Source organism: Macrobrachium rosenbergii, chromosome 33 (assembly GCF_040412425.1).
Source record: "Macrobrachium rosenbergii isolate ZJJX-2024 chromosome 33, ASM4041242v1, whole genome shotgun sequence".
Taxonomy (NCBI): domain Eukaryota; kingdom Metazoa; phylum Arthropoda; class Malacostraca; order Decapoda; family Palaemonidae; genus Macrobrachium; species Macrobrachium rosenbergii.
The window spans coordinates 9615001-9672500 of record NC_089773.1 but is presented as its reverse complement, the minus strand read 5'-3'; the positions used below and the strand labels follow the sequence as shown (position 1 = coordinate 9672500).

Below are 57500 nucleotides of genomic sequence, written 5' to 3'. Positions count from 1 at the left end.
AGGAAGTAGTACCATCAGTGCTACTCATGTGGTGCACTGTAGACATTATCTTAAGGCTCATTTCAGCGTGCCTTCCTTAGGCACCTAGCTGCAACCCCTTTCATTCCTTTTACTGTACCTCCTTTCATTTTCTCTTTCTTCCATCTTCTCCTAACAATTGATTTTTACTGTCAATTTCCATTTCAGCGATGAATGATGTCATAAGGTCCCAGTGCTTGGCCTTAGGCCTAAATTCTATATTCATTCAATTCAATTCATAAACAAACGTAACCGACAGCTTGATTTGAATTGCTGTATTAAAAGAATGTCTCGACGGTTAAGGCTATGATTTTCGCTAATGCAGTTACGTAAAAGAAGGAAAAGCGCAGATTAAAACCGAGTGCACTCTGTGGTTGAGTAAATAAAAAAATATGTTTATTTTCATGTTACCGAGTGACACTCTGTAAGCCAAGGTTACGTTTGAATGGATTTATTTATTTATTTGTCTAATGCTTTCAGTATAAGCATTTTGAATTCTTAAATATAATTGGAGCTGGTGCATGAGGTTTTGTCATTCGTTTAAGGTCACTGAAGAACCAAATATTGTTTTATTAATAATAGGATCCACATCACTGAGCCACGCTCTCCTTACACAATTACTGATTGATTGATTGATTATGAAATTTGGGTCTTGAAGACCAAGCGCAGGAACCCATCAGGATTATTCAGCGCAACTATGAGATGTTACATTATTATATATATATATATATATATATATATATATATATATATATATATATATATATATATATATATATATATACATATGACTGGCAGTTTCTTCATTAGGTCTAAGGCTTGATAGTGTTAAGTTTATCCAAAAAGAGTGAGGAAATTAAGGATTAAGATGTCGTTTTGGCTATTACAAATACATATATATATATAAAAAAGGTGATCATTAGATTACACACAGACATATATATTTCACAAGAGCAAAACAAGGGAACAATTCACTGTCACATTCATTTGTTAACGAAATACAAGGATCTATAGGCGCATTAATAGTATAGGCTACTACTAACCCACATCTGGTGAAAATTGATTACCAATGGCATTAGAACAAGATAACTCATCGATTATCTAGACTGAAGTTCCCGGGACGTCAATTATCATGGAAGCCATTGACTAATGCTGCAGTAGTTATTATCCGAACATTTTCTAACCTGGCACATGTGATTGCAGTTGGCTTCCATGAAAAGAGTAAAAAGTGCGCCGAAGTTTCTTCGGCGCAATCGAGTTTCCTGTCCAGCCGCTACAGCGTATAATCAAGGCCAACGAAAATGATCTATATTTCGGTGGCCTCGGAATACTGCTGTATGAACAGCGGCCCATGACACTTTAACCACGGCCAGGCAGTGGCCGAACCTATATCGTTGCCAGAAGCACGATTATGGCTAACTTTAACCTTTAATAAAATAAAAAGTATTGAGGCTAGAGGGCTGCAATTTGATATGTTTGATGATTGGAGGGTGGATGATCAACATACCAATTTGCAGCCCTCTAGCCTCAGCAGTTTTCAAGATCTGAGGGCGGACAGTAAAAAATGCGGGCAGAAAAGCGCGGGCGGACAGATGGAGGCGGCAAAATAGTTTTCTTTTACAGGAAACTAATAATAAAAGGCTGATCTGCCATTTAACTGAGCATTTGCTTCCGTCAAAGAGTTCGCCCTATCCATATGGTACTAGCTCACTGCCGCTGTGGTATCGTTCAATTGTAATTTGACTGGTCTGCCATACCTTAATTAGATAAGGAATAGTACGTTAATCAACTGTTTATTGGAAAGAAATTGTTTGAGAAACTTGGGAGAAATGAAAAAAGGAATGCGTGGCATACAAGCACCTAGAAATTGTACAAGACAGAATTGCCCTTCATCCTTAATATAATGAGGGCGTTGATGAGGATGTATAATGATAGATGGAAGTTACTCAGGCGAATTGAAAATTTTCATGGTTAAAGCAAAGCATGCTCAAGAACATATAGGCAGAAGAGTGACTGTTTTAAGTCAAAAGTAGCCTAAGAAAAGAACGTGTTGTCTCCATGGCTGCTTAATATCAGTATGGAAGGAGGGATTTTATCAGGCAGATGAAGAACGTTTGATCAAGGTTCTAGACCGAGGACATGAAAATGATTTGTGAATGAGGTGTGGAATGACAGATGTTGGCAGGTGATAAGTTCTACCTGGGAGGATTGAATGAAAGCTGCATAAAATAACGATAGCTTTTGTTATATATATATATATATAATATATATATATATATATATATATATATATATATATATATATATAATATATATATATATATAATATAGTGTATATATAACAAATTCACGTTACCCTAGGAATAACCAACACCCAAAGAACTATATATATAAATAGAAGGTCCTAGCATGACCTGGATTCAACCCTTCAACTTTTTCAGTTATGGAATTCGAAGCATTCATTCAGTTACTCCATCCTACAAGGAAGATGGAAGAATATGAACAGAGGTAGAGTAAAAGGAACGAAAGGATTTGTAGCTAGGGGGAGAAGGGATGCTGCAAGGATCTTGAGTAATGCCTATGGTGCACTACACGAGGTGCACTGGTTGGCATTAGCCCCCACCACCTCTATGGGGACAAATGATACAAGGCAGAGCCCTTAAATGATTAAATAATGACAAGACTTTTATCTATATAAGTTTTGATAACATTATGGACAGTGTAGTAACACTATTCTTCAAGGGTTGTTTTTAGCCAACCAGAATGTTGGCCCAGCGTTTGACTCTCTGACCGGCCAATGAAGAATTAGAGGAATTTATTTCTGGGGATAGAAATTCATTTCTCGTCGTGTGGTTCGGATTCCACAATAAGCTGTAGGTCCTGTTGCTAGGTAACCAGTTGGTTCTTAGCCACGTCAAATAAATCTAATCCTTCGGGCCAGCCCTCTCTAGGAGAGCTGTTAATCAGTTCAGTGGTCTGGTTAAACTAAGATATACTGAACTTAGCCAACCAGAAACTGTAAGAGCCACATAGGTCTTACTGACAGCACTGAATACCAAATTGGGCAAAAATTCTGGAATGGAATGGCATATAGGATAAGCCAAAATTTCAGGTACAAGAAGATACTGCAGTACTTTAAGCAAAGCGGACCAAATTCTTACTCTTTAAGGGTTGGTACTAATGAAACATAATTACCTGGATAAGAGCTTCTTGCCCCGTCTCCCTTACAGGGTTATAACTTAATCATGCCTTCCTTGGAACATTAATGATAGTCAGGTTTCCCTACATCTCTTGAATATCCCTTCAAGCACAGGCATTTCATCAGCTCCCTCATACCTTAACTTCTCTAATTTGGAAACAAATCCTCACAGGCAACTCTTGTGAATCATAAAAACTTAACTTTGAAATGAAATAACATTTTGTTATGGCATACACTAGTTACTAGCATTAAGGGAAAAAATAAAACAGAGAAATATGTCCAGTTTATTACACAAAGTTATTCTTAACAGTTACATCAGTGACTTGCATTTGGCAGATTCATTCACTCTGCCTTTTTCACCATTCGCACAAGATAATAGGAAGAAGGGGAGTCACAAAAAAAAAATACAAGAAATATGACAAGTTTATTGTATAAACTTTGTTTTGATAAATTCTGTTACAACAAAGACTTGCAACTGGCAAACATAAAAGTCACCTATAAAAGAATCCTACATCCTCAAGACTGTTACACTAATACTAACAACACAGCAAGCATGAACATCACACTGACGATTTGAAATGCACCAGAGAAAATAAGTATGGAGTTCACATAAAATGAAAAAAAGGAATTATGAGACCTTTCAGAATTTTGTGCTATGCTTCGCGTGACATGAACATTGTTTACTCAAAAATGGAGTTGATGAGAAAAGGAACGAAACAATAATGGCATCAAATGAAGTAATGGAAACAAATGGAACTTGGTAACTTTCCTACTTAACTATCTACTCTACCCTACCTAACACTTGCAAGAACCTGATTCAAAACAGACAAATCTTCATGTCAATTTCAAAATTTATCAAAACGTGCTTATTTTACAAGTAAGAAATGTAAGGTTTTGAAACCCTTTTACTTTATACTACTCCAACACAAAATACAATTTTTTGTACTAGGTGATTTTTAAGAGAAAATTAATTCCTTAAAGTGAGAAAGATAATCTCCTGTTTTGGGAGAGCAACTTCACTGATCTTCATCTCTCTCTCTCATGTCTGCTCCACTCCTCAAAGTAAAATCAAAATAGTGGCGATAAGAGTCAATAAAATAAAATGAATGACACTGTGAATGCTAAAAGAGAGCAACTGCTGACGAAATCTGTGAAACACAATGATGCGCAGTTCTTGTTACCATCGATACAATTTAAATTTGAGTGAAAACTATCCTTTTCAAGCCCTAAGGGTTGTACTTGCTCATTTACTAGGACATATTTCAAAACTGTAAATTATTGCTTACCCCTGAGGGGAAAATGAAGCCAAGGAAAGTTATAACACACTACTAATGAGCAATACTTACCTAACTGAAGCAGAGTTTTAACAGTTTTCCAGAGATTGCCTTACACTACAGTACATAATAAACGCAACAGCGTGAAATAGCCGAACACGTAAAACAATTATCAATGTGGATAAAAGTTTGTTGTTTAACACATAACACTGCTTAAAAAATAGAAATCGAACAGCAACGAGGAATGTTACAAATCTCGACAGGAACTGCAATATTCCTCTAGGGCTTACTACTTTTCAGCTGCTATTTAAATTTTGAAATGTGCCAACACTATCCCTTTATCATTATCATTATATGTTTTATTTTTCACACCACTGTTCCTTCATCAAGCCACATAAATCTTTTTCACGCACCACCACTTCTATAAAACAAAATGCTACCCACCTCCGTTTATGAACGCAAGACGTCAATGCACACCGTCCGTCAACTCCATTACTGCAGAGCACAAGACATCAACTCACTCAAAACCATGTCAACTTCACTGGTGTCTACCCATTTAATTTACAGGTAACTTCATTATATATTTAAGGGAATTCCTGTACACTACCTACTTTATGATATTCAAATTGTACCAATGTTTAAGAGAAAAAAAAAATTTTTTAACTATGGTAAAATCCTTCTGCTTTGTTTCAATGCTGTATTTTGTAATAACATACAAAACTCCTCCGCAACAATTATTTCTATATCTTGGTATCAGTATATAGTAGTCCTTAAAAATTATTTAAACAGTCAGTTCATCAAGGCCAATTATCACTCTTACAAACACTAGCACCCCTTGCACATTAACTTATCCTTTTGACCAGTTCACTGGCAAGTCTCTCTCGACCTGTTATAGCCATCAGCACAGTAACAGTCACATCTGGAATATAAGTACATCATCTCTACACACTTCCCTTAGTCATACAAATTCACTACTGTTCTGAGATTTCAAAACCTACTGCTACACAGTAAGGAACTACTTGAAAGAAGCACAGCCTCAATTCGATACTTGTTGCCAAACTACCAAAACACGAAGTGCTCCTCATCAGTCTTGAGACTTGGGGATCTGGTGAGAACTGTCCTAGAAGGCCTCTGCAAGAGGATCAGACCAATGATAGATGTATTTGTCGCTGCTATACTGCCTTTATCCTGTAACAATAACAATAAAAGGTTTGACATATATTTAAGGTACCAATGAGATGTTCAACAAAGGACTAGGAGTATCATGACCAAGGTCAGTTCCACTCCTTGACAAGGTCTCTGATAGAAACACGTGCATTTACATGCCAAACTGAAGGTTTCAGTAATTACAAACACTAATGCAAAATGAAGCACTAAGTATGAAACGTAACTCCATAAAGAGATGAAGAATCATCATTAATATTTCATAAAAATACAATGTCCCATAAAGAAAGCTTTATAAGGAAAAAGAGGAAAAGCCTATCACAATTAAAAAATACACATACATAGGGCATCCCTAACAACAACACCTCCCAATTCTACCTTTATTTTGCAAAACCTTAACAGTTCACAAAATCTCTCCTAGTGAGGCCAAAAACCTGTCACAAGCTTTATGAAATATATTTTATATAAATAATAAAACCCACACACACAAATATGATTGACTTTTGGAAAGAGTGTTAATTATCCCTGGACAAACTTCTGAATCATGCAGAGAATATAAAGTACAGTGTAGAAAATCTGAACTTTACTTCCGTATGATTTAACATAAATTTCACAGATTCTTTACATCATTAGCTTGCACTTCTTACTGAATTTTTTTGGTTCATATCTTACGCCATGATCTTTTTGGTCTTTCTGCTGTTCAGGTTCCTGCCAACTCCATCATGTTTAATTTGCTGTTCCAATCAATATATTCATTATATAACCCACACCCATTCCTATCTATGTCAGCTTTTGAAAATATTTCTTAAGCAGTTCCTCATTTGTCTTGATATTTCCGACACATTCAAAGGCCACGAATCGTAGTATGTTACAGTCACCTTGATTACTTTTTGGTTAATGCCAATTTTTACTGCTGAGGAGCAGATGTCTCACACATACATCCTAAATTCTTGCCAAGTTAACAACAGTATACTCTTATTTACCAGTAGTGCAGCAATCTTTCCACATTTGAAACATGTTACAAAAGTTACCAAATAGTTCTACCTTCCCCATAGCATCCTTATACAGTATACCTTCTCTATTATTACTCTCATAAATGACAGCACCAGAAATAACCATCTCCCTCCCTTTAAACTTTACCCTCCTTCATCTCGTATAACACCATCTGTTGCATTTAGTACTTAATATTGCATTTGCCAAAGCATGTTGCATTTACCAAATGGCAACCTTCCAGATGTCACCTCAACTGCTTTCATTACTGTCACTAATTCTATCTGAGATTGCACTCATGGTTTATTACAGACTCACTTTGGCTAGTACCTACTTCCTGCCTTTGCTTTTATTTCCTTTTGGTCTCTTGCTATCGGTCCAAGCTCTTTAACTAATTATACTTTAACCCAAGTCAAGAATTCGGTGTACTGGTTAAACTACCATATCGAAACACTGATATGCAACCCAAATCCTGAGATATTTTCCTCTGATATTTTCTTGAAAAATAACTTTATATATATTAATATAAAAAATTCAAGCAAGCTAAAAATAATAAAGTGTTCTTGTATCAGTCACTTTACACTCTGTGAAGAATAATCAATGTAGTTTGAGCTAAGGTTGAGATTACACAAATGTCCTGAAAGGTGTAAAAAAAAAAAAAAATTATCAGTGACATACAAAGTTGCCATCTAAGAAAGCTCACTTTCTTATAAAAAGAAAATTAATTACTCAGGCAGAGCTCTATTCACAAAATCATAATAAATAGAGATGTGTCTTTATCCCAACAGCATTTACAATAACACAGGAAAATAGTTTTCAGGAAAATAATCAGAAATACTGCATATGGCAGCAACAAGCCAAATCTTAACTAAGAAGACTTATCAAACATAATAAAATTGGAAATGCAGTATTTAAAAGGCAATTGCTACGTGTTCCACTGACTGTATTAAATCATGTACAAACTCCAACCGTACTGGTACCAATACCATTCCACAATAGGAAAACATAACTGCAGTAAGTTTCTCTTGATGCTATCAAGAAATACATACAATACAACACAAATTGGTTAAATTTCTGCAATGAAAAAACACTAGCAATATCAGGGAGGAATGATACCAAACTATTCATTACCCAAACCCCATCACAAATACTCCTAACAAAATCAAGCCTGTCCTTAAACACAGACAAGTTCTGTTCTGAGAGCTCATTTGCATATCCAACAAAATTTGCCTATGTATCCAGCATTGTAATTACCTTTTGAATTGAATATAGAATTTAGGCCAAAAGCCAAGTGCTGGGACATACGAGGTCATTCAGCATTGAAAGGGACATTGACAGTAAAAGATTGAAAAGGTGTAACAGGAGTAAAACCTCAAGTTGCACTATGAATAAATTGTTAGGAGAGGGTGGAAAGTAAGATGGAAGAAGAGAATATGAAAGGAGGTACAGTAAAAGAAACGAAAGGGGCTACAGCTAGGGGGCGAAGGCACGCTGCAAATAACCTTAAGTAATGCCTACAGTGCATTGCACAAGGTGCACTGACAGCGATCACCCCCCTCCACGGAGGTTAATTACCTCATGGCACACTGCACTGTACAGAATAAAGTTTTCTACCCAGACAATTTTACTATCTTTGTGTAAGAATTCAAACTCATCACAAACAGAAATCTTAATCTTTCCTTGAAAATGTGGCAATGGAACACATGAAATAAAGTTTATATATACTGTGCACAATGCACAAGATAAGGATACACTTATAAAACAGCCAGTTGGTCTCTTCCATCAGCTGACAACCTTTCTCACCCCTAACCCTGAACTCCTACCAAAAAAAAACTTCATACAACTATTTGTACAGAAGACGAACCCTTTAAAAAGTATTTTTTTGCTACTGATTTTGGACTCATTTTAACAACTGAGAGTTCTCATTTTCCACTTTTTTTAAGTAAGCTGATCTCAAAATTTCTTTATCTCCATTGTTTTCAGTCAGCTGACCTGTTTACAGCAATCAAGCTCATGCACACCTCTCATACTTATAAACGTGTATTTTGTTGATTGGCAAGAAGTCAGAAGGAAATGCTTTTAAAAGTTATTATATTTTTCATAAAAATTTAGGGTGCATTTTAACAAATACCAATTGAGAGTTAAAGTATATACTGCTCCCTCAATGCATGAGGTGCCACAAGCTGCCAAGTGGTAGTAAATTGAACTGTCCTAAAGAGCTGCTAAAACTTAAATTCCAGCACAATTTTCAATTTTGCACTTATGAAACACTGTATGTAGAAGACTTATTGTGATGTCAAAGTAGCTTCAAAACAGGCAACACTTTAGTTTCCACCTAGACAATAAACATTTACAAGTTAAATATACAAAACGGGTTAATAATTACGTCTGGTGGGTTCTGATGCTGTGGGAGGTGGAGGGGGACCCCTCTTTTCCAACTCCTCCATGTAGGCCATCAAGATTTTGGTACGTTCTTCAGGCTGGCAGTCAAGCACGAGGTAACGTCGATCTTTACGTAAAACTTCTACAACGTCCCTCATGTGCTGTTCTCCCTCGCCACATAGCTTTAGTGAGCGGTGAGTGATACTTTTTGTTTCCTGCAAGAAGTTATAATACATTTAGAAGGTACAATATACACTGTATAGTAGACTCTGAACATGTTTTGGTACAAGGTCAAAATACCTTTGTCAGTTACTAAGTTAACTTATATTTCCAACTCATATACGAGTATACATAAATCATCGTCACCATTTGTGTTTTTGCCTAAGATTTTCCTTTTAAAGATCAGACATGAAATGAAGAGTTATCTCCACTCTCCTCACAAGCATGTGCAATTCCTGCCTGAATTCCTATTTGGTCTTAGGGATAAGGCTTATACTTCAAGTGCAAAATGGTGATGAAATACGAGAGACTAATTTACAATAAGCTGAAGAATAAAGTTATACAGTAATTATGTAACTGCTTTTGACACGTTTTAAATTACATTCCTAAAAGTTAGTAGCTAAATCTAAATTACTATTGCGCATAGAATAATTTGAAAACCAGTCTCCATACTTTGTATTTATGGTACACAGACCATTTAAAAAACTGTAATGGGTACTTACACAACAGATACACACAGAAAAAAACAGGTCCTGGGAAAGTTACCTGGGTTTTTGTGATACTAAGTTTATACATAGGTAAAATTACTAAACTATAATTGCAGAAATAGAACCACCCACCTTCAAAAGTTCCCTAAAGTCTGCTTTGGCTGCCACTAACTTATCCTTCAAATATTCCCTAAATTCTCGTTCACATTTTTTATCTGAAGATGAAAACTTGGTGTAACGAGGGTCGTCCTTCAGTTCCTTCTTCAGGTCCTTCCAGTTTGAATCTAAATTCAGTTCTGGTAACTCCTCCAATAACTCCCTGGAAAAAATAATAATTTCCCAATAGTAAAAATTAAATTAATCAGAAGACTGGACTAAATGGCCATAAAGTATAGGGAAATACATTTTCCAGTGCTATGATATGAAACTACAAAACATAATAGTGTATATCTATTTTTTTAAATAACCCCACATCAGACTCCACCAATAAACAAAAGTGTGCACATGGACACAGAATAGAATCTCATTTACCAAATAACCCATAATACCATTATGCTGTAAGTCAAGTAAACTCAACCAAGTTTGATGGAATGGACTACTGTACAAATAACAAGATAAAAGATATGTATATTTTACCTGAATTTCTCTCTCTTCCTCTTTGTGAGATTTTCTACGTGAGTGTTGAAAAGCTTTTCCTTTTCATCCCGTTCCAAGGCAGCTGCTGATTCCCACCGTGAATCTTTCTTCAGAGACTTCTTGGCTTCCTTCCAGGTGTAATCAGTACTACGTACCTATTAAAAAATGATTGTCATAATTACTAGTTAACTGAATCGTATGAAAACTCCCTTATTTGCAAAAAGCTTCTAAAATGTTCAGGTGGTATTCAGGATGATGCATTTGTTATAATGAACACTAGGAAGAAGAAACTAATCACTCCCTCTTTCCACTATGCTTGAAATGGAACAACTTACCAGATCAGCCAACAATGCATTGAAATTGTGAACAGCTTCGTCATGTTTGTGCTGCATGCGTTCCTTATCTCTGTCACGCAGGTGGCCAGCCAGTGTTCTCTGCACTTCTTCCTCCCTCTTCCGAAGAGACTCCTCAATTCTACGCTGACGCTCCCGCTCCTCCTCTTCGGCCGCTTCATTCGCTTCCCCGTCTTCTCTGTCTTCGTGGGCATCGCTGCCTGTGTCCTCTCCCTTCAAATACAAATAATGAATGACAGCTGACTATCTGACCTGATCTTGATAAGGTTATACATCTGGTTGATATAGAACACTAGTCATTACTGAACAAGTTGCATTCCAAATGGCTGTTCATATCTTGAACTGTTCATAAGTTGGTTTTTAATATGTCGGCTAGTGCATAAATTTTGTTGATGTTTACATTCCCGAGTTTTAACTCAAGAGTCATAGATTATACTATTTTCACAGTATTTTTAAACCATGCAGCACTAGAATGAATTACTTTGTATGTTCACACGAAAAAAAGAAATTAAAATTTAGATTTACGCAACATTCAAAATTTAGTATTTTTTCCAAGCTTTGAAAGCTGTGAACTGGGAAAAAATTTCGTAGGAGCAGCGTCTAACTTTGGAAGTTCACAAAGTAAACAATACACCCTGCCATCATACTGAAAAAACACATACTAAATGTATTGTAAGGGGAGAGGAAATGCAGAAAACAGGAATTCATCAAAGAATGAGTTAATTCGGGAGCGCAATTTTAACTTGTGAGCCTGCCTGTTCTTATCTCTGACTGTTCGTACTTAGGGTGATGACTGTAGTAGGCCTGATCTTGATAAAAATCACTTACCTCACTCTTATGATTTTCTTCAACGTCTTCTCCTTCCTCCCGAGAAGTATCGTGGACCTCTTCTTTATTGGTGTCTTTGGTTTTCTCCTTCTTCTCTTCCTTTTCTTTATCCTTGTCCCTGTCCTTTTCCTTGTGGGTAAATGAGAAGAATGAGTTTGGAGAGATTTTATATTTACCCGCTAATACAACATGGTAAATCAGAAGAATGAGTTTTGAGAGATTTTCATATTTACCGACTAATACAATATACATTTACAGGAAAAAGGTCAGTTATCATTAATTACACAATAAAAAACAAAAGTTCATTTAGACAAGTTCAAAGCAATGGCTAACTACTGAAACATGAAAGAGCATTTTATACAAAAAATCTTTCCAACTCTTTAAAAACCCATAAGAGACACCTAACCTATCTAGCCTGTCTATAACAGGAGAGGCTTTGAATGAAACCTACTTGATGAGTTACAGGAGTTAAGTACTGTAATCGTAATCTCTCCACGTTGTAGGAACAAATGCATAAAACTTCTGCAACTGACTTTCCCAAGTAAAATAATGCAATATAAAAACTAAAATGTAATGTTTTATAGGTCTCCAAATAATTTCCAACCAGTAACAACAAACTTGGAATAAATATAACCACAACAATTAAAACTGGTGAGATGGACAAAACCTTTACCACTATTTGTGTTTGTGTGTGTGTGTGTGTGTTTTTTAGATGCAAATCATTAATTTTGGAAAATTCCCGCTTTACTTTCAAGAATGCAGTTACATGTATATTAACTACTAATTACGGAGATGTCTTTGTAAAATGTTAACTGTAATGGAATAGAATATAAAATTTAGGCCAATGGCCAAGTACTGGGACCTATGAGGTCATTCAGCACTGAAATGGAAATTGAGTGTATGAAGTTTTAAAAGTGTAACAGGAGGAAAACCTCAAAGTTCCACTATGAAACAACTGTTACGAGAGGGTGGACTAGAAGACAGACGAAAGAGAATATCAACGGAGGTACAGTAAAAGGAATGAAAGGGGTTGCAGCTTGGGGCCGAAGGGACGCTGCAAAGAACCCTAAGTAATGCCTACAGTGCACTGTGTGAGGTGGACTGACAGCATTACCCCATTACAGGGCAAAAACTGTACTGTATTACAAAATCATCAAGCTTACCTTGTTGTCTCGGTCCCTGTCCTTCTTCTCTCTCTTCTTCTCCTTTCTATCCTTGGACTTCTCCCTCTCACGTGAGTCCCTACTCTTCTTCTCTCTGTCACGAGACCTGTCGCGCCGATCTCGGTCTCTGGACCGATCTCTGCGGTCACGGTCGTTATCGTGACGGTCTCGGTCCCTGTCCCTGTCGCGATCCCTGTCCCGATCTCTGGAACGGTCCCGGGACCTACGTCTCTCTTCCTTCACCTGCGGGAGGAGTCCTTGCCAGTTAATTGGACGCTCAGAACGGAAAACGACTGGTAAGCTTATCTTTTATAATTATTTAAATATAAATATTTTCAATTGCTGCACACAAAATTTTTTTAACTCTACACTAAATTAAAATTGTCACAAAATGTCATATTTGTATGTAAAAAACTGATAAAATAATAGATTACATATAGCACTAACATTAAGTGCTCCTAAAAGTCTTAACCAACAAACTGGTAATTTATTTGTGCCAGTTTTGTCAGTTTCATCTCTTGCTCATTTTATAATCTTGTGACATTGAGTTTCATTGTATCCCTTTGTAAACCTTGATGCTTCCTTTTTAGGAAAATACTTCAACTCTTTCCTACTGGTATGATATTCTTACTCTGTTGACCATCCTTTGATTTTGATTTCCTTGTATCATATTTTATTTGTTCACAACTTCAAATGGCAATGTTCAGTTTATTCTACCGCTCAAACCATGTCATGAAATGAAACTAATTCACCAAGTTCTTAAATATTTCACAAATTATTTTTAACGGGTTGATAGGAGTCTTGACAAGAACATGAAAAAAATCTCAACTGAAACACAACTTGCCTTAATCAGATAATCACGGAACCAATCCTCTCGCTGAACGCTGGATTCAACAGCTTTGAATCTGCTATCGCTCTCCAGCTTGCGTTTGACATCTGACCACCTACTGTGGCGGTCAATATCTGCTTCCTTCAGCATGATAAAATAGTCCTTTTTGATCTATATTGGGAAGAAAATGGCAGTGCGTCAACGGACAGTAAAAAATGAACAGAGTGAGCATCACTGTAACCTATCAAAAAACCAATAATCTAACTGCAATCTGAAAGGCAAGCTGGTTATTCGTTATAGACCTCCACATCACTGTCCAAAGTAGTGAGTGACCTGCTGGGGGGGGAAGAGGAGGAAGATGTATCTACACAAACAGACAAACAAAAAGAACACATAAGAGAACCTGAAAAGAAAAGGGTGATTATGTTTTCAAATAGTGGCTGAAGAATTTGAACCATCATGTATTTTTCCTTATCTACTGAGTTGTTATACAAAAGTCATAAAAATCAGCTGGTTTTTGTATTTTTCTACTGACAAGGTTTCATATATTTCCTCAATAGAACTAATGATGCTATTTCCAGCTTTGTTATAGTTGTACACTGATAAGTATATAGATTAAAAAACTTTCTCTTTCTCTTTCTTATTACAAGTTAGTGTTTTGCTTTGACTCAATCATGCACAAGTTACAAAGACTCTGAAACTGGGCTATCAGTGGCTCGGCAGACTAAGGTTAAAGGTCCCAATGAGACCAAATACAAATGCTGGTAAAAATTCTCATTGCATCACAGGTGAAATTTTGAAAAACCAAGGCCATTTACCAAATGCAAAAGGAACGTCAGTACCTAAATCACTATTGACAGCACTTGGAGTTGGTTTCATTGGTGACTGGCTAGTAATTCGACTACATGGAACAATCATAAATAAACAACTGTTCATTACGTATAAAGAAACAAGCTAAGGCTTAATATATACTGTATAATCTCTCATATAGCCAGTTTGCAAACTACAATACTGTAATGCAGCTTAACAACTTATGAACTAATAATATATATGTATATATATCATCTCACAAATCATAATCACAATCCTCCATAATTTGAATCTCCAGAAGGTATATATTACATATGTACTGTATAAAGAGATATAAATATTTCATGTTATATAAACTATTCTCAAGCAAATATGATTCAAAAGTGACCTTGAAAGCAAACTGAACTGATAATATGAACAACTGAGTGATAAAAAACGTAGCAAGAGATGGCTCAGTACCAAATGTCACATGCGCTTGACTTTATCCCGCTCTGGGGCAGAGAATAAATAGAGAGGGTGGTGATGGTGGTAGGAGTGGAGGTGGAGGTGGAGGTGGAGGGCGACTCTCGACCAAGTGGGCCACCCGGACCTTCCAGCCAGCTCCGGCAGCGGCAAGAGGCTGCAATGCGCGACGCAACGTCAAATATTTGTCATCAGTGGGGATGCCAGCGAGCCCAGTGTTCAACTAGTGTACGTGTGGGCTGGCTCGCACAACCTTAACGCATCTGGATCTAGTACAGATGAGCACCAGAAAGGAGAGACAGACAATACTGCTTCCAGGGTGCAGAGGAGACAATGCTGGTCTCGGTGTTAAATGGGGCTTAAACTTATTAAAGATCTTCACTCTTCTCTTTTGCATTCATGGAGCTGATTTATTTATTTAAAGAAGTTTCAAATGGAATATACAACTTGATTACTATTAAACCTTTATCATGATGAAATAAATCTTGACATGCAACTTGACTACACTGACTGAGATATAAAAGACTTTTTCAATAACACAAAACTAATTCCATACAAACCCATCAATCATAAATATGCCTTACATTCACGTCCTAAATATTCACCCAAGTTCAACAGTCTTTTGTCTCGCATAAAAAGGAAGTAAGGTAGTCTTAGAATGCATGAACAACCTAAACCCTCAAGTATATCCCAATCACCTTCCTTACTCTCCATATAAGCTGTATACAAGGCAGTAAGATTTGAGGAGCTGGGAGAAGGCTAATTCTTACATGATTGATGGGTTCATATACAAAGACTTTTGTGTTATTACAAGTTTGTTTTATCATAACCTTGTCAATTGTATGTATGCCTGAATTGTTTTGAGGCTGGGGGCTGACATGCTGAAAGCCCCTAAGTGTTTGTATATTTATGCCTGTAGGATGTAACAGTAAGTTTGGGGAAAGTTCAGTCAGCTACCAAGGCTCGAGTAGCTCATGTATGTTGAAAGTACATTAAGATCCATGATATGTTAAGCATAGCACTTGTATCAAGCAAGTCTTTTATATAGGGAAAAAAGTTCATTTACCACCCATAAGAAACAAAGGAACTAAAATCTCAAAGTCTACACTTTCTTAAAATATGTAATAAATTTAAGATGAAGGTGAGCTTTGAAGAACTGGAAGCTCAATCCCCAATTCTTCTCGTGAAAAGCAATTCAGTCTGCCATGACTACTGGTCCCAACAGATAACTGCAACCAGCATGCAAAAACCAAAATACAGTAAATGCAAGATAAAACCAAATAGTCGTTAGAATCAACAGAAGTAGATAGGTCTCTAAATTTGTATTCTCGTACTTTTAACTTATTCTGCTTTGCCACCCTGTCACTTCACTGTAGTCTCAGAATGACTTGCCTTAACCACAGGAAAAGTGTGTTCCACTATGCCACCAGGAAATGCAAACTAAAAGCAGGCAAAGTGCAAAAACTAACGCTGAGACAATTCAAGAATGGCACATTCACAATGACCACCAACAAAGAACACTCCATTGCCAACCCTAAGAATTTAGACAAACTGACAAATGTCAGCAGATGCACTGCTTGACTGTCTTAACCAGTATGTTCTCTTTCCACTATAAAATCACAGGCTGAGCAATCACTTTCAATATGTTTAGCAGGTGACAGCAGGCAAAAACATCTACTCAGGGCAGTTTTGCAAATGACATGAAGGCATGACAGCCCTTATCCATGAGGCCTTGTGAAAGACAAGACGACTACCTAATCATAAAAGGGCAGATAATTTTTGCTGGAAGGTAAAACCTAGATAAATGTAAGGAACAAATCTACTGGTCACTCTACCAGATACATATATAACTGTAACAACCACAATGCCCTCTTAGTCTTCAGTGCAGTAACCCATTCTGGAAGGTTAAATAGTCACTGAATTGTTAGCTAGTATCAAATTATGAAAGTGAGAGACCATACATCAATGCACTAAAACTACAGACTGAAAATGAACTAAGAAGCTAAAATAATGGAAATACAGTACTGACAAAGAATTTCACTCTCAGGATGATTTAAACAGCTAACTCAGTTCACTGCACCATACAACGCCAGTGATCCATGATGACAATATTTGTGGCTAATCACCAACTGTTAAAGGTAATTACTGAGAGAACCAAAGTGAGAAAAAGATGAAATAAAGAATAACCACGAGTAAAAATAGTCAAATTGCTACTATGAAGTGTTGGAATTGCTGCAACCCTACTGTGAAGTAAACACGGGGAACAGCATTAGTGGTTCACTCAAAACGAGGAAGTTCAAGTGAGGTATACCTGAGGGTGTAGGTGGCATATGCACTGTGAAACCACTTTCGTACTACTGTCCGTTAGACAAACGACTGTTGAACCTGGGGAAAATTTGGGACGCCAATGTAAGGTATGCATATGATTGATGGGCTTGTGATGAAATAAATAAACTCATTGAGCATGATAATAACAATGTTTAAATGCTCACAAAAATGTAATTAGTATTTTGTTATTTAGATTCTTTATAGATATATGTATATATTCAAACTTCTGTTCTAAAAGAGAGGGTGTAGTAGAAATGATGCCAAGCTAATCCTAACGAACATCAAAAGCTACAAACTTAGACAAAGAAACACGCACAGGCAAAATATATACAAACGATAAAATCTGCAAAGCTATGAGTTAAGTACGGCCTGAAAAGGAAGGGGGTTAGCACTCTGAAACATGTTTCGTACACATTATATAGTATTATGATATAAGTAAAAGAAAATAGTGACCATATATGTTTATATATATATATATACACACTCAAAAAATTCCATCCTGACATAGATTTGTACATCTAAAACATTATATTCATAATTGCATCCCTACCTATCAAGGTCATTTCATTTATTGATATCTGATATGTCACCAGGATTTGTATCCTTAGTGCAAGCTATGACATTGCATTCATCTGTAAAAGTAATTTCACAAAAACATTGAAAAACTAACTGCAAGTTATACTTTCTCTTTGGAAAAAAAGGTAGAGGCTCAGTTTTCTACAGCTATCTAGAAGCACTTCAATACCCAATTGACTTAACTCTTGAAAAAGAACATATAAACCTTTAACAAACACTGGAACATGGGTTAAATCCTGGAAAAAATTGTAAAGCAATATAGTCAATATATAAACAGCAATAAGCAAACAAGGCCAAGTTACTAAAAAAAAAAAAAAAGATATAATACAAAATCTACATTTAATATTTTCTTTATATATCTTTGTTTATCATTCAGAGGAAAGATCTATTTGGTCTAATCAAGCAAGATCAAATTTAAATACTTTTGTCATCTCACGTTAATATGATATTGAACACTTATAACCAAGTGGCCGGGGGGAAACTGTGCACACACACCACTTTTCAACAACTACTAAACATTCAGGAACAAACCTGCAAAAACAAACAAATAGGCCGTGATGCCAATGGTACTGCAAACATCGTTAGTGCTTACTAAACATTAGGTGGAAAAATGCCAAGGTCCCCTCCAACTTCTTATGATTTGAATATCGATAGCTCATTCCAGTTGTTTACACTGACATGTGAATGACCATTGGGTATGAATGCTAACCGTCACTCAATCACATCCATATCTGTGGTTCTCAAATGTCCCCACACTGCACTGTTTCGCCTGACAGACAAGATTAGTATTAGCTCATTGTGTGGCATCTGGAGCCTTGGACACCCATCAATCACTTACCACACATTACGTGGGGTCTGAATATGAGGCTCTCAGAGATCAGCAGGGATGGGAGGCATGAAATAATTATATGAGCATTGGATCTGCATGAAAGAATTAACTTTGTTTAAAAAAAAATTGTTTCATCCCAGCCCCATTGCTCTTATATGTCAAAATGGAAATTTAAGTATGAGGACCAAACTGCTGAATGCCCCAAAGAATTAACTGAGAAATGAGACATCTTGGAGAGCACTTCCACACTGGGATAACTCAGGGACCAAGGTTTTGGTTACTCAGCGAGTTGTTAAAAGCAAGGACACACTCCTTAAAGGGTACAGCAGGACACTTCTAATTACACAAGTTTCAGATGAGTTTGCAGGGGAAAACAGTCAATTTCCTGATCCTGCCCTGTTAGACAAACTAACATAATTTGGCATGTAGCTCTTGTTCATGACACTACGCCTTCAGTGTGGGCCAAGCTTTCATTAGGAGCTAATGATGCTGGAATGAGGGTGAAGCCTTGAGAGGATGGTGGCTGGGCCAAAACACCACCTCAAATTGGAATACTGGGCCAAAACACCACCTCAAATTGGAATACTGGGCCAAAACACCACCTCACATTGGAATACTTTCCCCATCCTCATGAAGTCAAGGTAGTTCCTCATAATTACGTGAACCACAACGTTCAAGTAATAATCCAGTCCTATGAGAATAAAGAGCGTAAACAATAATGAGGCCAGGAAATGGAAGCAAGTCCCCTTGAGACCACACTTGGACATCTGAGGCAGAAGTGCACATACCACACCTGAGGCAGTACTTCTGACTGGTCCTGAAAAGTCTGAGCAGCTAGTCCACATATTATTGAGGCACTATAAACAGAAAAAATGAGTTGTGACACTCTGCAGCAGAATAAAGTCAGCTGGGCCGTGTAACTTGGGGTTTCTCTTGGGCTGGTGCACCTTGGTGCATTCAGCACAGAATAAGGCTATTAAAACAAGCAAATGAAATCATCCATGATGAAAAACTTCTTATAACAAAGCAAACACATTGAGGTAGTCATGAAAAAAGTACACAAATCTACATAGTGAAAAGAAAACACTTGTTCCTACTAGAGAGTAAAAGCCAACTAACAGTTATACAAATACAACGTAAAGATAGTCAGATTCACTCTGCTTACAGAGTAAATTTTACTATCTTTACTTTGTACACAAGAAATATCATCTACCTTTAACTAACTCCTTAGTAACAGGTTAGCACAAAAGCAATAAATCTAGTCGGGCAACAGCAAATCAATACTTGAGACGAAAATATGAAAAATACAGTACAAGAAAATCATGTGAAAAAACTGGCCTATTGCCAACAGCTGCAGAAATCTCACTTTACTCAGTAAAGTGGTGGGAATAAATGGACGAATGTACCAAGAATACAACTGAATGTAGGCAATCGTGCGGTGGAGGAATTCTCCTGAACTGACAACAGCATCACAAACACACGGAAAGTCAAGCAGGTGATTAGTGGCGATAGTGTTGAACTACAGCTGATCTGTCTGTCAGACAAGGAGTGCAGTGTCTATGGACATTTCAAGACCAAAAATTTACCCCTATATGAGTGATCAGTTGTAATGCCACAACTATACATTTTACCATCTTAACCTCCGTCTCTCACTATAAATCAAAATGTTTTAGCATCCAAATTTCCCATACTTTTTCAGATCGTTGCTTCTCATTTTTACTGATATTCAATGTCTTTGCAAATAGGCCTAAGCGACCAACATGATCTGAAATATCCTTGCTCTTCATTAAAAGGGGAAAGTTGGACACCATCTGCTAATTTTGTCAACCAATAACTTGACATCTCTTTTCCTCAAGCTGAATATTTTAGACCTCTAAAATATGTTACTCACATTTCACAAGACATTAAAAAAATTAAAAAATGGTACATATTTTGTAATATATCCTACAATTACTGTGGGAGTCCTCTTGTATCCTGGCAAAAAAGAACATTTAACATGTTCATGTCTGCAGGCTAACCCAATAACCTCACCAGTCCCAACATATTAAGAACAGAGGCAGCACTGAGGGTTTTTACTGCATTTTCTTAATTACCACCAATGGCCTTAAACCTTCTTTGGAAAGAGTGGACCCCGAGTACCAAGGCTTGTCTAAATTTATTTGGGAATAATTGGGCAATACCAAAGACAGCTGGGATCCAAGGAGTTAAACTTCTTAATTTTCCATATAAAGTGAGAGCAACAAAAGCAATAAGCAGTCTCAATTCAAGTCTGTCAATGGAACTCATACTTGTTGAAGTGAAGAATTTTCTTACATACTTTGCCAATGCAGAAAGGATTACTCTCTCCTCAACAGCTCAGGAGATTTATCAGTGTCTCCTAACGATGTCTGCTAACCCATAAGCCTCAGAAAATAATAAAAAAAAACTTAAATCACTAAACAAATTACAAACATGATTTGCTTCTAATTTTCTCAAAACTTGGTAAGGTACTAAGTTACTTTTTATTAGTCAAGATGTTTATCTTGTGATATTATTCATGGAGGGAAAATGTCATTACTAAGTCCATTTAAAAGAAAAAATTAATATAATTCTTCAACAGTGACAAAGCAAGAGGGCAGCAAATCATAACAAACAAATGATGACTGACTGACTGACTGACTATTCATTTCTCATGAGGGACTGTTCTTCAAAGCAGCAGCAGCAGTGTGTGTGCATCTTGCCCATTCAAAATTCCCTGGCGTCTCAAACTTTCTTTCTTACCTGCTCTCGCTTGGCCGCCTTCTCTTCCTTCTCCCTGCGTCGCACTTCCAGCAGGAACTCGTCAAACAGGGACTCCCTCTCCCTCATCTTTTCAATGTTGCGGAAGCGGTCGTCCTTGCTGTATTTCGTCATGAAGTCCGTGAAGGAGGATTTCCCATTGAGTCCAGCTTCTTCCAACAGCCTCCGGAATTCATCTTTCCGCTCCTTCAACTTGTTCCGCTTTTCACGACGTTCTTCCTCGGCCCGCTCCTTTACATACCTAACGCAGTGAAAGGGACGTTAAAACTAATACAATGGTAAACACTCGCTTCCCTAAAGCCTCGCACCACCGCTTTCCATCACCAAAGAAGCTGGAGTACAAACTGAAATGCAAATTCACGTGTTCCATAATCAGTGTGATCTTGTCAAACCCCAGAGATTTCAGAGATCTACAACAAAATAAGTACTTACTGAAATTTCTAAACTGCACAGTTCACACACATCCACAACCAGAGAGAGAGAGAGAGAGAGAGAGAGAGAGAGAGAGAGAGAGAGAGAGAGAGAGAGAGAGAGAGAGAGAGAGAGAGAGAGAGAGAGAGAGAGACTAATTATGTTGTATGTGACCAAGCCCACTGCTAATCCTAAAAAAAAAATTCCCTACTGCTAAGACCTTTACTCACAATAATCTTCAGATTTCCATATGAAAGGAACAAAAAATATAAATAAAAACCCTTCCAAGTTACATATATTTTCATGATGTACTTGTAAACACTTAATTACCCCTGCCCATTCCTACAGTTATACAATGATTTTACCAACCAGTTAACAAGCTGTTATATCTAGTATATATAAACTCATTCTTTTATTCAAGGGCCCATGGGAAAGCAACCAAGTGGCCTTATCTAGCACAAGCTCTTAAAATAAAGTGGGGGGGATGGGATGAGGAAAGAAATTGGGAGCTAATTGAAAATATAAGTGACAGACCTACCTTGTAAATGTCAGGAAAAACATAACCTGGAAGAAATTCATGAGACTGGTAGGGGAAAAGAAACATTCCCTGTGCAACTGTTCACCTGCATTTGCTAATAATTTCCATTTTCCCTTATATTTCTAAGTATTTTTATTTCTCTTTACTTCCTCTTACTACTTCCTAATGAACACCATATTCTTTGGAAGCTTGAATTTCATGTCAATGGCCCCTGTGGGCTTGATCCAGATGAATAGGTTTCATCTTCTGAATAATAATAATACTTCGGGCTCTCTTTCACTAATGGGCAACATGGAAATGTATTGGTGGAATACTGGAGATTTTCCTTCCGACTTCTAAAGAGGCATGTTACGTCCATGTTGCTTTTAATTTTATCTTCTGAGTTTAATGCTATTTTGGACATTTCCCTGATCTCAAGTTTAATATTTGACAGTTATCACATATTAAACTATATATATCAAGACGACTATTCTAGTAATGAGAGATAAAGGGTTAACACTTTCCAGTATTTTCTACAAGACTTTTTTGTTGAAAATAAAAGGTTTCATTTAAAATTGGTATTTACCAGATTTTTCAGGGTATGACTGTCCTTCCTTTTCCTCGGTTTCGTTTAATTTCCCTCGTTATGAACCAGTTGGGTGCTTCTTAGTTACAGGCAGTTCTCTTTCCCTATTTGTTGTTCTAAATTACTTAGCTGTTATAAAACGCATGTTTTTCACACAAAACTTGTACATTATACAATTTGAATTAAAGCTAAAATTTTTTAACTTTTCAGTTCTTTGAATTACTCAAAAGTGGAGTTTTAATCAATTACTTCCTGTTAATTTTAAATAATTCTGGAATTTAATTTTCCATAGCAGAAACCTTCTGGGTAAAATTTTAGGTTATTTAACTGCAACTAGTTGTATTTCCAAGTTCCATGGAGTACCATTTTAAATTGTAGTTTCCTTGTCACTGAGATGTCGTAATTTCAAGTATTCCCTATATAAGTACATTCAATACATCTGGTTGGTGTGTTGTCACTTATTGCCCACCAGTCAAGACACTGGATGACACAAATACAAAGTTACAGTTATATATTACTCGAGTACAGTATTTATTTCATACTATTTTGTATTTCATTTTTTGCATTAAAATTTACTGCTGACCAGTTCCAGTATTTCTACCATTACACTAGATAAAATAAATAAAACAGTTACAGCTACATATTACTTGGGTATTTATTGTACACCAAATGTTTTCTTTTTCAATCTTCTGCCTTGTTCACAAAAGTGAGACTGCAATGAAGGTGTGACAAATGACCTTTCTCTAATTTCTGTCAAAAAACTCTTCACTGACACTAGCTACTGAACTATTTGTTTCTCCACTGGACCACCTTCCAGTGGAACTGCCTTCTTTGCACGGCCTTTACAGATATCTTTCAAAGGACAGCCCGCCTAAATCTCAAAAACGTTAGCAACTGGTGTCACAAGAGCTTTCACTGCACACAACGTAATCTAGTGCCATGCATGGAAATGCTTGTTCCTATTGTCACATCTTTTGATTTTCCCTAGGTACACAGGGTTAACCGTGATCTCTTCCATTACAGATTATTTCTGGGCTTATAGCACAAAGGCTTCATTCCAAATCCTTGGAAGTTTTCCTTCTAAGATTATCTTGATTATAATATCTCTGATGCCTTTTCTGAGAGTGTGACACGAAGCTGGAACAAAGGTATGTGGCAGCAATCTTTCACGCCACCTGATGTGGGCCTGAGGGTGTTGGGAGGCAGAGCTGGCAACAGCAATAGCAGAATGCAGCTATAATGGACAGAGACAATCAACAATTATCACACTCCCAAGAGACACACTTACAAAGAACCACGAACAGATGATTTCAACTTCTTGATAGCACAGCTCTGGATTGCTTCTCTTGTGGAGTCATGCTGCACGAAAATACATTCTAGCAATGGGCCCTGCTATCAGACACTCCCTGTTAACACCAAGTGATGATGGTGGGTACCTTGACCAAACCACGGTACTGGGGATGACAGCAGTTCAATTACCAATTCACTCCAGTTTTAGACTTTTAAGGACTGTGAATCTGACGATCAAAAGACCCACTGACAATAAGAGCAAATAATCCCAATAAATATTAACTAGGCCATAGGACCACCCAAGAGTTGGCAGATCAGATACATGTTTAACCTAACTGGTCTCAAGACTATATTGCAATGATATAGAGATCATACCTCAAAAACAGTTACTCTATCTCCTCATTCACACTAACTAGGTGACTACCAGAAACTTGGATGAGGCTGACTAATGCAGTCTCATCCAAGTCACCTGGAGACAGATGCAACTAGGTAAAAGTCAGATTACTGAAGTCTCAACGGGAGTTCTGTTTTGTCTTGCATGATGAGTCAACCTCCCCTGGAATCTGAGCAATATTGGTTACTTAAGAGACGACCTCTAAATACCTAACTCAAAAGTCAAGAAGCCTAACTCTTTGCCCAGGAAGCACATGTGGTAGGGCAAAGACCTTCCATCTCTCGCACAGTGCCTTGAAAGTTCTTTTAGGCCAGAATATATGACAGAATCCCTTGTACAGAATGATGTAGCCTATTTCAATGAAGACACTCACTAGAGTGACATTATCTTCTTCAGCATATAACGATAAACTTGTTTGCGATCAGCATATAACGATAAACTTGTTTGCTATCTTACAAGGACACAGAATAGGGAGAATAAACAAAAGACTGTAATTATCATAAAGATAATGACCCCAAGACAAGAAATATTAGTCCTTTTCATTGTCGATTTGATAATGGTTATAAAATATGCAGATTTGGCTGCCAGAAAACCCCTATACAGTATGGGGTCACAATCTTATTTAAAAATTCTATTTTTTATAATAAAAGAAAGGGCACAATGCCTTTTTCCTGGGTATATGCATCATCCAGAGAACAGGTGGGAAATTCTAACTGAATCATGGAATGCTAGCTCACTCTTAGATTTACAGCAAACTGTGTGCAGCTTTACCATGTTGTAGTATAGGGCAGTAAATGTTGACTGGTTCCAATGATAAACAATGGAAACTAAAAGATAATGACCCCTCCCCAGAAAACCCTTGGGGGTCACAATCTAGGAAAGATTCTATTTTTTATAATATGAAAGGGCACAAGCTTGGGTATATGCATCATCCAGAGAGGTGGAAATTCTACTTCTGGAATGCAAATGAAATGAAAAAAAAATCATTCAAGTAATTTCTGAACAGAAACCACCAACTTAATACAAACTCGATACCGGGGGGGTCTTGTAAAATATATAAAACTTACTTTTCAAACACCTGTTTCCTTTCTCGCGACGTCAGCAAAAGATACCGGGGGTCGAATACAATTTTGGAGAGCTCCTTCTCCCAAGAGCTGAATGCTGATACCTGAGGAAAATAAATCTGAATAAATTCTTTGATCTGGTGCAACCTTTTGTACAAATGACATTTCTGGTTAATAGTGTATGTTGCTTACATTAATCTTTTTTTAAGCTTACTGATTACATCCTTGCAACAGACAGGACTACCAAATGTGCATATGGAAACAAGAGAAAAATGACTAACAACTAAACATCCGACAGAACTATACAAGCAGAAAAAAATATTACCCCCTTTTCAGCCAAAAGATCTCGGAACTGTTTCATACGAATCTCCAGTGGAACAATAGCGCGCTCCCTGGCAGCCTTAACCTCAGCCTCAATAGCAGCCTCCTTTCCGATGTCGATTCGTTTTATTTCATCCTTTCCAGTTTGCTGGAAGAAGAAATAATTTCAATGAACTAATTAAACGGACTGTATTCACTGGCAATACAATGCAAATGGGAGCAAACTGTAATATGGGCAGTTTTGTTGTGGAAACAAAAGATATGAGCATACAACAAATATCTTTGCAAGGAATGGCTTTCTCCATTCAGGATGTGGTCTACACAGAGAATGATGCTTATCTTTTCACTTTATATGAAACAAAGACAGCACCTCATTTGATTGTGCCAAGTTCTTTACAAAAACCTTCTTATTGTTTATACAGAAAAGCTCAAAGAACAATTACTTAGTACTATTCATTTTATGCACCACTTGGAATTACTTTTATGGTAAAATGCTTTAACAAATAACTGTAATAGTCACACAAACTAAGCCTACGATAAAGTAAAACCAGGTCTAATTCTGTTTTACTAACAGCCCAACTAAGTCCTTACATATATAACAAATACGTAAACAAACAAAACCCTTGTGTAGAGCGTAACCTTATCAAGGGTACTCACAATAATAGTTGTTAAACATGCCAATTTTCAATTAAATAGCTTCACCATTCCCTTGGAAAAAACACAGAACTACTTATTTTCATTATCTTTAGTGAAGACCAATTAACCGGTTACCTACTTGTCATTATGAACTATAACTGCCACAGATTTTAACCTATTGTTAATCAAAAGCCAACCTACTCCAAGATGTTAGATTGTGTACTTAAAATTTAGCCAGTAATACTTTCACATAACAAGACCCACTGACCTAGTATTGGTCTAATTTATGAGTATACAAACACATGACCTCTGCTTGTATTACTTACAGCTATAATCTGTGGCTGTAAACCGGGTGGTGCAGTTGTCGTCAAAGGGGTTTCTGTACGCGGCTTTTTGGAAACTGGCTCGTCCTTCGACGGTTCCTCAGCCTTATTCTTCATGCCTACTACTTCTGCTGGAGGGTTATTGACCATTTTTTCAACATCCGCCCGATCTGCTAGGTCTGGTGGTTTCTCCCAAACTGATGTTCTGTTGTAAACAATGAATTTCTGAATTAATATAAACCTTGCCATTAATAACAGTTATAAAATTGAGTTCTTTCACAACAAGCCCCTCATTTACAAGAGTCAACATTTATGGTCTTCATGACTGCTGATGATATCAATTCACAACAGCTACTGAACATAACCTACTGAACTATGGGTTCAGGTATTAAGAATATTCAATCTTGTGTATCTCATTTATGGCAACCCCTTTAATTCTAGTCACATATCACAATACAAAAATTGGAGAACAGCTCAAGGAACCTACGTAGGTGGAGATATGCAAACTGACAGAGGGATGAAGATTAGTTGAATAAAGACAGAATATATGACAAATGGGATAGTTGATGACCAGCAAGCCAATCAAGATGGGAGGGAGAAAGGAATAAGGTTTGTATCCCAACAGGAACAAAGAGAAGTTCTTTCCTACCTCAAGCCTAAAGTCTACTGGAGTACACCCCACTAATGAGCAGTTTTTGATTAAAGAATAGTGTCCAGGGTTCATGAAGACCACAAGTATGGGGCTCATGTCAATGAAAGGTTTACATAAAAAAAAAAATTGGTTTTGTTTTGAGAATAAAAAAAAAAATTTCAACCAGGGCAGATAATTCATATTCATCCCTCATGACTGGTCTACCAACAATTTCTTTGAATAGGTAATGAAATAACTACGAAACGATACTTTTTTAATTTACCATACACGCATATAACTGAAGCAGTGTGAATACTTAACGGCTAATTCTTCCTTGAATAAGAATGATATTTGCAAATTTACTTCCAAACATATGCACTTGGGGGGGGGGATAACTGGACTAGGAATGATCAAAGATAGCCCAACTAAAAAAAAATATAAAAATCCAGATTTAACTTATTCACTTACTTTGTAGTTGGATTGTAAAAGAAGACCCTGCCATCACCGGTCCAGACCACACACCACGGTGTACCGGAAACAGGTTGTGAAGAAACTGGCCGGCTTAGATCTTGCTGAGTCTTCTGTTCTTCAGCTTCTGCACCCTAGAAAAACAAAGCATAAATTTCAATCAACACATTTAAAGGTCTATGTGTATAGTATAATTACAAATACAGACTAGACAAAAATTGCTAGTAGAAAAACACCAATAAAATAGAATTATTACAGATTTCTGTGAACCCTAAAATCAATGAAATTTTGTAACGAATGGAACCTTATATAATAACTGCATACATTTTCACACAACTAATATAATCAGTCCACTGGCTATGGAACATATCAAACTAAGTTACAAACAGACATCTGTGGAACATATACTATGGAAACTTTTTCAATCTTGAGCATTAAAGCCATAGAGTAATGCTGGCATGAACTTCTGATTGCATGTCATTCAGCTTGAATTTCAAAAACAAAATCAACACTAACCATGAATATGTTCACTGTACATGGTCCGCATTTCATGCCTGTTTATTTTGTAGCATTGGCATCTTCACCCGAGTGAAGCTCAGTTTATTAAGGTCCTACTGACATTACAGTTTTTTATGAATAAGATTATTATGCAGTTGTCATTATAGAAAAACCTCAACAAACACTCTGGGGGGTTCAAGCTTTCTGATAAGTAAAAAAAGGTCCCTATAAAGGCAGTCCCTGGGGTTAAGACAGGTTCAGTTTACGACGCTTTTCAAATGTGTTCATCAGAAATTATTTCCCAGTTTACGACACGTTCCGGGGTTACGATCGATCAATGGAAGAGATATGGCTCCAAAACGGCAGAATAATAAAAATTTGGAGGTCTTTTTTCATGAAAAACTCAATAAAAAAGTAGGTTACATCATTCTCAAGACACCCAAGAGGATTAAAAACTAAGGTTTTCTAAGATTTTCTTACAATATTCGTCGTCTTGGCTTACAACGATTTTCAGCTCACGACGTGCCGTAAGAATGGCACCACCGTCGTAAACCGGGGAATGCCTGTACTATACATTTCTTATCGCTAATAACAATTCCACTTAGGTTCTAACCTATACTAACCTGCAATTTACTGTTAACATTCAATTTAAGAAAATTTATTTAAAATATATGGCATCTGAAGTGGTAGCTTAGCACAAAGAAAAACAAAAATCATTATGTAGATGTCCACTAAGTTACAGTAGGTCTTTAAGTCAAGTTGAGGTGTCACCAGTAAATTTCCTTTAAGATTCATATTCAAAACAGGTCATTAATTCTAATATTGGTCCTTCAAGTTCCTTTTTAACTCAACTCACACAAAGAAATAACACCTTATTAAGCTTAACACTTGAGAGCTGGATACAGGATTTGCTATGACACTAACAAAACTTCCAGTAGTTAAATTTCCAAGATTTACCTTTGACTGCCAGTTTAAATTAGCAAAATGGGATAAAAATAAATATGGTTGCAGTTAGGGAAGGGATACTGCAGGGTCTCTATTATAGCTATATAAGAGAGACAAATAGCTCCACAACTTCCATGGGCTTTATTTTGCTTAACAGGTTGGCTGCGAGGAGAGCTGTGGAAATTAAAGCACAGGATACCCACGAATAATGCGAGTTCAAAGAGGGTCTTTGGGTCACAGAACAGAGGTAATACTGAAACAAATATAACTGCTATACCTTAGAATCTTCATTATCCACTTCCATTGGAGTGTCTTTGTTATCGGGAGACAGAGCTCTCTCGCCATTGACTTTCGCTGTAGTGCTGTCCTGTGACGCCTCAGACTCTGTGCCTGGAGCTCCGGGGCCAGAATTGACTCCCAGACTAATGCCCTGTGCGAGTGCCAACCTGGCAGCTGTAAGGTAAAGTTACATTTAGTACACAAACTAAATAATGACATAGTTTGACCATACCAATGAAAAATAACAGTACCAGTATGTATTGAATGGTAAAACTTGAACTGCAAAAACAACTCTTCAAATATGAGAAAAGCACAAAGCACATGGATTGTGTGTACATATAACTAAGGGAACCAGTGTATTTGCATACATTTTACAATAAAAGAATAAAATGTCAAAACTTCCAAATCAATTTAAAAAAAAACTTGACTACTACAAAATTAAACATCACATCCACTGGTACATGTCTAAAGGAACACTTGAATTACATTAATTAAACATCACAACCACTGGTACATCTTCTAAAGGAGCATTTGGATTACATTAGTAAGTCTTCACGTCTACCTTAACCCTGCTGGCACCCTAAGAACATGAAAAGAAACCCACTGCCAATCTGAAGCGTTCAAAATGGCTCGGGAGAAGCAGCAGCATTTTGAAACGCTTCGCAACACTGCACACTATGTACACCATGGGTCATTCAAGTTACAGAAAGCAAAGAACAAGACTAAACAAATAAAAAGGGAAAACATATTCTCTGAAGGGCTAACAAGGTCATTCTTACATAATTTACTAGCCAAAATAACACTTTAGTTAAAAGTGGCACCACCAGCCACACACAAACTCTCTTGTAACACAAACAGACATCAGGTACAATGCAGTAAACTGAGGTATCAATATATTTTAATTAGTTGCATCAAACTTATATATATATATATGTTTATACTTGAAGGATTGTATATAGTATCTATGATAAATGAACACATACCTCTACTTTTAAAACACGTACGTGATGATCCCATCGCCTCAATCCATTATCAACGAAATGTTACTAAATCCACTGCAAATATTTGTCTAAGGATAAAACCTCCTTTTTCACATTGGTGTATGTTAATCTGAGGGGGTGATTAGCAACACTAAAAATATTTAACTGCATGCAAGCTCAGTATTATTTTTATGGACTACTTTTTGTTTGTGGCTTTCTTTACAAGTACATAGTGCAAAAATATGACAAGGTGTTTAAATCCACTAATTATCATAAACAATTAAGACATGAATTTGAAATTAGAAAGAAGATACTGTTCTTTGCAAATAAAGAAATCATATGTTTATTTGCATCATCTCAGCTGGCTATCTTCTGGAACTTTATTATGTCAAGTATCAGAGTAAAACAGAACCTCTCAGCATAACGACGTAGAGAGTGTTTTAAGTATTTTTCAACTTAACATAATGAAATGAAATGAGAGCAGACTCAAATGTGAACCCAATTCCAGAGTGAACAATGAACAAGCATAAATGAAGAAATACTGTACATTTAATTCAACACAAAAAAGGTCATTATTTCACGCTTATCATGTCTACGTGATCCTTAGCATCCCAATCTCAATATTGTTCACTTGAATCATCTTGGAAAAAACTTTTGAACCATCAACAGATAACAGATGACAAATGAAGTTTCTCACAATGTGGAAAGACTAACGTGACACAAAGCACGGCTCGCTTACCTTCCAAATCTTTCAAGGGCTGAGGTTTCTCCCAGACAGACTCCTGTGTCTTGGAATTGTAATAGTAGCTCCTGCCGTCTGGCGCCTTGTGCTCCGTCCAATTTGCCGCCTGAGCCACCAGGTCTGGATCGAGGTTGGAGTCGTCCATCGTAGACGAAGGCGCTCCCTGGGTCACAATCGTCGTGCTGTTGGCAACGACGACAGCGCCACTGTTCGCTGAGGTGACGCTCTCAGTCCCTGGAATGCTGGTTGCCGTGGTGCCTAACCCAGATGCCGCTCCCTGAGAAGTTGATTAGTGTCAGTTTCATTCAATTATTTTGGTCAAGTTCTCCCACAATTGGGTTGGATCTCTCAAAAGTTCTCTGGACTTTTAGGTTGAATTATCATATCATAAAATTCCTACTGGTCTTGATTCTACTTCTTCATGTTTGTAATAATCCACAGAAAAAACTATTCCTCTTCTGAACATTTCACTACACATCCCAGCGAGGGTAACTGTACAAGTACCAATGACAATCAACACTGCTTATCCACTTACTCTTATTTGCACATTTCTGTCAATCTGCACTTGTCACAAACTGTTTAGCTACTAACCCATTGAGATTCCAGTCACATCTACTGGCAAAAAAAAAAAAAAAAAAAAAAAAAAAGTGACATTATTATAAAAAATCAACCATAACTATTTAAATATCCATTGGCAGTGGGGTCATGTCATTGACATAAACAAAGGAAATGTATATATCACTGAGAAGGAAATTCATCATCAATTTTTGGGGTCATGAATTTATAACTCTACATTTTCAATATTTAAGTTTTCAAAATTTATGTTCTTGGCTAAACTTCAATGCATCACTCCAACTACGTAATTATTTGGTTTCAACCTACGGCAAACAGAAAATGAAAATTTTCGTTATGTTACATGTCCTTACAACAAGTGCATTAATAAGCACAGCAGACAACAATCAACCATTTCACACTCATCAATTTTTTTTTAAGAGCTCAGTGCATTATAAGGGGGAAAAAACCAACCTCCTTTTATAAATGACCAAGTACTGCACTAGTGATTAGGAAGGAGGCACCATAACTGATGTAATAAATTGAACATTGTTCCAGAGTAAAATCATAATTTTCAAAATAATAAATCATATTAGTCAAAATGCCAATTCCCAAACTTCTAACAATGTACATTACTTGCCTTCACTTTACTCTCCTCCACTTTCAATGTACTTTCATCTTTATCTGAACCTCTGATCAATGTAACTAGAGTAACCTATGCTCAAATTTCAATAATGCTTTAGATAATTTAGAAGTCTTGCAGCAGAGTAAATAATGTGCAACCCTATAAAAAAAAACTTTGCGCACAAAATGATCGAGTAACCTAATGAGGGCACTGAGTTAATCTATTTAGTCCTACTATATCAATATATTAAACAAGTGACCAGCTTTGAGAATCAAAACTTTTAATTCCTATTGATATGAAGAAATCCACATTCCAACAATGGGCAAGATGTTTCAATTTGTTACTACCAGTTCACTAATCCATAGACAGTATTCTGCTATTTACTGGTTATACAGCTGTGGATTTTAGAGACGTTATAATATCACTAGGACTCCATGTTCCTACATTTTTACTATCTTCGTATAATTTGTGAAGTCAAAATTTGCTATGGTATACATGGATATTTTTTGCAATATAATTTTGAGGGGCTTCTTATAATGCTTCTTTTTTGCTGAAAATTGAAAATTTCCGTGATGGCAGATCTATAAAGAGGAAATGCAAAATGCCTTTCAAACGTATAAATTTGTTGAAAATGCCCTAAACACCCCCCCCCCAAAAAAACACAATCTGAATCCCGCCTTGTGCAAACAAATGAAAGGATCTTGTAAAATTACCTCCGGCCAATTTAAAGGATCTTGTAAAATTACCTCAGGCCCTGTAAGAGGTTCTGATTCATGCTGCTGCTGAGGCTGTTGGGTTTGTTGCTGCTGCTGTTGCTGCGGCTGTTGCTGTGCGGCTGGAGGAGGCTGCTGTTGCTGTGTCTGGGGAGGCTGTTGCTGTGTCTGGGGAGGCTGCTGCTGCTGCGTCTGGGGGGGTGGCTGTTGGTGGTCACCCATGTGACCTGGGCCAGGGCCTGGCATTCCCCCCTGCGGGGGCATCCCTCCCATCCCGGGAGGTGGCATACCCCATCCTGGGGGACCCATGGGGGGCCCAGGGGGCATTCCTGGTCCGTGGTAACCGTTCCATCCAGGGCCTGGCCCAGGACCAAAACCTATTAAAGACACAATGTCTTGAATTAACAATCTTTTACAAAACACTTGAAATAAAAAAAAATTAAATCCATTTGCATACTTGAATGTATCATAAAAAGAATTTGATCTGTAACACAAACTTAAATATATCTTAAAATGAAGTCTCTCATGAATCCTTAATTCCTGACAACCTACCAACTGTGACACAAAACTCCCTATTTCATGCAATCTTGTTAATGTCTTGTGCTGCACCTCTTAACAATGTGGTCACAGTCAAAATACATATTTTTTAAATTAAAATAATGTTCTTTTCTTCTTTGATTCTGCATAAAATGAAGTTTGGTAAACATTCAGGACAAAAGACTCAGTTACTAATGAAAACAAAACCAGTTTGAAAACACAAAGCAAAAATTCGTCCACCTCCCACTGGCTTGGAGCTTACAATATCCCTCTATAAAGGCAGATGATGAAAATACAATTAACATCCACAACTTTACAGGTACTGTAATAATTTATCCCAAACCATCCTATCAAATTCTTACAAAACACAATACAGTGTTTATATATTCAAATTTTACATTTTTGTGCATAAGGGTAAAATGATACATTTCTTGTCATGAATACACGCAGGCAAATAAAATATGGCCATGAGATTGGAATGAGATCAATCTTTCAAATTAATCTTAGCATAAAATTTTGCCACTGACAACTAAACACTTATGCTAGCACCCTGCAATACATAGAAATTTAACATTTTTCTCCACACGGTAACCTACCTTCCCACAACTCTTGGCTAAGGAAAACATAGACAGACACAAACACCAAACATGCTCTTAAAATTCACACAGAATCAGCTATCAAAGAAATGCTCAAAAAGCCACAACATGCAGTGTGAGGAAGCTTACATTAGTTTACATTCAGCTATAGAAATCACTTGACCACCTCTACTAATTTTATGGGGAGGAAAAGGTCCCACTACTTGAGACTAACAACTGTAATTCTATTCATGAAATACTGTACCAATGATATCGCCATGTGCATCATTAGAACTTCACAACATTCTGAATGTGACAATTCATACGCTGTGACACTTGACATAACAAACCAAATAACTGAAGTATCCACTCCACAAGAACCATTGCTATAGAAGTGTGTAAAGAGATCACCAACTTCTGCCAAGACTGAGTGATGAAGTTACATTCCTCCTGCTCCAAAATGTAGACACTTTTGCTCGTCACAAAGCCTAACTTTTTGAAAAATTTTCATTTTAAAACCTACAAACACTGTTTAACTTTTTCTACAATGCTGCTAATAAACAAAACAAACAAAAACCTCACTGTCCTGAGTTATTAAATGTGTAATTATAAACTTGGACATCAAAAGAGCTAACAAAAATCAACGGATGAATACTGAAACTGTTTTCTAGTAATGAGACCAAACACAATGCTCTTGCATCAGGAAACTTCATACATGTACCCAAATTTAAAGAATCTAAAATACATATAAAATATTTTTTGGCATTGCTGGATCAAGATGTAATTCAATACATACACTTGATTTTTAAAAATATAAAATACACATTTTGTATCTTAAAAAATGTAAAATAAGACGTTCTGTATTTTAAAGTATTGCTGATTCAAAATGTAATACTAATTAAACAGCCCACCTCCTTTGTTTCTACTCTATCTTGAATTACCAGTTCTTATCTGCACATCTCACGTCAAGATAGTTATGAGACTTGCATGTATTTGTATCAACTCTAGACCTATAAGAATATCGACTAATTTTCTTTTACAATTGCCTTTCCCATTCTTAGAATTGTTTTGTTCATATTTTAGCCTTCCATCAATCCTGCTTTGACAGAGGTTTGATCCAAAACTGTAGTTAGAAAACAACCCTTTGGAAATTATCATACAAAATCAAGTGGCAAAGATTATTATTCCCATTAAGTACTTCCACCTCAGGTCCTACGAAAAAAGGAAGAAGAAAGGGCAAGTACATAAATATGAGGTCATTTACTCCACCACAAATAATGGTTAACACTCTGCAATGAATTACCATGGAGAAGATAGATACCTATGTAGATCTAACAACAGAATGAGTAGCCCCGACAGAATTAAAATGTGAAATTCGGTATCTATATTTCTCTACCAGTCTCAGAAGTTTATACTCTTAACACTTTGTCAAAATACACTTTCCAACAGAACTGATTAAAATAGAGATACCTGTATTCCCATTCAAAATCAACACTAATCCCTTTCTGTCAGCCTTACAGTACTGACATTGCTCACACCACCACAAACTGGACTACCTACCCTCTGACATATACAAACACAAACCACTATCAAAAGTAGCTGCTGATAAAACAACTTCCCCCAAAAGTGAACTTATTTAAAAAGTCATCACACTAAGGTCAGTCTGGGAGAAGTTACACCTCCACTATGAGGCTCAGAGCAGACCAGCGATTCAACTACGAAATTACAAACCACTATACAATCTTGGAGAAGTGATGCATCCTTTGTACAGGTCAGAAGAAATCAGTAATTCAAAGTTGATAGTATGAACTACTGTACAATACTAAAATACTATAAAGCTTTCCACATTCACTATATAATGTCTCACCTGTCGGCACGTATAAGCACTTGTTAAAGCACATCAAGAAAATAATAATACAAAGCCTACATGGGGAACACACAAAACAGCAGTCGTTAAAGGACAGCCACTATAAGCTAAGGATATATATATCAGGGTTTTACTACCTAGTCTAAAAGGGTTACATAAGACTAATCATACAATTCACTGCTTATGAAAAAAGTAAATAAGCTACTCTGATTTACCAAGTGGACAATACCCTAAATGAAAAAGCTATAAGTAAATACACAAGGTTACTGTTATCACTAAGGCTATATAATAGACCATCAGGTCAAAGTTTAACGTTCTTTGGAGCTAGTCTCGGGGATGGAGCAAATATGGGGCAAGACAGTTACAGAAACTGGATAGCTAAGTGGAAACAGATCAATTACATGAACAATATGAAGCAAAGACAACGCTAATGTCACGCTATGTACAAATTAGCACCCTACCACAACTACATAAGGTTGTTTCAAAACATTTTTTGGAAAGAAATGCATCAATGATTTCCCCAAATGTGTCTGGACTTTCAGGCACTAGCAGTAAAACATGAGGAAGTTGAGAAACTCAATTAACTACAGGGCTTACATCTGTCTGTCTTTGAATACCTTTCAAGTTTTAATTTTTGATGTCGCAAATGATCTGAAGCAATAACAACTTACTGAAAAGGGTACTTTTTCTTATTTCACTTTAATCATTCAACTTCTGGACAGTTTTAAGTTATCTAGAAGATTTACTTCCTTTATATTCCAAGCATTAGATACAGGGGGGGTGTAAAAAAAAAAGAAAAAAAAAAAAAGTTGGAACTGTCAAGTTAAGCAGCGCCAATTACTGCATCATATTCAAGAATGCAAATCAAAATTACACAGCAAGACTGATCTTTTATGATCAAAAGCAGCCCACTAATGCTAGCACGAGTCTTGGTAATTTTTCGTGAAAACTTAGAACTTTTTAAGCAGAAAATAGTCCATGCTTCACCAGATTGCTAAAATCAAACGCATGCATCCCGCCTAACCACTGATTTTAAAGGGCAGGATCCACTTGATAAATCACTGTTCTAATAACTATGACAACACCTAAAGATGCTAAATCCACCTTCGCTCACCCGAACCAAACCCCGGGCCAAATCCTAAACACAGAGAAAGGAGGGGAAAAAGTGAGAAACATTTTACCCTAAACACATACATGTCTGTAAATTAGAGCATGTTACACACAATTTACAATTCCTAAACACAATACTAGAATTTTAGCAACAGAGGCAATAGACAATAAGTGCTTCTATTGATGTTCTAATTACAAATTCTCTTTACAAACTTTCAAATAATATGTTACTGAAATTAACATCCAAATGTACCATCCAAGCTTTGATATCTTGTAAAATTTTGCTGACAAATGAGAAAAAAAAATTAACCAAAAGCACACTCCACGAATGAAAAGTTAAATATTATATGTGCATAACTTAAAGTAATGGTTTCCGTCCAGCCAGTCATGATTAGCTTCAGTGATACTGGCTAGATACTTACACAGGGCCCAAAAAACTCAAGTACCTGAACTTGGTGCCTCCAATCTCTTTACTAATAATTTTTAGGACCACAATACCAATACCTTTTTGGTATTATACAAAAGGCATTTAATCCTGGTTAAATTACATCTCCTTCAATAAGATACCCCTTAAGGATGTTCAAGTTTTTGATAAATTACAACTTGTGTCACTGGGTAATGAATGAGTTGAAAAAATAAAAAGCCATCCACTTTTTAGTCATGAAATACTGGGGAAATCACATACTTCATCCCTTCCATTCTTCTCATTGAAACACCGTACTTTCTTGGTCTTTCTAAAATTTACTTCATAAGAATAAACTTTTATGCAGTGTATATAATTTTATCATGAAGTCATCAAACATAAACTTGTTGATCCAATGTTCTTTAAGTCACAACAACATAAAATGATATGCCATCTTTTCTTTGTAAACATTATAGCTAATTACACTTTTTAAATGGAGATATAGTTTTAGATCAATGTTTTGCAAGCCTTACAGAGTTGCCATACACCCCCCATTTGACAAAAAAGACTATAGTGTGGCATTATATATACATGGTAAGGGATTGGAAAACTATAAAATTAATATGTTGAACAGCACTAAATGTTTACACAACTGAACAGCTCTATGCTGCTGGCCCTAATCAATGTAGAATCTGAACCATAGCACAAGAAGTACTTTACAACTTCTATTAAAGTTATATAGAATATATAGAATTTAGGCTACAGGCCATGCACTGAGACCTATGAGGTCGCTCCAGAAATTGCGAGTGAAAAGGTTATGATGGAGTAACAGGAGGAAAACCTCCGTTGCTCTATGAAGCAACTGTTTGGAGAGGTAGGACAGTACGATGGAAGAAAGAGAATATGAATGGAGGTACATTAAAAGGAGTGAAAGGGGTTGCAGCTAGGGGCCAAAGGAAGGGATGCTGCAAAGATCCTGAAACAATGCCTACAGTGCACCACATAAGATGCACTGACGGCACTAACCCCCTCTGGAGAAAAAACCCTCCTATAGTTCACATTACAATTTGGAGAGGAAAAAAAAAAAAAAAAAAAAACGTACCTGGGGGTCCTGGGGGCATGCCATATGGTGGTGGACCACCAGGTCCTCCTGGGTATGGGCCTCCTGGGGGCATTCCAAATGGAGGTCCTCCTGGTGGTGGTCCCATACCACCTCCTGGAGGGCCCCACTGACCTGGAGGTCCCTGCCAATTGGGGCCACTGCCGCCTCCCCCTCCACCGCCACCGCCGCCTCCGTCATCATCCTGATCGTCCTGCTCGCCGTTCTCTTGGGGAGGAGCATTTGACCCACCCGGCCCTTGGCTGCTGTTGCCAGCGTTGCCGCCAGCATTTGGCGGAGCGTTGTTGCCACCTCCCTGATTGGGGGGAGTCACTCCTGCTGCCTGGGCCATAGCTTCAACCTGTCAGTAAAAGTTATAATATTCATTCAGAGAAATGAAAAGCGGTTTAATAGACCTGCTATTTTATATATGTCATCTTAATTTATGACCAACAATAACCCATTTTATGAAGAGCCAAAAATTATCTGCTCAAGTTTCTGATTAAACGAAGGAATTCACGGACTCTCAACAACTTTCCTCATTCCAAAGGCTACTTTGAAATTAATGTGTTTGTTACTTACTCAAACTGCAAAACTTAATTCATAGAGTAAAAAATAAATGGTATTCCCTGAGGGGTCAACAACCCTTTAGCAAAAAAAAAAAAATAAATAAAAAAAAAAATAAAATAAAATAAAAAAAAGGCCTGCTAGCGAAGCACGTAAAAAATACCTGCTTATTTTCCTTGCATTACCATTTTATCAAGAAATCCATAATCAAGACAAGTATCAATTCTATCCCTATTACTATAATTCATTGGTGCTGGCCATAAACAACTAATTCAAACCTTCTGATTGTTCTCTAAGCCTAAAATGTCTGCTTTCTACAAATCCACCCACTGATAAATCAACATTATAACAGTAAACTACATTGTTTCCAAACAGAGCCATAACTAGATTTCAATGTAACAAAATTCTCTTTCAAGACAGTACTTACTTCCTGCTGCGTAAGAATTTTGATGCCTTCGCCCTCCGGCTTCGTCCAAGTGGTCTCTCTGGTGCGAGCGTTGTAGTAGTATGACTTGCCCTCGCCCGTTTTTGTTTCGACCCAAATCTCCCCGCTCAGGTCCATGCCACCAAACGAATTCTGCTGCTGCATTGGGAGGAATCATTGCTAAACATATAAACAGACTATAGGATTTAGGCCAAAGGCCAAGCGCTGGGATCTACGACAACACTCAGCGCTGAAAGGGAAACTGACGGTGAAAAGGTCTGAAAGGCGTGACAGGAGGAAAACCTTGCAGCTGCACTATGACTCAATTGTTAGGAGAGGGTTAAGGAAAGCAAGATGGAAGAGAGTACCAACAGAAGTACTTTAAAAGAAATTTTGAAAGGGGTTGCAGCTAGGGGCCAAAGAGATTGTTAAACATATTGACAAGAAACAAATTCCAAAATATGTGACTACATTTCAACAAACTCTGCTTTTCAAAATTGGTAAAAAAAAAAAAAATACTTTCAGTACATGAACTACCGCCATTCTTAGTTTACTATACTTACGTTCTGGTTGGGCTGCTGATTTGGTGGTCCTCCTGGGCCTGGTGGTCCTCCCATTGGTCCCCAAGGACCTGGTGGACCCATTGGTCCCATAGGCCCCATTGGTCCCATTGGGGGCTGTAAATATAAAGAAAAATGGAAAATTATAAATTAAAAAACCTGGAAAATTAAAAAATTTATCCTATTAGGCACAACCACCCGAGTCAAGAAATTGTATTTCAAATTTACTTAAGGAATGTCTAATCATAATTTTGTAAAAGAAAAAAATGGAAAACTAAGAACAAAGCAAAAATTATCCTAACACGATTTTACACAAAGTACGACTTCCTTACACAATCTGATACCTCACGTACAGCACTTGCCAGTTACTGAAGACATGGTCACTGGATTTAATTTGGCGTAAAGAATTACATTTACTATTTCCTACCATGTTTGCAACTGGTAAGGGCACCATTTACATTCAATTCTTCCTAATGAACACCATACAGTATTCTTTGGAAGCTTGAATTTCAAATCAATGGCCGCTGTGGGGTTGTTCCATATGAATAAGGCTCATCTTCTGAATAATAATAATAATAATAATAATAATAATAATAATAATAATATAATAATAATAATGAGTACTAACCATTCCAGGAGGTCCCATAGGTCCACCCATTCCAGGTGGTGGTGGAGGCATGGGTCCCCAATTTGGATCGAATGGTGGTGGTGGACCCCTTGGTCCAAAACGTGGTCCTCTGGATCCAAATGGTGGTGGGCCTCTAAATCCCGGAGGTGGTGGTCTAAATCCCGGCCCACCTCGTCCTCTAAATCTGGGTCCACCCGGTCCTGGTCCACCTGGTCCACCAGGTCCTCTTGGACCCATAGGCCCCATGGGGCCCATTGGTCCCATCGGCCCCATTGGGCCGAAGCCTCGACCTCTCCCTCTGAAAGAATAGAAATAAATATTGTCCATAAGAATAACCCCAAGTAGATAAAACAGAAACTGAATAACCCAAATAATTAATGATCAGATGCTAAAATTAAAACTAAAAGCAAATGATCAACTAGTAAAAATTGAAAAGATAAAACTGCAAAAACAAACACAAATGAAAAAAGTCCTTAGGTGAACCACCAAAAAATTCAAACTCAACTTCAAACAGGTAAGGCCAGGGTACAGGGTTACTATTTAGCATAAGGTTTTCGAAGTTATTAATCACCACTTGAGCACTTAGCTCTGATAAGCTGCTACAGAGATTGAGAGTTCTCTCCTGGCCCAGAAAAGATGTCAATGATACACTTCACAAACTTCATAACTCACATTTGCTCCTTCGTTCAAGAGCAAAAATCAATGACTTCCCTCCCAACACCAGCAACCTCTGGAACTAAACTCTTTCACCTACAGATGAGACTCCAGTAATGAAAAGTCACCAACCATGTTAAACCAACGGTTAAGCAAAAATTCTGTCTCAAAGGAAGACGCAGACAAGCATCATGGCTTCGAAGGCGAAACAGTAATACCTTCTTGTTGGAGTTTCTCCAGGAATTCATTTATCAAGTCTGCGGACTAATGAGTTAACCTGAGGGGGCGCTGTCTCTGTGTCATCTTGCAAGTTGAACTTCATCTTGTGTGTCAAGGACAGGGAAAGTATTTCTTTAGGTCTACTGGAAAACAGCGACCAAGATCGACAGATTAATTTTTAACTTAATCCATAACATGAAACAATGGTTTCACCCCTTAGAATACCTTCTGTTGACATGACAGGGTTCAATGAAGCAGCCACTGTTGCCTCAAAAGACTGTTATGCTTACAATTGTGCCCAATGATCTACTGAAAGTGCCAACAGCCTGTTATGTAGGAGAAGGACCCGCGGGTCCTAACAGATCCCTTGAACCTAAAGTCCGATCCTCTCCTAAAAGAGAGGCTGACGCACAAGTCTGCCCTGATGAGTGCTCTCAGTACTCTGGACATGAATAATATGACCTGGCAGTACTGATCAATGAACCACAAGCTGAGGTAGACACCTGAACTGAACAAGCACGTGCAAAACTGGACAAACCTCCTGTGGACTTCTCTACGATCAGACAAACCAAACTAGCAGATGCTGTGGGTAAATGCTCCTGCAAACAATCATACATGCATACACTGAGAGTCACGGATGAACCAAGAACATCTATAAAATAAAAAAGCAACCTTGACTGAATAGTTCAATTGCTAAAATCGGGAAACGATCAAGAGTAAATGTTTGCCTTCTAGCTGTGGACCTCCCAACCTCAAGGTAAGGAATAGGCTATATGAAATGAATGATAAGGGGATGAAAGGGGAATCCTCCTTGACAGTTATAATCCACAGTAACGTTAGGTCGAGGAGAATTTCAGTGCTTCACTTTTAGGATGAAAAATATTCTAGCTCAGGTTAGGATGGGGATGTTAGTCCAACCCACTTAAAATGGCACGTTAGGTTAGATTATAGATGGTCGGGGTAGGGTGCATCCCTGTACAGTCTGACGAAGGTTAGGTCAGGATGCTAACTTGTACAGCACGTCTAGGTCAGGTTAGGATTGGGGTCAAGGGTTATGAAAGCTTTCGCACCTCAGCCAGGTAAGGACCTGCTCCCACAGTGTAAGGATGGTTAGGTTGAGTTGTGCCCATTAATGATCATCCTTGCTGCATCTTCCTGCTTAATAAAATATGAACGAAATATGCCGATACGAACGAACGGCACCTTTTTTTGAGTGATTACGTTCTAAGATGTGATTTATGAGTTCCCTGCTTTTCTTAATGGTGCACTGCACTCGAGTTTTCAATTATCTTATGGTCAGTCCTCCACAAGAGAATATTATTTGATAAAAGAGGGGTGATATAAAATAAAGAAAAGAGCTATGAATTAAAATGATCTTAGCATTATCCTACCAGTTCTGGCCTTTGGTAGTGATATAGGTAAACTGGGGCAGGCTACCAGTACAGTGCAGGTAGCCCATTATTCCTCACTTTAATTAGGAATTGATCCAAGTGAAAAATTTAAATATTTCAACTAAATTCACATAAGCCAATTAGCCTATTTTACTTTAATCACATAACATGTAGGCGTTGGCGATGAACATTAAAAAGGAAAATTGAAAACCACAAACGAAAGACAGACATTAAACAAAGGCATAAATAAAAGGTGGTACATAAAAACTAAAGACACAGACATATTAACATTAACAAAGGCATAAATAAAAGGTGGTACATAATCAGGTCGCCGATTGGCTAGAATTGGGCTGCAGAAGTAGGCCTGGGCTACTGGTCTTCAGTTTTACCTTTGTTAAGCCGTAAAATGAATGCCAAACTGAAAATTATCTATTACTTAAATTATTAATGAAATATTTTACTTTAAAAATGGCGCTCATGGGAATGGTCGTGATATAATAAAATCGTAAGATATTCCGCTATTAATAAGGTAGGCCCGTCCCTAGACGCCCTAACAAGCAGAGGCTTTAATAAAAAGAGATTATTTAAGTCGCATGGATATTAAAATGAAGAAGCCGACATGGAAATTGTTTATAGGAACTAAAATAAGTCAATAGTTTATCAATAAGCTTAACGTGGGTAGATGCCGGTATAGAAAACAATACAATGAACCCTAGTTAATAATTATCGTTTATGGGTTAATAACCGGCCATAAATGGCCAAAAAACATAAATTTCCAGGATACAAAGAGGAAAACGACTCTAGTTTAGGCAAATAAAGACCCGCCTCGCCAACACGTCGGGGGGGAATAGTGATGGAGACGAAAGAACATCTCTCCTCCACCACCAAAATCCCTCTCCCCAACAAAAACGCCTCTTTTCTCCCTCTCACCTGAATCCTCCTCGCCCCCTCATCGACATGTGAGGTCCCGGACCCACGTCGTTGTCACCTTCGGTGTTTCCTCCATCCCCGGGAGCCGATTTGATTTGTTCGGGAGCCTCCACTTCATCCGACATTTTGTTTGCGTTCCTTCTTGTTATGGCGTCCGCGAGACTGAGGCCGTGACGTCGGTCAAGGAGGCTGTTCCCTTTCGCGCGTCTGGGGCTCTGAAGCGCTGCTCATCCTGCCTTTCCTTGTCATGGAATCCATTGCGGCCGCTTCCCTTGCACTTGTAGACACGTTTATTATGTACATTTGCGTTTATTTGATTGATCTTCATCATTTAGAGTCCATAAACTCCTTCATAGACTTATAAACAAGGCTAAAAACATGGATGTTGCCGCGGCTTGGTTCCCGCCACGGTCGCCGACTGGGATATTGACTGCCTTCTCTTTATGTTTTCGTTCGTGTTTATGTCTTTTCTTTCTGTTTATGGTTTTTACTGCCTTTTTCATGTTTTTAAATTCATCAATAAGGGGCTGGTACTAAACACGGCGCCCATATTGCGCATGAACTGGTAGTTTTACCCCTGCCCCTCCTGGGGTCACGTTCCATGCACCTCTAAACACCTGTATAAAATACAGCTGCGTTTATTTAATTAATCTTCATCATTTAGAGTCTACAAACACCTTGGTAGACCAATAAACAAGAAACAAAATCATTAATTTGCACGCATACAAGAGAAAAAGAGTTCGTTAAGGAACAGCTGTAAGAGCTTGCTACACCTCCAGCCATATGTTGAACCTACAGTTGGATTTATTTATTTTTTTTAGTCATTTACTTTCTACAAACATTTTGATAGGTCAATAAGAGCAAAACGAAAGCACTAATATGCACGCATACACACGATAAAAAGTTTATTAGGAAACAGCTGTATGAGACGTGTCAGGGAGATTTTTTATATCTAAGACACCTGCAAGATTGTCGATACATGTTGATTTAAAGCATGTTGTATCTATTGACTTTTGTCTATGGTAAAATTGCAATTGTTTACAGAATGTAGATTTTTCATAAATTAAGAAAGCCTGAGTTAGAATGAGTAGATTCAAAAGTATATGTTTGTTGATTAGCAGAATCCCAGGGTCCACACTATCCCTCATACTTCCCTCAATAAATTATAACCGTTAGTGTGGTATGTCGTGATAAATAATTCAGAAAGAGTGAAAATCACACAAACACACATACAGATATACGTATATATATATATGTGTGTGTCTGATCTAATTCCTGGGTCAACAAAGGTCATTGAATTTTCCAGGAAACGCTTTTGAATTGTTAATTTCTTTGAGGTCGATCTGCGGGATCTTGCTGCCTAGGCTTCATACTTATTCAAGTCTGAAAAATCTGTAACTCGACTGCCCTTTAATATTATTGAATTTCTGGTTCATTTAAATCATCAGCGATATTGTTTTCAAATCACAGAATGAAAAATTTGTCCGCAGAGCATCTGGGAAACAAATGCCGTTTTTTCAAAGATGGCCGCCCTTCATACACAACATTAGTCACAGCTCCATAGATTTTGTTTACGTTTTGTCGTCCGCAAGTAAGCCGAACTCCAGACGAACTTGTTATCTCTCGACTAAATATATTATGACCTCAAAATCTGCGTGTCCCCTTTAACGCGAGGCTTTAATCATGAATTACGGAGGAAATTCCGTGGCATATTGGGTTAAATACTTGTTGCCAAGCTACTAACAGAGACGTTTACCCCATTTGTTTATTATGTGTCTTTCAAGTACATATTTTATGAGAAAATGCGCCATCAAATTGCAGCAAAAAATTCAGACGATATCTCATCTAAATTTAACTCACAGCCTACGCTCTTTATCAGAAAGACTCGAGTATAATCAACTATTCTTTCAACATCCATGAAAATTCATCAGTAAAGCCCACGATACGCTTACACACACGAACACGCATATGCGTTGGCGTTTTTGCTTCAAACTGGTAAAAATACACAGTACATACATTGTGGTAAGAAAAATTATTGTGTGTGCAAAGTTGACAATAAGCTTAATGTCGTTACTTTGTTCAAAACCGCTAAAAGCCTTTGGGAACAACATCACCTCTATGTGGTTTCTAAACACGGAGAGCTATACCTCAATCTTATTTATTACCTACGAGAGTCTGGTTGCTATTGTTAATAGTACTGTAGTACCCAGGAGTCAGGGCCTGGTAGTACCTGAACTTACCGGACACTTAAGGGACTGGCTTTTTGATAAGTTACAAAGTCTGTTAATGAACAAAGGCCCTTTGTTACAGTCTGAACTTAGACATTTTCTAGATATCTTAGAGCTAACAGCAATTCCATGTGGTTTCTAACCTAAATTAATCTGTAATTTACACTTTAAATTTAAGATATTTCTTAAAAATATTTCACATCTAAAGTGATGAGTTACGAAAAAAAATTATCATAATAATGTACAGTATATGATAAGCGTTGATATATGTCATCTTGTTTCTAAATTTAAATTCACTGTTGATTTACATTAACTAAAAGTTAAACACAACGCATGAGTGGTTTTGCTCAAAATAAATGGAAAAAATGTATATCTCAAATGGAGTTTAAAAAAATAAGGGCACTGATGAAACAAAATGATAACAATATATAAGGGCATTTGGTTTTCCTAAATCCACACACACACACACACACGACAGCAAGTACCAAGTAAGCTAGAAAGGTGACTTCAAAAACTAGTTATTTCGTACGGCACTCGAGGTTTATTGGGAAAAGGAGACTCTATACAACTATTGCAAATGCAGAACTGATTTTCGAGTTCCGTATTAACATAAAAAAAATTAAAGATAATAATAATGACTTTCAACATAACGGTAAAATGTAATGAATTTGGGTGATGTCATGTTCACATAGTGCACGCACTTCCGCATATGCGTACGCAGGAAGGATTAAACATTTGTTCTTTTCTCATGTAAACATTTCTAATATTATTATTCGTCTGCTACCATAAGTGACATTTGTAATACACTTATTAAGAACTGAACAAAATAAGTAAATCTCATTTTCCTAAATATAAAAGTAAGTGAATTACGAATCTAATAATTGAGTCTAGACCCAGTTACACAATGGCTACCGATGTGTACCCTACGTTACACGCCTTCGAACAGATGTGGTTCTTTCACCTTTGCTAATAGCGGCAAGCTGTAGAATTCATATCACAAAAATTCATAAACTTCCAGATGTGGGTCCATGATAATTCACACGGATAAGCATGCACAAAGGGCATATCAATATACCTCTTGTCTGTCGTTTATCTGTCAAGAAGCAACGCCCGATAAGTTACCAAAAACGCCATACGATGCTACTCGTGATTCTGATTTGGGAAAGATTTTATCACGGGAAAATTATGGCAGCCTACTCTTTTTTGGGCTGCCTACGGAAGCCGTAGACTAATAGTTGGTTTAATTAAATATAGCGTGTAAAGGGAACCTACCTATATCTAGGCCTGTGTACATTTTTGTTCTGGTCAAAGCAGTAATGAGATCAGTGTTCACGGCCCTGTTCTATGAACATTTCGTAAATGTAGCTGTGCTTGTAATGTGTGCATTATCTAGGGTCCAGTGGAATAAGGAGGATTAATGTATCCACTCTCTGCCGGTAGGCCGGGGAGGGGGTGGTACCACAGGGGAGCAGGGGTGCCTGCTATGGTACTATGCATGTAAGTGATATATCTACTTCTGCTTTTGCAGTCAACATAATTTAAGATTAACGTACAGTCATAATCTAATTACGCTTCAAAATGCCAATGAAGACAGATTTAATGTTTATACTTTTAGTTATGCATATTGTATAATATTACATTGTATTGTTAGTTTTATAGATTTAAGGATTGCCTGTTGTGGTGTTTGCAAAGATGTCAGTGCATGCAGTTCTTGAGTCATTAGTAGGACATCTAAAGGCAAGAGAGATTGCTTGAAATTCAAAGCACACCTCCAGCGTGTCGAAAATTATACGTTTGCTCAAAAACCCCATTCATTGTTTTCAAGGATACTTTTGACACGATTTATCAGTGCATTGTTTTAGGACCTTTATATAACTCGTCAATGTTATATGCTTAGACGATGGACAATGATGATAAGATACGATAATACCTCATCACAAAGACAAGCAGGGGAGGTTACACCCGACACCTAATCTTGAATGTTGTTTATCATGCATTAATCAAGTCTAATAGGCGAACTTGTCATTCACGCTGCTCAAGTTATCAGAAAATGAAGGACAATTGCCAGTGTTTTAATAATGAAATCGAAGGTGAGAGCAAACCATGCCTTTAATCGATTGTATGACTTAGGAAACTGCAAGAACTCATTAGGCCTAATTCATTAGCACAGACTGACAATCATTATTTAATGTATAAGCAATGATACAGACCTTAATTTAGAATATATCTTTCTTAGTAGTACGACAATATTGTTTACGCGGAGGACAATAAAAACATACAAAACACATTCAGAGACTTTTCTTTAAGATAAACAGTCTTCCTGATCACTAAATTGCTTAGAGAAAAGTAGTCCAATCTGCCATAATGGCTTTTAAACTAACAACAATCGCCATGCTAACCTAGTTGTCGAGAGCACGAAATAAGTGAAATTGGCAACTCTGTTTACAATCAAGCCCTCAACCTTGAACAAGGAACAGTCTCTCCTATCTGTACCCCAACAACAATAGACAAAGTAAGTTACTGTCAAACTACACAATTAAAGTTACTTTGTAGTACAAAGTTTATGTACTGTTCAAATGACTGTTAGATCTTTGTTGTTGAAAGAGTTTCAGTCTTATTGTCAGATGATTTGTTTTCAGTTATATTCGGCTAAACCGAAGACTGAGCTACAGGTTGTGTTGTGGATGTTGGAGAGACATAAGGGGACAGACAGTGACAAGTGAATGTCTTTGTCTGAACGTCAGGCTTACAGTGTATATTTACACACAAAGGGTGCACATGGTGCTGAAAGTGTCAACGAGAAGGATCTTACGAAATCCAGCAGTTACCGGTTATATATAGGAGCCTGACGAGTACAGCATTTAGCCTTATAGCCCGAAACAGTTACATGTACTGTAGGTGTACTGAGAAATAACAAGAGGATAGAGAGAACGCGAAAATAATAGCATCAACGTCCAGATTTCGAAGAAAATGAACGTGGTCGAAATATATCAGCTGTTATTTTCCCCCGAGTCATGTTTACATCGGTTAAAATGTCAGCGGAGTTACGGTCATTGTTCCTTAACGTTGGGTGACATTTTGACGTTTCGCTAAACCTGAAGGTCCACTAAAATGAATTTCAATTATTTTTTGTAGAAGTAGAAATACTGAATTAAATTTGGCTCCTTGAAATTAAAAGAGAAATCGGGTTGTTTAAGTGTAGTGGTGAGTGATTTCAAATTAAACATGACCAGTTTCATGTGCAAATGTACTCGTTGTTATATCGTGAATATTTAAAGGTACAGAATAAAATTAGATATAATTAACCCCTATCTGTATTTACAGGTTATTTATTAGTACGTTATGTTAAAGGTTTTATGTTAATATGCGAGAATGAGCCATTTGCATGATCAGAAAACGTACTTTAGCAGTTATCAGAAGGAAATAGCAATGACTATTCCCTTACCTTTTTGATAAAACTGAAGACTACTGGCGCGCCCCTATGGTTCGGTAACTGTCAGTTTAAGAGCAAAATGGGTGGCGTGTTTAGTACCAGCCCCCTTGGGTATGAACGTAAAAACATAAACAAAGGGCTGTCAATACCATAAACACAAACAAAAAGGGTAAACGTAAAATTCAAACATGAACAAAAAAAAAGGGTAAATGTTGCGGTCGCCGACTGGCGGGAACCAGGCCGAGGTAGTAGTCTTCAGTTTTACCATTATTTTTAAATGGGATCAACCCCCAATTTTATTATGATGAATTGGCAAGGAACTACGCTTACATATCGATAATGATGATGATGATAGTAATACTGTAGAAGAAACATATGAAGGAGAAGATGTACTCAGATATTTTATCATTATAAGGAAGGAACTAAAAGAAAACAAGGTATATTCCAGAACTCAGTCTAAGGCAAAATGGTGAGAGCCTGGTACATGGACGATAGTCTGGACGACCAGAGGTTAGAACACCACCGTTCCCCTCCGGAATTCGTGAACCTGGAAAAGCTGGCGACGGATACTGGAGTCCTGTACTGGAAGGTAGGAGTTGCCTTGGTTTATTTTTTCTATTTTCGTATTTTAGGCGTAGTTTTTAACTATTTATCTATTTTGTAATTTGTAATTAGATTTTAATGTTTTCTTTAGCTCTTCCCGTATGAATAATAATAATAATAAATTTATTTACAACTCGCAATGGATTTTAATGGAACGCTAACTAGGAAAACCGTGTGGAATCTTTCATAAAATTTTAATCTTGCAAAACATTAGTTGTTTTAAAAATGAAATCGTGAAGGCCACAAAACTTACAATATATATTTTATGTCAAAAGTCACTCAGGCTTCACGTATATTTATATTCTTAAGGTTTGTCTTTCGCTGAGTGTATACGTATGTATATATATATACATATATATTTATATATATATATATAATAAAACTAAGCCGTTTTCCTTTATAAGAATGTGGCTATAAAGAAAAACCATCTTCTAAATACTGAATCAAGGTCGAATTCCCTGTGCAGAGAACTTCGACAATATTAGCGTCGTATCCTCCGAGAGAGAGAGAGAGAGAGAGAGAGAGAGAGAGAGAGAGAGAGAGAGAGAGAGAGAGAGAGAGAGAGAGAGAGAGAGAGAGAGACGACGTTTATGTTAGGTTACGTAAATAAAGGGAATACCACGGAGAGTGTAACAACAGAATGGTACTAGGCCTTTCGACTTACTGCCCCTCACTTAGGTTGTGTTAGGTCTACGTTTCAAAACTGTCACATTTCCGTTCTTTTTTCAGCTGAATCCGGAGAAGTACGAATCGGACGGAACTCTGGACAAAATCAAAACTGACAGAGGGTACACTTATACCGATCTCATCAACGTTTGTCCCGAGAAACTACCCAATTATGAGGAAAAGGTTAGTTTATCTGATGGCACTGGGTATAGGGGTTAGTTTATTGTTGAACTCTCCTCTTCCTTCTTTCTTTATTTTCTTTCACTTCCTCTTACTTCTTCCTAATGAACACCTTAATATTCTTTGGAAGCTTCTTGAATTTCAGGTCAATGGCCCCTGTGGTGGGCTTGTTCCATATGAATAGGATTCATCTTCTGAATAATAATAATAATTAAGAACAAGATTTGATCTTAGTTTTGGGGGCTAATGGGCATTTTTCAAAGAACCGAGTCGAAACGTGATATTTTATTATAGCTATACTTCCTTGCTGAAGGTAAACTATATGCTTCATAACAAAATTTTTGCTTGAGTTGTCAAGTCTTTCATTATCACAACAAAACATCATGAACTTTCTACTCAGTGTCTTCAAGTCCCACTAATTTTCAAAGTCATTCATTTATACTTACTTAACATTGGAAACATCTCTATTCCAAGGCTGATAAACTGTAAACTTTCACTGAGCTGTTTTTTATTTTTTAGGGTAAGCCTCAAGATAGTATTTCAAATTTCACTTCGAATGCCACACTGAGAAATGCTAAGTTCTTCAACTGTAATGTTTGCAAAGATTCACTGACACTGTCTTGTCTTTGAGGTTAAAAAAACTGTGGTGTCAGGGGTTTTATCATTTTACATCAGAAAACCACAGTATTGTTAATTGAATTGGAATGTAGAATTTAGACCAAAGGCCAAGCGCTGGGACCTATGAGGCCATTCAGCGCTGAAAGGGACACTGAGAGAAAGGAGGTTTGAAAGGCGTAACAGGAGGAAAACCTCTCAGTTGCACTGTCAAACAACTGTTAGAGAGGGTTGAGGAAAGTCTGATGGGAGAAAGAGAATATGAATGGAGGTACAGAAAAGAGATTGAAAGAGGTTGCAGCTAGGGGCCTAAAGAAGGGACACTGTGTTCTTAAGATTGCAGTAGCGTATTGCATTTATTTATACATTGCACATCCTTCCACAGCTCAAAAGCTTCTTTGAAGAGCATCTCCATACCGACGAAGAAATTAGGTTTGTCCTGGAAGGCTCCGGTTACTTCGACGTTCGAGATGGGGCCGATCAGTGGATAAGAATCGAAGTAGTTCCAGGCGACCTCTTGGTACTCCCTGCTGGAATCTACCACCGTTTCACTCTGGATGCTAAGGTAAAGAGATGTCTTGTTCAGTTTTGAAAAAGGCGAGTTGGGTCAGTCTGTATTTATTGCCAGTAGTTTCAGTCTGGAATCGGGATATAAGATTTAGTCCAATGGCCAAGTGCTGGGACCTATATGGTCATTCAGCGATGAAAGAGAAATCAAGAGTCAAAGAGGTTTGAAAGGTGTAACAGGAGGAAGACCTCGCAGTTGCACTATGAAACAATTGTTAGGAGAAGGAAGGTACGATGGAATAAAAATATGAACAGAGGCAGAGCAAGAGAAATGGAAGAGGTTGCAGCTAGGGGCTGAAGGGACACTGCGAAGAACCTTAAGTAGTGCCTACAGTGCACCGCAAGAGGTGCACGGATAGCACTACACCCACCCCTCTACGGGGGCCAGTAGCTTTGAACCTCTGGATGTAGCTAATTCTCCGCTTGCAGCTTACCAGATGTTTTGAATGATATTAATTATTTATCTAGTCTATCAATACTTTTACAGAAATATGAATGTAAATTATACATAGTGCTTAACTACTTTCCATAGATTAGAGATCAATTTGACACTTGCCAAGTTTTCTGCTTGTTGCTGATGTTAGAACAGTGTAAAACTGAACAGCCCTACATCTGAGGCTGCACCAACATATGGAAAATACATGTAAAATTAAGATTATACTTTAGCTGTGTGATAAGTTTAGGAACCAAGTTTGAATGCACATAAAGAATGCAGATTTTCATTCGTGATATGTGTTTTAAGAATGTTGCATAAGACTAATGTATTTAAAAGCACAGTATATTCACGCGATATCTTTCTCTGTGCAACTTGACCAAAAACCTGATAGTAACAATCTCCTAATTACTTTAACAATTTTCTTTGTGCATTTTCCTCGCGATATCCCAGTTTTAAAATGAACTAAATTTTAAAGAATATGAATCTCAATTCAAAGAAAATTGAGTCTTATATATGAACATTATATTTCTTCGACAAAGACAGTTGTTTTATGTAAGAAATTCTGGTTTTCTGTAGACGCAAGCAGTCATGTACAGTACTGTATTTTCCACATTCAAAGTGCACCAGCTTAACTTTTAGGGCTTGGGGGATGTTTTCCCAAATGAATTAAAATAAACACTAAAAAATGTTTGTCTCTCGCCACAGAACTACATAAAAGCGATGAGACTCTTTGTAGGGGAGCCCGTATGGACGCCACATAATCGCCCGGCAGATGAAATGGAAGCTCGCAAACAGTACATCATTCAGCAGAAAAACCACTTCAAGTGACGTTATCACTGTGCTTATGTAAAAACAGTGCCAAAAGCGGTGATGGAATCTTCTGTTCACACTGATGTTGCTTTCAAGATTTCGGATTAAAGTTAATAAAGATGTACAAACCACCTGTCTTTCATTCGAATGATGTAATTCAGCATTGAACTAGTATTTTTTTGTGTGGGGGAGACAACGTTAGACTAAGAATGTATGAGATAGCTGGCATTAATTTTAATGCCAGTGTTGATAAAGACACTGGCATTAGCGAATGACTTGCTAACTGTCAAAAGAAAGCTTGACTGAAGAACTATGGATAATTTAGATAAGACAGAATCTGATTAATGGATAAATGTTATCAACTAATGATATGTTTATCAATAGTTTCCTCTTCTATTTTATCAATTTGGATGAATATATAAGACGGATGTCGCATTAATGGCCCGATAAACTAGTAAAAGAAAGACTGAGATGTTATTTCTGGTTTGTGATGAGAATGATAACTGCTGACGCATAGGCTACTGGGCTAAGATCTAAGATACAAAATACAAGACCGGGTAGATCTATTTCCACTTGCTTTCTCAAAACATTGAAGCAGGATTTACTATACAAATCACATCAACTTGACTTAGTCCTACCTAATAGGTGGAAAGTGTAGTTACCTATCCTGCCAGATGAACGATTTTTCGTTTTTTTCCTTTCTTCGACGAAAGTGACGTAGTTCTTGACGATGTTGAACTGGACGATTTGTTAACTTTCTTCTACAGTCCTGGAATATTGAAGGTTTTTTTCAGTTTCTTGAATGGATGTTTTCCTATTTTTACTTTCGTCTCTGAGATGAGGACGTCAGTAGGCCTACTTGTGATTTCGTATCCACGGTGTATCTTCATGTTACAATCATTGGACTTTTTATGAAGAGGAAAACTTGTAATACAGTAAGTACGATTCCTTTTTATATTTTCTCTTAGTAATTGTTTTATTTTAATTGGTTACAATACTGCTTTTATATTTTTTTCACACAACGAACTTTATATTTGAAGCTAAGCAAGATTTTTTTCCTTCTTATCAATATCCTTGTTAAACGGATATTTTTCTTACACTGGACGATAAATCACTGAGTTTTATATTGAACTCTGGATTAATAGGTAACTTGTTAAGAATTATAAGATAGATTATAAAGTTAAGAGAAATATATCAAATACGCACTAAAATTTACATATACCTAGACTGTGAATCAAGCACTTCAAAACCACCAGGACCATAATGGTAAACAAAGTGATTTTGATTCTATAGGTTTCAGACAAAAAAAAAAAAAAACGCTTATTATGTCTGAAATATCCACAAAATTTGAAACTTCAAAATGTCATGGTTTTATCATCGTCTCTTCGCTGGAAAATATAGAGTAAATGCAATTATCGACTTTTCTCTCGGAACGATGAAAAAAATCAGCATTTACAATATCATACAATAGTTTCAAGGTAAACTAAATGACACCATTGAGTTCGGCATACCTCTAAGCAAATGTAACCATGCATGGCTTACCAAAATTAGCTTATTCATATCAGTGCCACATTTTTTTGTGTTTCGAATTTTGTTTCTATTATGTAAAAGCCCTAAAGGAGAAATGGTTAATAACTGAATCTATGGACTCCATATATAATATGATAAGCGTAATCGACTATTTGTAATCGATTATTTTTCAATAATCGATTGCTTGAAACGATTAATATATATATATATATATATATATATATATATATATATATATATATATATATACACACACACATGGAATTGGGTGTGTACGATAATTCCAAGGAAAAAACTATAATTTTTAGCTCCCGTATGATAACCGTGGAAAAAGTTCATGACAACTTCAAACTCAAACAGCTTTAACAGAGGATTCGTCGATCTTATTATATAGAAGTCAAGTAATCGATTATTACTCGATTACTTTGCTGAAAGTAATCACTAATCGAGACTGCTAAAATTTGGTGTTTTCGCCCACCACTACTAAGAGAGAGAGGAATTCTTTCATGCTCACTCAGTTTACCCCGAGTTCAGCATTTCAAAAATGAGAGAAGGATTTCTGCCATAGTAGAACGTCAGCGACTCATCGATCAGTAGCCATATTTATCAGAGTGGTTTCAACGTATGACGAATCTCAGCCAAAAGTTAGAAGCAATCGTTCACTTTCAACATCTCATTCAGAACGTTTTAATTTCATATTTAATTTTAAATTTAAACAGAACGGTCGTCGTGTGAAAAATGGAATTTAAAAAGCGAGAATAAGAGTCCAATGACGGAGGCTTCATCAGAGATGTATGAGCCCAGGACGTGTCCCCTGCGCCTGGTAAGCTGAAATTTCTTTCTGCTGAGAACATCTTGCTTTTTTTCCCTTTTGTTTAATTATTATATATATATACGACTGCGTTATCTTTCACAAGCAGGGTGTGCAATATATACAGAAATATTATTGTTCTGAGGTCTGCTGCATCTGCAGTTTCCGCTTGGATTTCAAAAATCAGAAAGCGTCCTGGAGACAAACGCAACGTGCGGAGAAAAATACAGGTAAAGTAATTCCTTTCTATTCTAAGGCTTTGGGTCCTCTCTATATCTCTCTCCTAAACACGGCGAAATACATTTAACCATCCAGGGGCTAGTACTAAACACGGCGAAATACATTTGACCGCCCCCCCGGGGCTAGTACTAAACAGTGTAGATGAATCACTGTGTCGCCGTGTTTAGTACTAGCCCTCATGTGGAATTGGAGTTCGGATCGGAAACGAACTTTTACCGAAACTAGGCCTATATTTAATTTAAAATTCTTCAGATATTTAGTTGAAAAATATAGTTCCGAGGTTTTTTTTATGGATTTTTACAGCGAGAATTTATATTAGTCTACGCTATAATAAAATAAAGAAAACTGAATATAAACAAATCAAAGAAAACGTAATTTCATAGTAAACTCATCTAAAAAGTTTTACACTCGACAGATCATCTTTAGAAGATAATCCTTCAAGTTTTAAAACTTATATAACACGAAAATGATTATAACTAGAATAAGCTGAGGTTAGCCAGATAACTTGATGATAATTTAACTTCAGTAGAATCACCCAGCCGTTGCTGGAAGGTGGTTAAATGATTCTGATTCCCCTAAAATAGCTGGAAAGATTCGTCTCTGAAATGATTCTTTCACCTGCGAGTTAATATGGAGGACGCCGTATAATTTTCTAAATATCTTTCCATTATATTATCGTAAATATGACAAATTGTTAAGCAGTTTCTGACTTCAGATCAACGTTTTGGCATTTTATTTTAGATATATTAATATTTTAATTGGGATATTTGAATTGATTGATTGATTTATAGATTTTAGGCAGGCATGCCAAGCACTGGGGCAACTAAGGCCATTCAGCGTATGCACTTTGAATCAACTGTTAGGAGAGGGTGGAAAGTAAGATGGAAGAAAGAGAATATGAAAGGAGGTACAGTCAAACACAAACACAAACCCATACGCAAAGACTCGAGCACATTCAAGCACAACAAGCTGTTTAACTGAATTCAGTATTACATAATTTGTGATACAAGAAATGCCACATCAATAATAAAAGTTATTGTTATTCCAGGTGAATCTATATATATATGTTTATTACCTTATACCACAGAGAGAGAGAGAGAGAGAGAGAGAGAGAGA

At 37.1% G+C, this 57500-nt stretch overlaps 2 protein-coding genes across 5 annotated transcripts; one reads left to right on the top strand and one right to left on the bottom strand.

Moving 5' to 3' along the window:
- Positions 1-3487: 3487 nt before the first annotated feature.
- LOC136855908 (transcription elongation regulator 1-like) lies at positions 3488-44441 on the bottom strand. Of its 4 annotated transcripts, none has more exons than XM_067133357.1 (22): positions 44266-44441; positions 41072-41369; positions 40447-40560; positions 39887-40042; positions 38896-39253; positions 37395-37418; positions 33302-33678; positions 31409-31688; positions 29688-29863; positions 27968-28101; positions 26872-27073; positions 25914-26057; positions 25592-25692; positions 21309-21567; positions 13559-13714; positions 12715-12957; positions 11552-11680; positions 10706-10936; positions 10371-10525; positions 9867-10053; positions 9032-9242; positions 3488-5679 (listed from the first exon to the last, which is right to left on the bottom strand). In XM_067133357.1, the coding sequence occupies exons 1-22, from the start codon at positions 44388-44390 to the stop codon at positions 5675-5677; spliced, it is 4065 nt and encodes a 1354-aa protein (XP_066989458.1). In that variant the 5' UTR covers positions 44391-44441; the 3' UTR covers positions 3488-5674. The 4 variants fall into 4 exon arrangements, with proteins under 4 accessions (XP_066989458.1, XP_066989461.1, XP_066989459.1 ...); XM_067133360.1 differs by having other exon boundaries at positions 33335-33678; XM_067133358.1 differs by lacking the exon at positions 37395-37418.
- A 4409-nt stretch (positions 44442-48850) lies between these two features.
- On the top strand, positions 48851-53934 carry Adi1 (acireductone dioxygenase 1). Its single transcript, XM_067133356.1, has 5 exons — positions 48851-49005; positions 50375-50515; positions 51259-51378; positions 52376-52555; positions 53699-53934. The coding sequence occupies exons 2-5, from the start codon at positions 50393-50395 to the stop codon at positions 53819-53821; spliced, it is 546 nt and encodes a 181-aa protein (XP_066989457.1). The 5' UTR covers positions 48851-49005; positions 50375-50392; the 3' UTR covers positions 53822-53934.
- Positions 53935-57500: the final 3566 nt, after the last annotated feature.

Excerpts from the sequence above, each read along its gene's own strand:
- Adi1 (XM_067133356.1), top strand. The coding sequence starts at position 50,393 with ATGGTGAGAGCCTGGTACATGGACGATAGTCTGGACGACCAGAGGTTA. Across the intron at positions 50,516-51,258 it reads CTGGAGTCCTGTACTGGAAG|CTGAATCCGGAGAAGTACGA; the intron begins GTAGGAGTTGCC and ends TTCTTTTTTCAG. Across the intron at positions 52,556-53,698 it reads GTTTCACTCTGGATGCTAAG|AACTACATAAAAGCGATGAG; the intron begins GTAAAGAGATGT and ends CTCTCGCCACAG.
- LOC136855908 (XM_067133357.1), bottom strand. The coding sequence starts at position 44,390 with ATGTCGGATGAAGTGGAGGCTCCCGAACAAATCAAATCGGCTCCCGGG. Across the intron at positions 27,074-27,967 it reads TTTTACAATCCAACTACAAA|AACATCAGTTTGGGAGAAAC; the intron begins GTAAGTGAATAA and ends TGTTTACAACAG. Across the intron at positions 9,243-9,866 it reads ACTTTAGGGAACTTTTGAAG|GAAACAAAAAGTATCACTCA; the intron begins GTGGGTGGTTCT and ends AACTTCTTGCAG.